General features: G+C 47.1%; 1 protein-coding gene, 1 long non-coding RNA gene and 3 other non-coding genes across 7 annotated transcripts; 3 read left to right on the top strand and 2 right to left on the bottom strand.

The window, feature by feature from the left end:
* Positions 1-31,552: 31,552 nt before the first annotated feature.
* LOC120964246 (protein transport protein Sec61 subunit beta) lies at positions 31,553-33,274 on the top strand. Of its 2 annotated transcripts, XM_073499632.1 has the most exons (3): positions 31,553-31,674; positions 31,712-31,775; positions 32,864-33,274. In XM_073499632.1, the coding sequence occupies exon 3, from the start codon at positions 32,879-32,881 to the stop codon at positions 33,113-33,115; it is 237 nt and encodes a 78-aa protein (XP_073355733.1). In that variant the 5' UTR covers positions 31,553-31,674; positions 31,712-31,775; positions 32,864-32,878; the 3' UTR covers positions 33,116-33,274. The 2 variants fall into 2 exon arrangements, with proteins under 2 accessions (XP_073355733.1, XP_040244606.1); XM_040388672.3 differs by having other exon boundaries at positions 31,612-31,775.
* LOC120965761 (small nucleolar RNA snoR26) lies at positions 32,245-32,348 on the top strand. The gene has a single exon (XR_005758784.1). It is a non-coding gene; the product is annotated as a small nucleolar RNA snoR26 (small nucleolar RNA).
* LOC120965762 (small nucleolar RNA snoR27) lies at positions 32,411-32,498 on the top strand. The gene has a single exon (XR_005758785.1). It is a non-coding gene; the product is annotated as a small nucleolar RNA snoR27 (small nucleolar RNA).
* A 427-nt stretch (positions 33,275-33,701) lies between the features above and the next one.
* On the bottom strand, positions 33,702-33,822 carry LOC120965522 (U5 spliceosomal RNA). Its single transcript, XR_005758568.1, has one exon. It is a non-coding gene; the product is annotated as a U5 spliceosomal RNA (small nuclear RNA).
* An 11,134-nt stretch (positions 33,823-44,956) lies between these two features.
* LOC141022268 (uncharacterized) lies at positions 44,957-46,538 on the bottom strand. 2 transcript variants are annotated; one of them, XR_012183561.1, is made up of 4 exons: positions 46,452-46,538; positions 46,003-46,072; positions 45,292-45,912; positions 44,957-45,205 (listed from the first exon to the last, which is right to left on the bottom strand). It is a non-coding gene; the product is annotated as an uncharacterized lncRNA (long non-coding RNA). The 2 variants fall into 2 exon arrangements; XR_012183560.1 differs by lacking the exon at positions 46,452-46,538 and having other exon boundaries at positions 46,003-46,195.
* Between the last annotated feature and the right edge of the window lie 25,551 nt (positions 46,539-72,089).

Genomic DNA, 72,089 nt, shown 5'->3' with positions numbered 1-72,089 from the left:
ATCATCAATATGTCATTCACATATACTTATCAGAAATGTTGTAGCGCTCCCACTCACTTTATTGTAAATACAAGTTTCTAACAAACTTTGTATAAACCCAAAAACTTTGATCACTCCATCAAAGCGTATATTCTGACTCCGAGATGCTTGCTCTAATCCATGGAAGGATCGCTGGAGCTAGCATACCTTTTAGCATCCTTAGGATCGACAAAACCTTTCTGATTGTATCACATACAACCTTTCCTTACGAAAAACTGGTAAGGAAACTTGTTTTGACATCCATCTGCCAGATTTCATAAATGTAGCTAATGCTAACATGATTCCGACGGACCTAAGCATCGCTACGGATGAGAAAAACTCATTGCAGTCAACTCCTTGAACTTGTGAAAATACTCTTTGCCACAAGTCGAGCTTCATAGACGGTAACATTACCGTCCATGTCCGTCTTCTTCTTAAAGATCCATTTATCTCAATGGCTTGCCGATCATCGGGCAAGTTCACCAAAGTCCATGCTTTGTTCTGATACATGGATTCTATCTCGGATTTCATGGCCTCGAGCCATTCGTCGGAATATGGGCCCACCATCGCTTCTCCATAGCTCATAGGTTCATTGTTGTCTAGCAACATGACTTCCAAGACAGGATCACGCATTACTCTGAAGTAGTGCGCATCCTCGTCGTCCTACGAGGTTTGGTAGTGACTTGATCCGAAGTTTCATGATCACTATCATATGCTTCCACTTCAATTGGTGTAGGTGCCACAGGAACAACTTCATGTGCCCTGCTACACACTAGTTGAAGCGACGGTTCAATAACCTTATCAAGTCTCCACCATCCTCCCACTCAATTCTTTCGAGAGAAACTTTTCCTCGAGAAAGGACCCGTTTCTAGAAGCAATTACTTTTGCTTCCAGATCTGAAATGGGAGGTATACCCAACTGTTTTTGGGTATTCTATGAAGATGCATTTATCCGCTTTGGGTTCGAGCTTATCAGCCTGAAACTTTTTCACATAAGCATCGCAGCCCCAAACTTTTAAGAAACGACAACTTAGGTTTCTATAAACGGTGTCGTCTCAACGGAATTGCGTGGTGCCCCTTTTAAAGTGAATGCGGTTGTCTCTAATGCCTAACCCATAAACGATAGTGGTAATTTGATAAGAAACATCATGGTATGCACCATATCCAATAGGGTGCAATTATGATGTTCGGACACACCATCACACTATGGTGTTCCAGGCGGTATTAATTGTGAAACATCTTCCACAATGTCTCAATTGTGTGCCAAACTCGTATCTCAGATACTCATCTCTATGATCATATCACAGACATTTTATCCTCTTGTCACGACGATCTTCAACTTCACTCTGAAATTACTTGAACCTTTCAATAATTCAGACTAGTGTTTCATCAAGTAAATACACTCAGCATCTACTCAAATCATCTCTGAAGTAAGAACATAACGATGTCCACTGCATGCCTCAGCACTCATTGGACTGCGTACATCAAAATGTATTACTTCCAACAAGTTGCTCTCTTGTTCCATCTTATTGAAAACGAGGACTTTCAGTCATTTTGCCCATGTGGTATGATTTGCATGTCTCAAGTGATTCATAATCAAGTGAGTCCAAACGATCCATCTGTATGGAGTTTCTTCATGCATATATACCAATAGACATGGTTCGCATGTCTCAATCTTTTCAAAAAATGAGTGAGTCCAAAGATCCACCTACATGGAGCTTCTTCATGCGTTCTACACCAATATGACTCAAGTGGCAGTGCCACAAGTATGTGGTACTATCATTACTATCTTATATCTTTTGGCATGAACATGTGTATCACTACGATCGAGATTCATTTTAGGTGCAAGACCATTGAAGGTATTATTCAAATAAACAGAGTAACCATTATTCTCCTTAAATGAATAACCGTTTTGCGGTAAACATAATCCAATCATGTTCAACGCAAACACCAAATCTCGATGGTAGAGGGAGCATGCGATGCTTGATCACATCAACCTTGGAAACACTTCCAACACATATCGTCATCTCACCTTTAGCTAGTCTCCATTTATTCCGCAGCTTTTATTTCGAGTTACTAACACTTAGCAACCGAACCAGTATCTAATACCCTGGTGCTGCTAGGAGTACTAGTAAAGTACACATTCATATAACATATATCCAATATACTTCTGTCGACCTTGCCTGCCTTCTCATCTACCAAGTATCTAGGGTAGTACTGCTTCAGTGACCGTTCCTCTCATTACAGAAGCACTTAGTCTCGGGTTTGGGTTCAACCTTGGGGTTCTTCACTAGAGCAGCAAATGACTTGCTGTTTCATGAAGTATCCCTTTTTGCCCTTGCCCTTCTTAAACTAGTGGTTTTACTAACCATCAACAATTGATGCTCCTTCTTGATTTCTACTCTCGCGGTGTCAAACATTGCGAATAGCTCAAGGATCATCATAACTATCCTTGATATGTTATAGTTCATCACGAAGCTCTACTAGCTTGGTGGCAGTGACTATGGAGAACTATCACTATCTCATCTGGGAGATTAACTCCCACTCGATTCAAGCGATTGTGGCACTCAGACAATCTGAGCACACGCTCAACGATTGAGCTTTTCTCCCTTAGTTTGCAGGCTTAAGAAACTTGTCAGAGGTCTCATACCTCTTGACGTGGGCACTAGTCTGAAATCCCAATTTCAGTCTTCGGAACATCTCACATGTTCTGCGACGTTTCAGAAACGTCTTTGGTGCCACAATTCTAAACCGCACCGAACTATCACATAGTTAACAAAACGTGTATGTCAGATGTTTTGTAACATCTACAGACGACGCTGAGGTTCAGCACACCGAGTGGTGCATTAAGGACATAAGCCTTCTGTGCACCCAGTCCGCATAATTGCTACTACCAACTTTCAACTAAATTTTCTCTAGGAACATATCTTAACCAGTAGAACTAAAGCGCAAGCCATGACATAATTTGCAAATACTTTTTGACTATGTTCATGATAATGAAGTTCATCTGATTATGAACTCCCACTCAGATAGACATCCCTCTAGTCATCTAAGTGAAACATGATCCGAGTTCAACTAGGCCGTGTCCGATCATCACGTGAGACGGACTAGTCAAGATCGGTGAACATCTCCATGTTGATCGTATCTTCTATACGACTCATGCTCGACCTTTCGGTCCTCCGTGTTCCGAGGCCATGTCTGTACATGCTAGGCTCGTCAAGTCAACCTAAGTGTATTGCGTGTGTTCCGAGGCCATGTCTGTACATGCTAGGCTCGTCAACACTCGTTGTATTCGAACGTAAGAATCTATCACACCCGATCATCACGTGGTGCTTCGAAACGACGAACCTTCGCAACGGTGCACAGTTAGGGTGAACACTTTCTTGAAATTATTATAAGGGATCATCCTACTTGCTACCGTCGTTCTAAACAAATAAGATGCAAAAACATGATAAACATCACATGCAATCAAATAGTGACATGATATGGCCAATATCATCATGCTCCTTTGATCTCCATCTTCGGGGCACCATGATCATCTTTGTCACCGGCATGACACCATGATCTCCATCATCATGATCTCCATCATTGTGTCTTCATGAAGTCGTCACGCCAACGATTACTTCTACTTCTATGGCCAACTCGTTTAGCAACAAAGTAAAGTAATTTACATGGCGTTATTCAATGACTCGCAGGTCATGCAAAATAATAAAGACAACTCCTATGGCTCCTGCCGGTTGTCATACTCATCGACATGCAAGTCGTGATTCCTATTACAAGAATATGATCAATTTCATACATCACATATATCATTCATCACATCTTCTGGCCATATCATATCACATAGCACTTGCTGCAAAAACAAGTTAGACGTCCTCTAATTGTTGTTGCAAGTTTTTACGTGGTTTGTAGGTTTCTAGCAAGAACGTTTCTTACCTACGTATGACCACAACGTGATTTGCCAATTTCTATTTACCCTTCATAAGGACCCTTTTCATCGAATCCGTTCCGACTAAAGTAGGAGAGACAGACACCCGCTAGCCACCTTATGCATCTAGTGCATGTCAGTCGGTGGAACCTGTCTCACGTAAGATTACGTGTAAGGTCGGTCTGGGCCGCTTCATCCTACAATGCCGCCGAAACAAGAAAAGACTAGTAGCGGCAAGAAGGATTGGCAAACTCAACGCCCACAACTACTTTGTGTTCTACTCGTGCATAGTAACTACGCATAGACCTGGCTCTGATACCACTGTTGGGAATCGTAGCATAATTTAAAATTTTCCTACGCTCACCAAGATGCATCTATGGAGTCTACTAGCAGCGATGGGAAAGGAGTGGATCTACATACCCTTGTAGATCGCGAGCGGAAGCGTTCCAATGAACGTGGATGACGGAGTCGTACTTGTCGTGATCCAAATCACCGATGACCGAGTGCCGAACGGACGGCACCTCCGCGTTCAACACACGTACGGTGCAGCGACGTCTCCTCCTTATTGATCCAGCAAGGGGGGAGGAGAGGTTGATGGAGATCCAACAGCACGACGGCGTGGTGATGGATGTAGCAGGTCTCCGGCAGGGCTTCGCCGAGCTTCTGCGAGAGAGAGAGGTGTTGCAGGGGAGGAGGGAGGCGCCCAAGGCTTAGATGTTGCTGCCCTCCCTTCCCCCCACTATATATAGGGCCAAGGGAGAGGGGGGCGCAGCCTTGCCCCTTCCTCCAAGGAAGGGTGCGACCAGGGGGGATTCCTTCCCCCCCAAGGCACCTCGGAGGTGCCTTCCCCCTTTAGGACTCTCCCTTTTTTTTCTTATCTCTTGCGCATGGGCCTCTTGGGGCTGGTGCCCTTGGCCCATATAGGCCAAGGCGCACCCCTTACAGCCCATGTGGCCCCCCGGGGCTGGTGGACCCCCTTGGTGGACCCCCGGACCCCTTTCGGCACTCCCGGTACAATACCGATAAAGCGCGAAACTTTTCCGGCAACCAAAATAAGACTTCCCATATATAAATCTTTACCTCCGGACCATTCCGGAACCTCTCGTGACGTCCGGGATCTCATCCGGGACTCCGAACAACTTTCGGGTTTCCGCATACATATATCTCTACAACCCTAGCGTCACCGGACCTTAAGTGTGTAGACCCTACGGGTTCGGGAGACATGCAGACATGACCGAGACGCCTCTCCGGTCAATAACCAACAGCGGGATCTGGATACCCATGTTGGCTCCCACATGTTCCACGATGATATCATCGGATGAACCACGGTGTCGAGGATTCAATCAATCCGTATGCAATTCCCTTTGTCAATCGGTATGTTACTTGCCCGAGATTCGATCGTCGGTATCCCAATACCTTGTTCAATCTCGTTACCGGCAAGTCTCTTTACTCGTACCGCAATGCATGATCCCGTGACTAACGCCTTAGTCACATTGAGCTCATTATGATGATGCATTACCGAGTGGGCCCAGAGATACCTCTCCGTCACACGGAGTGACAAATCCCAGTCTCGATCCGTGCCAACCCAACAGACACTTTCGGAGATACCCGTAATGCACCTTTATAGTCACCCAGTTACGTTGTGACGTTTGGCACACCCAAAGCACTCCTACGGTATCCGGGAGTTGCACGATCTCATGGTCTAAGGAAAAGATACTTGACATTGGAAAAGCTCTAGCAAACGAAACTACACGATCTTTTATGCTATGCTTAAGTTGGGTCTTGTCCATCACATCATTCTCCTAATGATGTGATCCCGTTATCAATGACATCCAATGTCCATAGTCAGGAAACCATGACTATCTGTTGATCAACGAGCTAGTCAACTAGAGGCTTACTAGGGACGGGTTGTGGTCTATGTATTCACACATGTATTACGATTTCCGGACAATACAATTATAGCATGAATAATAGACAATTACCATGAACAAAGAAATATAATAATAACCATTTATTATTGCCTCTAGGGCATATTTCCAACAGTCGCCCCCTCCGCCCCGTCGTCCCCACCCCTCCGCCCCCACCCCACCCGCTGACGCCCCGTCGCCCCGCCACCCGCCGCCCGGCGCCGCCCCCGGCACCGCCCCCGACGCCCCGTCGCCCCGCCACCCGGCGCCGCCCCCGCCGCCCGGCGCCGCCCCCGGCACCGCCCCCGCCGACCGTCCCATTGCTCCGGTGAGGGAGTACTTCTTTTTCTTCTTCTGTTTTTTCATTTTCTTCTGTTTAATTGTTAGTGCTAGATTGTGTTAGTGTTAGTGTTAGAAAAGAATGAGAAGAAGTAGAAGTAGTAGAAGTAGTAGAAGAAGTAGAAGAAGAAGAAAAGAGAAGAAGTAGAAAAAAGATGAAAAAAGAAAAAGAAGAAAAGAAGTAGAAGAAGAAGAAAGGAAGAAAAGAAAAGAAGTACAAAAAAGATGTAAAAACAAGAAGAAGAAAAGAAGTAGAAGAAGTAGAAGAAGAAGAAGAAAGGAAGAAACGAAAAGAAGTAAAAAAGTAGAAAAAAGATGAAAGAAGAAGAAGAAGAAAGGAAAGAAGAAGAGGAAGAAGAAGAGAAAGAAAGAAGTAGAAGGATAGAAGGAAACACCCCGACCCCTTGACCCCGACACCCCGACCCCCTGACCCCTGTGTTGGGGATCGTAGCAGAATTTTAAAATTTCCTACGCATCACCAAGATCCATCTATGGAGTATACTAGCAACGAGGGGAAAGGAGTGCATCTACATACCCTTAAAGATCGCGAGCGGAAGCGTTCCAATGAACGAGGTTGATGGAGTCGTACTCGCCATGATCCAAATCACCGATGACCGAGTGCCGAATGGACGGCACCTCCGCGTTCAACACACGTACGGAGCAGCGACGTCTCCTCCTTCTTGATCCAGCAAGGGGGAAGGAGAGGTTGATGGAGATCCAGCAGCACGACGGCGTGGTGGTGGATGTAGCGGGATCTCGGCAGGGCTTCGCCAAGCTTCTGCAAGAGGGAGAGGTGTTGCAGGGGAGGAGGGAGGCGCCAAAGGCTGTAGTGTTGCTGCCCTCCCTCCCCCCTTTATATAGGCCCCCTGGGAGGGGGGGGCGCTGGCCAAGAACCCATCTATGGAGGGGGGGCCAAGGGGGGGAAACTTCCCCCCCAAGTCAAGTGGGGCGCCCCCCCACCCTAGGGTTTCCAAACCTAGGCGCAGGGGGGAGGCCCATGGGGGGCGCCCCAGCCCACTAAGGGCTGGTTCCCTTCCCACTTCAGCCCATGGGGCCCTCCGGGATAGGTGGCCCCACCTGGTGGACCCCCGGGACCCTTCCGGTGGTCCCGGTACAATACCGATAACCCCCGAAACTTTCCCGGTGGCCAAAACTGGACTTCCTATATATAATTCTTCACCTCCGGACCATTCCGGAACTCCTCGTGACGTCCGGGATCTCATCCGGGACTCCAAACAACTTTCGGGTTTCCGCATACTCATATCTCTACAACCCTAGCGTCACCGAACCTTAAGTGTGTAGACCCTATGGGTTCGGGAGACATGCAGACATGACCGAGACGCCTCTCCGGTCAATAACCAACAACGGGATCTGGATACCCATGTTGCCTCCCACATGTTCCACGATGATCTCATCAGATGAACCACGATGTCGAGGATTCAATCAATCCCGTATGCAATTCCCTTTGTCAATCGGTATGTTACTTGCCCGAGATTCGATCGTCGGTATCCCGATACCTTGTTCAATCTCGTTATCGGCAAGTCTCTTTACTCGTACCTTAATGCATGATCCTGTGGCTAACTCCTTAGTCACATTGAGCTCATTATGATGATGCATTACCGAGTGGGCCCAGAGATACCTCTCCGTCATACGGAGTGACAAATCCCAGTCTCGATCCGTGCCAACCCAACAGACACTTTCGGAGATACCCGTAGTGTACCTTTATAGTCACCCAGTTACGTTGTGACGTTTGGCACACCCAAAGCACTCCTACGGTATCCGGGAGTTGCACGATCTCATGGTCTAAGGAAAAGATACTTGACATTGGAAAAGCTCTAGCAAACGAACTACACGATCTTTGAGCTAAGCTTAGCATTGGGTCTTGTCCATCACATAATTCTCCTAATGATGTGATCCCGTTATCAATGACATCCAATGTCCATAGTCAGGAAACCATGACTATCTGTTGATCAATGAGCTAGTCAACTAGAGGCTTACTAGGGACACGTTGTGGTCTATGTATTCACACATGTATTGCGATTTCCGGATAACACAATTATAGCATGAACAATAGACAATTATCATGAACAAAGAAATATAATAATAACCATTTATTATTGCCTCTAGGGCATATTTCCAACAGTCTCCCACTTGCACTAGAGTCAATAATCTAGTTACATTGTGATGAATCGTACACCCATAGCGTCCTGGTGTTGATCATGTTTTGCTCTAGGGAGAGGTTTAGTGAACGGATCTGCTACATTCACGTCTGTATGTACTTTACAAATATCTATGTCTCCATTTTGAACACTTTCACGAATGGAGTTGAAGCGACGGTTGATATGCCTGTTCTTCCTGTGAAACCTGGGCTCCTTGGCAAGGGCAATAGCTCCAGTGTTGTCACAGAAGAGAGTCATCGGGCCCGACGCATTGGGAATCACCCCTAGGTCGGTAATGAACTCCTTCATCCAGACTGCTTCCTGTGCTGCCTCTAAGGCCGCCATGTACTCCGCTTCACATGTAGATCCCGCCACGACGCTTTGCTTGCAACTGCACCAGCTTACTTCCCCTCCATTCAAAATATACACGTATCCGGTTTGTGACTTCGAGTCATCTAGATCTGTGTCGAAGCTAGCGTCGATGTAACCCTTTACGACGAGCTCTTCGTCACCTCCATAAACGAGAAACATATCCTTAGTCCTTTTCAGGTACTTCAGGATATTCTTGACCGCTGTCCGGTGTTCCATGCCGGGATTACTTTGGTACCTTCCTACCAAACTCACGGCAAGGTTTACATCAGGTCTGGTACACAGCATGGCATACATAATAGACCCTATGGCCGAGGCATAGGGGATGACACTCATCTTTTCTCTATCTTCTGGGAAGTGGGAAGGTTTACAGCCGTGCTCAATTGCACACCTTGCAATACAGGCAAGAACCCCTTCTTGGACTGATCCATATTGAACTTCTTCAATATCTTGTCAAGGTACGTACTCTGTGAAAGACCAATGAGGCGTCTTGATCTATCTCTATAGATCTTGATGCCTAATATATAAGCAGCTTCTCCAAGGTCCTTCATTGAAAAACACTTATTCAAATAGGCCTTTATACTTTCCAAGAATTCTATATCATTTCCCATCAATAGTATGTCATCCACATATAATATGAGAAATGCTACAGAGCTCCCACTCACTTTCTTGTAAACACAGGCTTCTCCATAAGTCTGTGTAAACCCAAACGCTTTGATCATCTCATCAAAGCGAATGTTCCAACTCCAAGATGCTTGCACCAGCCCATAGATTGAGCGCTGGAGCTTGCATACTTTGTCAGCATTCTTAGGATCGACAAAACCTTCCGGCTGCATCATATACAATTCTTCCTTAAGGAAGCCATTAAGGAATGCCGTTTTGACGTCCATCTGCCATATCTCATAATCATAGTATGCGGCAATTGCTAACATGATTCGGACGGACTTCAGCTTCGCTACGGGTGAGAAAGTCTCATCGTAGTCAACCCCTTGAACTTGTCGATAACCCTTAGCGACAAGTCGAGCTTTATAGATGGTCACATTACCATCCGCGTCTGTCTTCTTCTTAAAGATCCATTTGTTTTCTATGGCTCGCCAATCATCGGGCAAGTCAGTCAAAGTCCATACTTCGTTTTCATACATGGATCCTATCTCGGATTGCATGGCTTCTAGCCATTTGTCGGAATCCGGGCCCGCCATCGCTTCTTCATAGTTTGAAGGTTCACCGTTGTCTAACAACATGATTTCCAGGACAGGGTTGCCGTACCACTCTAGTGCGGAACGTGTCCTTGTGGACCTACGAAGTTCAGTAGTAACTTGATCCGAAGCTTCATGATCATCATCATTAACTTCCTCCCCAGTCGGTGTAGGCACCACAGGAACATCTTCCCGCGCTGCGCTACTTTGATGTTCGGCAGGAGTGACTATCACCTCATCAAGTTCCACTTTCCTCCCACTCAATTCTTTCGAGAGAAACTCTTTCTCCAGAAAGGACCCGTTCTTGGCAACCAAGATCTTGCCTTCGGATCTAAGGTAGAAGGTATACCCAATGGTTTCCTTAGGGTATCCTATGAAGACGCATTTTTCCGACTTGGGTTCGAGCTTTTCAGGTTGAAGTTTCTTGACATAAGCATCGCATCCCCAAACTTTTAGAAACGACAGCTTAGGTTTCTTCCCAAACCATAATTCATACGGTGTCGTCTCAACGGATTTTGATGGAGCCCTATTTAAAGTGAATGCGGCAGTCTCTAAAGCATAGCCCCAAAATGAGAGCGGTAGATCGGTAAGAGACATCATAGGTCGCACCATATCCAATAGAGTGCGATTACGACGTTCGGACACACCGTTTCGCTGAGGTGTTCCAGGCGGCGTGAGTTGTGAAACGATTCCACATTTCCTTAAGTGCGCACCAAATTCGTGACTTAAATATTCTCCACCACGATCTGAACGTAAGAATTTTATTTTCCTGTCACGTTGATTCTCAACCTCACTCTGAAATTCCTTGAACTTTTCAAAAGTTTCAGACTTGTGTTTCATTAGGTAGACATACCCATATCTACTTAAGTCATCAGTGAGAGTGAGAACATAACGATATCCTCCGCGAGCCTCAACACTCATTGGACCGCACACATCGGTATGAATGATTTCCAATAAGTTGGTTGCTCGCTCCATTGTTCCGGAGAACGGAGTCTTGGTCATCTTACCCATGAGGCATGGTTCGCACGTGTCAAATGATTCGTAATAAAGAGACTCCAAAAGTCCATCTGCATGGAGCTTCTTCATGCGCTTGACACCAATGTGACCAAGGCGGCAGTGCCACAAGTATGTGGGACTATCGTTATCAACTTTACATCTTTTGGTATTCACACTATGAATATGTGTAACATCACGTTCGAGATTCATCAAGAATAAACCATTGACCAGCGGGGCATGACCATAAAACATATCTCTCAAATAAATAGAAAAACCATTATTCTCGGATTTAAATGAGTAGCCATCTCGAATTAAACGAGATCCAGATACAATGTTCATGCTCAAAGCTGGCACTAAATAACAATTATTGAGGTTTAAAACTAATCCCGTAGGTAGATGCAGAGGTAGCGTGCCGACGGCGATCACATCGACCTTGGAACCATTCCCGACGCGCATCGTCACCTCGTCCTTTGCCAGTCTCCGTTTATTCCGCAGTTCCTGTTTTGAGTTACAAATATGAGCAACCGCACCGGTATCAAATACCCAGGAGCTACTACGAGTACTGGTAAGGTACACATCAATTACATGTATATCACATATACCTTTGGTGTTGCTGGCCTTCTTGTCCGCTAAGTATTTGGGGCAGTTCCGCTTCCAGTGACCACTTCCCTTGCAATAAAAGCACTCAGTCTCAGGCTTGGGTCCATTCCTTGGCTTCTTCCCAGTAACTGGCTTACCGGGCGCGGCAACTCCCTTGTCCTTCTTGAAGTTCTTCTTACCCTTGCCCTTCTTGAACTTAGTGGTTTTATTCACCATCAACACTTGATGTTCTTTTCTGATCTCCACCTCCCCTGATTTCAGCATCGAATATACCTCAGGAATGGTCTTTTCCATCCCCTGCATATTGAAGTTCATCACAAAGCTCTTGTAGCTTGGTGGAAGCGACTGAAGGATTCTGTCAATGACCGCGTCATCCGGGAGATTAACTCCCAGCTGAGACAAGCGGTTGTGTAACCCAGACATTCTGAGTATGTGCTCACTAACAGAACTATTTTCCTCCATTTTTACAGCTGAAGAACTTGTCGGAGACTTCATATCTCTCGACCCGGGCATGAGCTTGGAAAACCATTTTCAGCTCTTCGAACATCTCATATGCTCCATGTTTCTCAAAACGCTTTTGGAGACCCGGTTCTAAGCTGTAAAGCATGCCGCACTGAACGAGGGAGTAATCATCAGCACGTGATTGCCAAGCGTTCATAACGTCTTGGTTCTCTGGGATTGGTGCTTCACCTAGCGGTGCTTCTAGGACATAATCTTTCTTGGCAGCTATGAGGATGATCCTCAGGTTCCGGACCCAGTCCGTATAGTTACTGCCATCATCTTTCAGCTTGGTTTTCTCTAGGAACGCGTTGAAGTTGAGGACAACGTGGGCCATTTGATCTACAAGACATATTGTAATGATTTTAGACTAAGTTCATGATAATTAAGTTCATATAATCAAATTATTCAATGAACTCCCACTCAGATAGACATCCCTCTAGTCATCTAAGTGAAACATGATCCAAGTTAACTAGGCCGTGTCCGATCATCACGTGAGACGGACTAGTCAAGATCGGTGAACATCTCCATGTTGATCGTATCTTCTATACGACTCATGCTCGACCTTTCGGTCCTCCGTGTTCCGAGGCCATGTCTGTACATGCTAGGCTCGTCAAGTCAACCTAAGTGTATTGCGTGTGTTCCGAGGCCATGTCTGTACATGCTAGGCTCGTCAACACCCGTTGTATGTGAACGTTAGAATCTATCACACCCGATCATCACGTGGTGCTTCGAAACAACGAACCTTCGCAATGGTGCACAGTTAGGGGGAACACTTTCTTGAAATTATTATAAGGAATCATCTTACTTACTACCGTCGTTCTAAGCAAATAAGATGCAAAACATGATAAACATCACATGCAATCAAATAATGACATGATATGGCCAATATCATTTTGCTCCTTTGATCTCCATCTTCGGGGCACCATGATCATCTTCGTCACCGGCATGACACCATGATCTCCATCATCATGATCTCCATCATTGTGTCTTCATGAAGTTGTCACGCCAACGATTATTTCTACTTCTATGGCCAACTCGTTTAGCTATAAAGTAAAGTAATTTACACGGCGTTATTCAATGACACGCAGGTCATACAAAATAATAAAGACAACTCCTATGGCTCCTGCCGGTTGTCATACTCATCGACATGCAAGTCGTGATTCCTATTACAAGAATATGATCAATCTCATACATCACATATATCATTCATCACATCTTCTGGCCATATCACATCACATAGCACAAGCTGCAAAAACAAGTTAGACGTCCTCTAATTGTTGTTGCAAGTTTTTACGTGGCTTCTATAGGTTTCTAGCAAGAACGTTTCTTACCTACGTAAAACCACAACGTGATATGCCAATTTATATTTACCCTTCATAAGTACCCTTTTCATCGAATCCGTTCCGACTAAAGTGGGAGAGACAGACACCCGCTAGCCACCTTATGCAACTAGTGCATGTCTGTCGGTGGAACCTGTCTCACGTAAGCATACGTGTAAGGTCGGTCCGGGCCGCTTCATCCCACAATACCGTCGAAACAAGATAATACTAGTAGCGGCAAGAAGAATTGGCAACATCTACACCCACAACTGCTTTGTGTTCTACTCGTGCATAGTAACTACGCATAGGCCTGGCTCATGATGCCACTGTTTGGGATCGTAGCAGAATTTTAAAATTTCCTACGCATCACCAAGATCCATCTATGGAGTATACTAGCAACGAGGGGAAAGGAGTGCATCTACATACCCTTGTAGATCGCGAGCGGAAGCGTTCCAATGGACGGGGTTGATGGAGTCGTACTCGCCGTGATCCAAATCACCGATGACCGAGTGCCGAACGGACGGCACCTCCGCGTTCAACACACGTACGAAGCAGCGACGTCTCCTCCTTCTTGATCCAGCAAGGGGGAAGGAGAGGTTGATGGAGATCCAGCAGCACGACGGCGTGGTGGTGGATGTAGCGGGATCTCGGCAGGGCTTCGCCAAGCTTCTGCGAGAGGGAGAGGTGTTGCAGGGGAGGAGGGAGGTGCCAAAGGCTGTAGTGTTGCTGCCCTCCCTCCCCCCTTTATATAGGCCCCCTGGGAGGGGGGGCGCCAGCCAAGAACCCATATATGGGGGGGCGGCGGCCAAGGGGGGGAAACTTCCCCCCTAGTCAAGTGGGGCGCCCCCCCACCCTAGGGTTTCCAACCCTAGGCGCAGGGGGGAGGCCCATGGGGGGCGCCCCAGCCCACTAAGGGCTGGTTCCCTTCCCACTTCAGCCCATGGGGCCCTCCGGGATAGGTGGCCCCACCCGATGGACCCCTGGGACCCTTCCGGTGGTCCCGGTATAATATCGATAACCCCCGAAACTTTCCCGGTGGCCAAAACTGGACTTCCTATATATAATTCTTCACCTCCGGACCATTCCGGAACTCCTCGTGACGTCCGGGATCTCATCCGGGACTCCGAACAACTTTCGGGTTTCCGCATACTCATATCTCTACAACCCTAGCGTCACTGAACCTTAAGTGTGTAGACCCTACGGGTTCAGGAGACATGCAGACATGACCGAGACGCCTCTCCGGTCAATAACCAACAGCGGGATCTGGATACCCATGTTGGCTCCCACATGTTCCACGATGATCTCATCGGATGAACCACGATGTCGAGGATTCAATCAATCCCGTATGCAATTCCCTTTGTCAATCGGTATGTTACTTGCCCGAGATTCGATCGTCGGTATCCCAATACCTTGTTCAATCTCATTATCGGCAAGTCTCTTTACTCGTACCGTAATGCATGATCCCGTGGCTAACTCCTTAGTCACATTGAGCTCATTATGATGATGCATTACCGAGTGGGCCCAGAGATACCTCTCCGTCATACGGAGTGACAAATCCCAGTCTCGATCCGTGCCAACCCAACAGACACTTTCGGAGATACCCGTAGTGTACCTTTATAGTCACCCAGTTACGTTGTGACGTTTGGCGCACCCAAAGCAGTCCTACGGTATCCGGGAGTTGCACGATCTCATGGTCTAAGGAAAAGATACTTGACATTGGAAAAGCTCTAGCAAACGAACTACACGATCTATGAGCTAAGCTTAGGATTGGGTCTTGTCCATCACATCATTCTCCTAATGATGTGATCCCGTTATCAATGACATCCAATGTCCATAGTCAGGAAACCATGACTATCTGTTGATCAACGAGCTAGTCAACTAGAGGCTTACTAGGGACACGTTGTGGTCTATGTATTCACACATGTACTGCGATTTCCGGATAACACAATTATAGCATGAACAATAGACAATTATCATGAACAAAGAAATATAATAATAACCATTTATTGTTGCCTCAAGGGGATATTCCAACACCCTGACCCCGACACCCCGACCCCGACACCGACACGACACCCCGACCCCCTGACCCCCTGACCCCGACACCCCGACTCCGACACCACACCCCGACACCCCGACCCCGACACGACTGTTGGGAATCGTAGCATAATTTAAAATTTTCCTACGCTCACCAAGATGCATCTATGGAGTCTACTAGCAACGAGGGGAAAGGAGTGCATCTACATACCCTTGTAGATCGCGAGCGGAAGCGTTCCAATGAACGTGGATGACGGAGTCGTACTCGCCGTGATCCAAATCACCGATGACCGAGTGCCGAACGGACGGCACCTCCGCGTTCAACACACGTACGGTGCAGCGACGTCTCCTCCTTCTTGATCCAGCAAGGGGGAAGGAGAGGTTGATGGAGATCCAGCAGCACGACGGCGTGGTGGTGGATGTACCGGGTCTCCGGCAGGGCTTCGCCAAGCTTCTGCGAGAGAGAGAGAGGTGTTGCAGGGGAGGAGGGAGGCGCCCAAGGCTGTGGTTTGCTGCCCTCCCTCCCCCCCACTATTTATAGGACCCCTGGGGGGCGCCAGCCCTTGGGAGATCAGATCTCCAAGGGGGGCGGCGGCCAAGTGGGGGGAAGGGGGTGCCTTGCCCCCCAAGGCAAGGGGGAAGCTCCCCCCTAGGGTTCCCAACCCTAGGCGCATGGGGGGAGGCCCAAGGGGGGCGCCCCAGCCCACTAAGGGCTGGTTCCCTTCCACTTTCAGCCCACGGGGCCCTCCGGGACAGGTGGCCCCACCCGGTGGACCCCTGGGACCCTTCCGGTGGTCCCGGTACAATACCGGTAACCCCCGAAACTTTCCCGGTGGCCGAAACTTGACTTCCTATATATAATTCTTCACCTCCGGACCATTCCGAAACCTCTCGTGACGTCTGGGATCTCATCCGGGACTCCGAACAACTTTCGGGTTTCCGCATACATATATCTCTACAACCCTAGCGTCACCGGACCTTAAGTGTGTAGACCCTACGGGTTCAGGAGACATGCAGACATGACCGAGACGCCTCTCCGGTCAATAACCAACAGCGGGATCTGGATACCCATGTTGGCTCCCACATGTTCCACGATGATCTCATCGGATGAACCACGGTGTCGAGGATTCAATCAATCCGTATGCAATTCCCTTTGTCAAACGGTATGTTACTTGCCCGAGATTCGATCGTCGGTATCCCAATACCTTGTTCAATCTCGTTACCGGCAAGTCTCTTTACTCGTACCGCAATGCATGATCCCTTGACTAACGCCTTAGTCACATTGAGCTCATTATGATGATGCATTACCGAGTGGGCCCAGAGATACCTCTCCGTCACACGGAGTGACAAATCCCAGTCTCGATCCGTGCCAACCCAACAAACACTTTCGGAGATACCCGTAGTGCACCTTTATAGTCACCCAGTTACGTTGTGACGTTTGGCACACCCAAAGCACTCCTACGGTATCCGGGAGTTGCACGATCTCATGGTCTAAGGAAAAGATACTTGACATTGGAAAAGCTCTAGCAAACGAAACTACACGATCTTTTATGCTATGCTTAGGATTGGGTCTTGTCCATCACATCATTCTCCTAATGATGTGATCCCGTTATCAATGACATCCAATGTCCATAGTCAGGAAACCATGACTATCTGTTGATCAACGAGCTAGTCAACTAGAGGCTTACTAGGGACAGGTTGTGGTCTATGTATTCACACATGTATTACGATTTCCGGACAATACAATTATAGCATGAATAATAGACAATTACCATGAACAAAGAAATATAATAATAACCATTTATTATTGCCTCTAGGGCATATTTCCAACAACGACACCCCGACACCCGACGCCCCGACCCCCTGACCCCGACACCCCGACTCCGACACCACACCCCGACACCCCGACCCCGACACGACACCCTGACACCCGACCCCCTGACCCCCCCAACCCCGACACCACACCCCGACACCGGACCCCAACTCCACCCCGACACCCGACCCCCTAACCCCCTGACCCCGACACGACACCCCGACCCCCGACCCCGAAACAGCACCCCGACCCCGACACGGCACCCCGACACCGACACGACACCCCGACCCCCGACACCTCCCGAAAAGGTGTTCTTTGGCCTTGCAGAGGCCGATGGGGTCATATATTTGTGAATTATTAGGTCATATATTTTTCGATTTTGTTATGAAAACATCATATATAATTGTGTTGATCGGGTAGATTTAAATGTGCAGTTGTTTCATCGCTGTGAGGTTTGGTGGTCGACGACCTCGCCGTGCGTTTGACGAGCTCTGCCCCTTCGTTCGTGGGTGAGCACAAATGACATGTCCTCCTCCCCCGTTAATTATTTGCTCTGTTCCGGTGTTCGTGCCGATGAAACTTGATAGCTAGCTATATATGTGTCTTGAATCATCAGTATGCGTAACCAATATGTGTCTCCCGTTCGAAAGCGTCATAGTTATAAATATGCATGCATTTGCATATTTATAACTTTGATTCTTTCGAATTGTCCAACGCTATCCATGAACAGCCCGAGTATGTTTAGATTGGGTTCGTTTTCCCATATGCTTTGCTCCGGATCTGACGCATAAGTTTCGTTAGTGCCTCCCCTGTTGTTCTCCGGGTACACATCCTCTCTGTTTATTGCAGAGACGTGTATCAGGAGAACAGCGGGGAGGTGCTGCCGAAATTTTGCGTAGGATCCGGAGCATAGCATGGGAAAATGAACCCAATCGAAACATACTCGGGTGGGATTAGGACCTATCATTACCTATTAGAGTGTAGGTTGCATGGATGTAATAAAATTGACTCACAAGACATGCTTATGGGATCTGCCTTACTTCAAAGACCTCCTTTGCCCACACAACATCGACGTGATGCACACTGAGAAGAATATCGCCGAGGCACTTTTTGGTACATTGTTCGGCATAGATGGGAAGTCAAAGGATAATACTAAGGCTAGAGTCGATCTGGAAGCGCTATGTGATAGGCCGTTACAAAACATGAAAGAACCGAAAGGAAAGCAGAACTGGACGAAGCCAAAGGCATGGTTCAATCTTGGAAGGCCAGCTATGAGGGAAATTATCTTGTGGGTGAAAATGCAGTTGATGTTCCCCGATGGGTATGCAGCGAATCTAAAGAGGGGAGCCAGTCTTGATAAATTGAAGATATTTGGTCTCAAGAGTCATGATTGGCACATATGGATTGAGCGGGTAATGCCGGTGATGTTGCGTGGCTTCATCCCTGAGGATGAATGGCTAGTACTGGCAGAACTCAGCTATTTCTTCCGTGTTCTTTGTGCGAAAGAACTATCGCCTGGCGTGCTAGAAGAAATGGAAGAGTTGGCGCCGGAGTTGATCTGCAAGTTAGAGAAGATCTTTCCACCGGGCTTCTTTAATCCAATGCAGCATTTGATTTTGCATCTCCCGACCGAGGCAAGATTGGGGGGGGGGGCGTGCAAAATCGTTGGTGCTACCCAACTGAGAGGATGCAGAAGACGCTTCGACAAAAATGTAAAAATAAACGTAGAATTGAAGCATCGATGGCTGAGGCATTCATCACTGAGGAGGCGGCAAACTTCGTGACAGCACACTACGAAGCCAAAAATCGTCATTTGCATAATCCGAAGCCTCGGTACAATGCTGACGACCCTAAAAAGGGTGGATCCAACCTCAGCCTATTCAAAGGGAATCTCGCACCAGCCAGTGTTTCAAATCCAGTATCTTTGGATAACGAAGAATGGCGGACCATTTTGTTGTATATCTTCAACAACCTGATAGAAGTGCGGCCGTACATCGAGTAAGTTCTCGGTACATTGTTTCGCAACTTCTATTTCCTTTGAACTGCTCTTATTCCTGGATATTTCATACAGTCGATACGTCGCCTTATTCTCGTATGGAGCGGTGATCCAAAAGGATTCTGTCGAAGAGTATGAGCTTCTCGCAAAGCAAGGAGGCGGCTATCCCGGTTTCATCTCTTGTTTCAAACAAACGGTAATTTCTATTAGACAATTTCATTTCATTCGCTAATTTGTGTGTAATGCAACAATCCTTTCATATTAAACTTGTAGGCTAATTCAGAGTCTATGGACGCCGAATTGAGACAAGTCGCTAATGGTTTTGACTATAAGGTCCGTTCATTTGACAAATACGACATCAACGGGTATCGCTTTCGTACCTATGGTAAAGAGCTATCTATGGCCGACCGAAAGTCTACAAATTGTTGTGTATCTGCTATCGGCGAAGGAGGTACCGAGTATTATGGGAGAGTTGAAGCAATTTATGAACTTCTTTTCTATGGTGAAAACCCACCGAATGTCGTAGTCTTCAAATGTTATTGGTTTCAGCCGAAGGAGACTAGAAGGACTCATGAACATATAGGGCTAGTTGAAATCAACCAAAGCACCCATTTAGATGTTCCTGATGTCTATATTACGGCTCAACAGGCGACCCAAGTATTCTATCTACCGTGGGCCTGCCAAACTAATCCAAATCTGAAAGGTTGGGATGTTGTTTATGAAGTGCCGCCACGTTCTAGACTATCTCCCCCAAAGGAAGAGGATTATGAACCTCACATTAACCCAGACACATATGAAGGAGAATTCTTCCAAGAGACACGTCTTTCCAAAAAGCGTTTCAAGAACGGCTATACTTCACCCCAAAACATTGAAGTAGACAGCGACAGTGAATCCGACATCACCCCAGAGGAGGAACAAGAAGAGCCGGAACAAGAAGAGGTTACTGCTGCGGATGACCTGTCATTGCTTGACCGGTTACGTCAAGGTGGCCTTCCACATGTTGATGCCACTGAACCCTATGAGCCCGTCATTGATTATAGTGATGATGATGATTATGCATTTATTGATGATACTGATCGAGATTATTAGTAGTGTCAGGTATTAAATTTTTTTATGTTGTACTTGATGATGATACACTTAAGTGATACACATATTATTATTCATGTCGGTCTTTTTTTATGTTGTACTAATTTCGTTTACTGTTTGTCATGGCAGGTGTTGAAAGATGGTGGGCGCTGGTCGGGAGCGCGCCAAGGCCCCTTCCATTCCACACGCACCTCTCCGCCAAGCGTTGCTTTACAGTATGGCGACACCGCCGGGCCCTTCTTCGTCGACCGTGGTGCCCAGCAGGGGACGAGGTAGGAAGAGAGGAGGTGGGGCACGTGGTCGCGGGAGAGGAGGTAGGGTGACTGCTACGGCGCCTTCCTCGCCGCCACCCCCAGTTGTTTCACCCGAGCACGTGACTGCTAGGGTGGACTCGTCCGAGGAGGAGGCTACACGGACTCCGGTCCACGAGCCTCCGGTCCACGCGTCTTGGGCCCACGAGCCTCGGGTCGACGGGCCTTCGGCCCACGAGAGTTCGGCCCACGAGACCCCGGAGGAGCACACGTCTGGATGGGGTACCTGGCCGGATCAGCCCGAGGAGCCGAGTGGCCATGCTGATGATGGCGGGGAGCCGACTGATATTGAGGAGGAGGGGGGCACCATCTACCAGCATGGAGCTACACGGCTCCCGTCCGTGCCGGCGACCCGCGAGCAGAGGTGCTTGATTTTCCCTGATGGGGAGAGGTAAGTGCATTTAATATTTTTGTACCTTCTGCATTCACGTTTCTTTAAATAACTAATGCGTTGGCCTTGTCATGCTGCAGGGGTTGGGACCACCATCATAGTGTCCGCCGGCCCAACTCCGTCCTTGGAGTTCTTTGCCAGCAAAACTTCCCGGGGTTTGTCACGTTGCCTGGTGAGGGTCGGCTTCCAGAGCTTGGATTGAGCTGGGAGCACTACTTGGCTGCCCCGGCCCCGCCGGATGAGATTATCGACGGTGTCTTGTGCGACACGAGGGCAGACGTGGTGATCAGAAAGTTCTGGGTAATTTCTCCTTTACACATTTAAAAATCTTCAACTAGCTAGTTATTAATTGTACTAATCAATATTGTCTCATTTGATTGCAGACATTCTACAGGTGTGAGGAGGGATACGAGGAGGACGCGGCACATGTTATCGAGAACGTCTGCAAGCGCCTACTACAGAACTTACGGCACGAGGCTCGGGTGCAGGCTGTTCGAGACTACTACGCCTTGCGTGGTATCAAGAAGACCAAGCCGGCGTGCCGCGATAAGTTCCTGAGTAAGGAGCAGTACATGAAGGTAATTCTTAAGGCCTTCTACTTAAGTTCCTTCATTTAGTAATTCTTAGCCGTAGCGCTCAAGTTTCTATTTGCTAACTTAGGCGCCTCCGAGATGGTGTGCGGATCGGATGGATTGTTGGGAGGTGTTGGTCAATGAGTGGTGCTCAAAAGAATGGCTAGCCCTCCACAACGAGGCCAAGGACAAACGTGCCCAAATGGAAGGTGTGCCACACCATCAAGGCAGCTCCAACTTATATCAGTTCGGGCGGAACTGGGTATGTGGTTTGCTTCATGATTCATGCAATTCATTCATCATGCTAGCTTGAGCCCTTTAATTACTAATTTACATTGTTTCTCTCTTTCAGGCACGCTACAATAAGGTGGATAAGGTGCCAGAGGTGTATGACCTGTATGCCATGGCCCACACTGCGTCTTTCAAGAAAGTCAAGGCATTCTCTCCGTCTGACCTCGATGATGCAAACAACTTCACCAACATCTCCTCCCACAACAAGCTCGTGAGATATAGAGATGAGGGGAAGGCGAGGAAAGGGGAGGACTTTAACCCGAGCCAGGGTCCCATTGATCCAGAGCTGGTGATGATATCTGGTGGCGGGAGGTCCCATGGCTCCATAGCCATTGGAGATGGACTTATCCGTTGTCCTAGCACTCTCCCGGAGATCAAGGCGCGCCAGTCGAGCTCCGCTCCTGAGATAAGTCCTCGTGAACGGCCAGTCCAACTCTCCATCAAGGTTAGTGATACGTACTCAGCTATCTTTCTCCATTACATTGTGTGCGCTTCCATCAATGATTACAAATGGTCATGTGAGTGGTGTTGCAGGCTGCTATACAGAGTGAGAGAGATAGAATGGAGAAACTTCTGGCGGAGGCGGCGGAGAGGCAGCGGGAGTTGGAGGAGAGGACGACAAAGATGTTGGAGGAGGAGAGGGCACGGAATGACATGCAGGAAAGGGCCATGTACGAGCTCCTTGTGGTAAGTTTCTTCTGCAGATTAGCCAAAACATTCATGTAGTGTTTGTCTCATTACTAACTAGTATGACTGAGTCGTCAAAACCAAATGTGCAGTCTGTGTGCGAGAAGACCGGTCAGACCGCTCCGCCGATGCCAGTGATTGCTCCTGGGACCACAGTGAGTTTAATTTGAATGGACATTACTTGCTAGTCTTAACATTTGAGTGTCATCATGCTAACAAGACATTGGAAATGATCTTTGGTGCAGCGTAACTCCAGACAAGCATCGCACGATCCTTCTCCAGCTACCGACACGAGCCAGCCGCTCCTACACCTCCTGGATCATGGTAAGTTTATCTAGTGTTTTGCTTAACACATGCATAAAGACCTAGACTTAGCTTTATTTCCTCCAATGCTTACCATAATGACCTAGACTTAGCTTCTTCTCCTCCAAAATGACTTAATAAGCTTACTGACCTCCAAAACCATCCATTTTACCTAAGTTAGCTCTAAAACGATCTGTACTTAGCTTACTTATGTCAAAAATTGCATAATTAGCTTAGTTAGCTCATAAACGATCCATTTTACCTAAGTTAGCTCTAAAATGACCCATTTTACCTTGGTTAGCTTATAAATGATCCAGTTCATCCAAGTTAGCTAAAAAATGACCCATTTTACCTAGATTAGCTCCTAAATGATCCATTTTACCTACGTTAGCTTTAAAATGACCCATTTCACCTAGGTTAGCTCCAAAATGACCCATCTTACCTAGGTTATCTCATAAACGATCCATTTCAACTAATTTAGCTCATAAACGATCCATTTCACCAAGTTAGCTCAAAAACGATCCATTTCAACTAAGTTAGCTCATAAATGATCCATTTCACCTACGTTAGCTAAAAAACGATCCATTTCACCTTAGTTACCTCAAAAACGATCCATTTCACCTTAGTTACCTCAAAAACGATCCATTTGACCTTAGTTACCTCAAAAACGATCCATTTGACCTTAGTTAGCTCATAAACGACCCATTTCAACTAAGTTAGCTCATAAATGATCCATTTCACCTTAGCTAGCTCATAAACGACCCATTTCACCTTAGCTAGCTCATAAACGACCCATTTCAACTTAGCTAGCTCATAAACGACCCATTTCAACTTAGTTAGCTCATATATGATCCATTTCACGTAAGTTAGCTCATAAATGACATATACTTCTTGTTCTAGTCTTCTTCTTGTTCTACTTTTCTTGTTCTAGTCTTCTTCTTGTTCTACTCTTCTTGTTCTAGTCTTCTTATTCTAGTCACCTATTTCTAACTTTCTTATTTTGTCATTTTGCAGATTTCATTCACTTCATGGAAGCTAGCTTGCTATGGAGTGCTTGTTTATGTATGGATGGAACTTGCTTATGTATGAATGGATGGATGGAACTTGCTTATGTAATATGTATGGATGGAACTTGCTTATGTATGAATGGATGGAACTTGCTTATGTATGAATGGATGGAACTTGCTTATGTATGAATGGATGGAATTTATGTGCTGGATATATGTGATATGTTTGCTTTAAATAGGCCTGTGAAATATATCTATATATGTCATATATATTTGCTGTGAAAATTGTTGGATTTAATAAAAAACAGAAAAAAGAGCCAATATGCAGGCTCTTTGCCGTCTGCCACCGACGGCAACGGGCTCTTTGCCGTCAGCCGCAGACGGCAAAGAAGCCACGTGGCAGCCAACTGTGCTTCCTGGGAGCTGACCCATTTGGTCAGTTTGCCTACAGTGGCAGACGGCAAAGACACTAGAAAGTTTGCCGTCAGCGGCGGACGGCAAAGACACTAGAAAGTTTGCCATCAGCGGCGGACGGCAAAGACACTAGAAAGTTTGCCTACAGTGGCAGACGACAAAGACACTAGAAAGTTTGCCGTCAGCGGCGGACGGCAAAGGCCTGCCGTTAGCCACTTAACGGACTGCCAGCACAATTATTGCCGTCTGCTCTCTTTGCCGTCCGCTGCAGACGGCGAAGGCCCTTTGCCTTCAGCCGCCCGGAAGCAGACGGCAAAGTAGCTCTTTACCGTAGCCTACTTTGCCGGAGCCTTTTGCCGTCCGCGGCTGACGACAAAGGCTTTTGCCGTCCGCCGTTCATGCCTTTGCCGTCCGCCGTGGCAGACGGCAAAATAGCTGATTCCTGTAGTGCATGTATCTTCTGCACCTCCAATCCTAGAGGGCATACGACCTTCTTTGCTGCGTATGTACTGTCGGACAATTCGTTATCATTTGGAAGCTTCTTCTTCAATATTTTCAATAGCTTCTCAAATCCTTTGTCAGGCACAGCATTTTCTGCCTTCCACTGCAGCAATTCCAGTACGGTACCGAGCTTTGTGTTGCCATCTTCGCAATTGGGGTACAACCCTTTTTTGTGATCCTCTAACATGCGATCGAACTTCAGCTTCTCCTTTTGACTTTCGCATTGCGTCCTTGCATCGACAATGACCCGGCGAAGATCATCATCATCGGGTACTGGTTCCTCTTGATCTTCAGCAGCTTCCCCCCTTGCAGCATCATTGGGCACATCGTCTGGTTCCTCTTGATCTTCAGCAGCTTCCCCCATTGCAGCATCACCGTATTCAGGGGGCACATAGTTGTCATCGTCCTCTTCTTCTTCGCCGTCTTCCATCATAACCCCTATTTCTCCGTGCCTCGTCCAAACATTATAGTGTGACATGAAACCCTTGTAAAGCAGGTGGGTGTGAAGGATTTTCCGGTCAGAGTAAGACTTCGTATTCCCACATGTAGGGCATGGACAACACATAAAACCATTCTGCTTGTTTGCCTCAGCCACTTCGAGAAAATCATGCACGCCCTTAATGTACTCGGAGGTGTGTCTGTCACCGTACATCCATTGCCGGTTCATCTGCGTGCATTATATATAATTAAGTGTGTCAAAAACCATTACAGAACATCATGAATAGATAATTAAGTGACCAAATTAATAGAAGTTCATCATCACATTAAAACCAAAGTACATACATAGTTCTCATCTAACAACATATAGCTCTCCAGAGCATCTAATTAATTAAACCATACATTGAAACTATGTAAAACATTTCAATGCGAAAACAAATGCGATCATAATCGCAACCAAGGTAACAATTGATCCAACGGCATAATGATACCAAGCCTCGGTATGAATGGCATATTTTCTAATCTTTCTAATCTTCAAGCGCATTGCATCCATCTTGATCTTGTGATCATCGACGACATCCGCAACATGCAACTCCAATATCATCTTCTCCTCCTCAATTTTTTTTATTTTTTCCTTCAAGTAATTGTCTTCTTCTTCAACTAAATTTAACCTCTCGACAATAGGGTCGGTTGGAATTTCCGGTTCAACCACCTCCTAGATAAATAAAATCTATGTCACGTTGGTCGGCATATTTGTCATAAACAATAAATGAACCAAATAGTTATAAAAAGATAATATATACCACATCCGAATCATAGACAGGACGAGGGCCGACGGGGGCGGATACCAAAACCATCGCACTATGTAATAAGAAGGAATAATAAAAGTAACAAAATTAGACAAGTATCTATCTAAAGTAAGAATTTTTTTCTTTCAGAAAGAAGATAAGAACAAGAGGCTCACCACGGTGGTGCTGGCGACGAGATCGGCGCGGGCAATCGATGGCGGTGAAGACGGGGACGGGACGTGACGAACCGCTAAACCTAGACAAATCTCGGGGAAAATGGAGCTCGGAGGTCGAGTTTCGAGGGGAGAAAGATTAACTAGTGTGGCTCAGACATTTCATCGAACACCTCATGTGCATAGGAGGTGAGCTAGAGCACCCAAATGCCCTCCCCTCGCCGGCCAGAAAAAACAGAGCACTGTGGAGTGCTCTGCTGTGGCGATGGGGTATATATAGGCAACTCATTGGTCCCGGTTCGTGGCACCAACCGGGACTAAAGGGGGGGCATTGGTCCCGGTTGGTGCCACGAACCGGTACGCATGCCCCCCTTTATCCCGGTTGGTGGCACCAACCGGGACCAAAGGCCTTGTGCTGCCCCGCGTCAAAAGTTTAGTCCCACCTCGCTAGTTGAGAGAGCTCGAGAGTGGTTTATAAGCGCTGCTGCGCCCACCCTCTCGAGCTCCTCTCAACTGCAGGCTTTCGGGCCTAACCGTTCTCTTTGCCTGTGGGGCCTACTGGGCCTTCTGCGGGCCTGAATCCTGGCCCATGGATGGGTTTCAAGTCGTATTCAGGCCGTGGTGGCCCAGTAGGTGGCATAATTTTTTTCCCTGTTTTTTGTTTTCTCTTTTGCTTTATTTATTTTGTTTTGTTTCTATTTACAACAAAAAACTTATTTATTTTATTCCATTTTGTTTCTAATTACTTATGTATTTTACTTTATTTATTTTATTTTTATTTATTTTACTGCTGCTATTTTTATTTATTTTATTAAGGTTTATTTATTTTATTTACTATAGTTTATTTTATTATATTTTATTAAGGTTTATTTATTTTTATTTATTTTATTAAGGTTTATTTATTTTACTATAAAAAAATGAACATAGATGCGCCTATAGAGAAAATTCAACCTAAATTCATAATAAATTTCTATAAAATTCAAAGAAATTTACTCTGAATTTAGGTCAAATTCCCTGTATAAGGGCATCTATTTTCACTTTGAGAGGAGCTCAACAAGGCAGAGAGGGACGGGCTTATAAACCGGCGTGAGCGCTTTTCGGTTGGCGAGGTGGGACTAAACTCTGACCGCAACTAGGACCAACTCTTTAGTCCCGGTTTGTGGTATGAACCGGGACTAAAGGGTGCGCCTCTGGTCCCGGTTCAAGCCACCAACCGGGACCAATGGTGGTGGGCCAGGAGCGAGGCCCATTGGTCCCGGTTTGTCCCACCAACCGGGACCAAAGGGGCCGGACGAACCGGGACCAATGCCCCCACGAGGCCCGGCAGGCCCCTGGCCGCACGAACCGGGACCAATGCTCACATTAGTCCCGGTTCGTGACTGAACCGGGACTAATGTGAATATTGCCCTGTGACCAAAGCCCAGTTTTCTACTAGTGTAGTGTCATATGCATGGCACTAGTCTAAGTTACTCTCCACTATGACCAGCCTTACAGTCAATCTATTGTATTAGTGGGCTTTTATGAAGACTTTATGTGATGTGGCATGGACATATAGCCGGCAACAGGCTTTATTATTAACCATGCTCTTAACCTTCTTATAAAGAGATATAAATGTATGTAGAAAATGTGGGTCGTGTCATATCCATTTAGGCATGCAGTACCAGTGTCAGCCGCCATTTCTATTTTCCGTAAATTACATCGACTTATCTTGGCTTGCGATCATCCAAAACATGGAGGCACAATTACCGCGAGGCATTCATTACCCCACCGCATGCGTGCACGCTGCTGGCACAGAGGAAGTGCAGGTGGAAATTCATTATAATTGGGAGACCCGGCTTAATTATCTCAAGATAACAAGATTACTTGAATCGATATCCGCACTTGTAAATCTCCATGGTTCTGGGTCTCCAACAAAATTTGAAAATATAGCTTTAATATTACAATGGAAGAACCATCTTCCTCGAACTCATAGTTGTATGAGTTTCAAATGCCTAGAAAGAGCAATAATTGTACATCATTTTGTAATTTTCATGTCAAGTTCCTTGGAGAAATGACACTTTCTAAGTTTGGGTTCCCAAAGTGTCCACATATTACTCTCATGGATTCTTGCAAATAATCTTCGAATTAAGGGCTCGATAATCATGATTAGTTGACCAAAATTTGGTCAACACTTCTTATTTTTATTTTTTGAGAAACTGTTGTCAACATTTGGTATCGCTGTGGGGACATCAAACATGCATGCCCTTACATCATCCTTCAAGAGAGATAGGAAAAGAAACCCAGGCACACAACACACCTGATGAAATGACTCTTGTTGCTGGTCTTTCTTAATCACACTGCATGTTCTGCAAATAGGCTGACACATCTCACAAGATTGAAACAGACGAGACGTAACAGCGGATTTTTACTACATTCCCAAAGCCTAGCAACACTCAGTTGGCTCGCACTCAAGATCATGCTCCTGAACGCTTCTAACGGCTGCAGCATGCTACTGCTCTGCTTCTCAACGAAGAAGAGATGCAGGCAGCATAACGAAACTGCTCCACACACGATAATTAGGAGCCGATCCATGCATGGCAGATCAATCCAGCGGCGGTGAACACTTTAGTCCTATGCATGTGTGGTCTGATCTTAAATGATGTGCATAAATCGGCTGGCATGTACCGTGCGCATAGTGCTGCTCATTCGGATGGTCCGATGTTAACCCAGCTGCAGCCATAAAGCCAACGCTTCATCAACCCTGTGTGCTTCATTAACTCACTCCTTCCAGTAAAATCGAGGTTCCACTCCGTGATCCGAATCATTTTTTCCCTTTGAACAACAGGGGTGGAAAAGCGAACATAAGAACATCCCAGTTTTCATCTAAAAAAACATCCCGCTTTCATATACAATCCAGCTAAAAATGGTAAAATGGAGTTTTGAAACGAGCCACATCCCAAACTTTTGCTACCTTTCCATATATTGCCGCACTCATTATCCATGGATGTACCATAAAAGGCAGTGTAGATGCAAATGCAGACAGCAAATGTAACCCATAGCTTCATAGCTTTGACCATTGTTTGTACAAATAATGGCCAACACATTGTGATGTTTGATCATATGGACTGCACCGGGTTCTTCCAATGCTCCGTGGCATGGACAACACAGATTGTGTGGCACTTGAGCAGAAGGAAGGACGGGGCATGGCAGGGCTGAGAGGTGACGCTGCTGGATACAACAGCTAATGCTGCGGTGACAGCGCGGTTAGTAGCGAGCGCCATTGCAGACAGGAATGTGGCTGCGGTTGGGCTGACGTTTATAGGTTTTTTGGTAATGTAGGAGTATATAAGGAGATACTACTGTATTTTGTTTTCCTCCAATATACCATTTCAGAGTATCCCATAGACTGGGCACTAAAACATACTAACGATGCAACATTGGATGTTTGACATCCCTGATTCCTAAGGCAGAAGGGTATATATAGGGCTATATGTAGTTTCGTTAGGTAAGAGTGTGATAAGTGTTGATCAAGTCATGCAAGAACCATTTTATCCTCTCTTGTGTTATGTAGATACACGCTGTAAAATCATGTAATCATTCTATTTGCATGTTGACAAAATAGTGAAAAAATCATGAAATGAGTAGTCCAGTGTCAATCGCATGAGGAACAGTGAGAAGCCCGTGACGTACAACCTATACATACTCCCATCCAGGCCTAGTGTCAATCACATGAGGAACAGTGAGAAGCCCATGACGTACAACTTATACATACTCCCATCCAGGCCTAGCTTTTTCAAGGCTCGCGACTCACAAATGCCAAATCAATCAGCCGAGAACTCTGAAAATATTCGGAAAGAAACAAGAGATGAGGAGATGTTGTTCCTACAAGAAAGGTCATTCTTACATGGCAGTTCAAGTCTTTAGATAGTCGATGCAACCACATGCCGCTATGTGCTCGGCCGTTCAAATATTTAGAAACACTCTGTGGTCATGCAATCATATAGACAACATATACATGCATGTACTTACTAGCTTTAGATCCTAGCACGTATGGATGCGTGAGCAATCTATGATTCCTTTCGTGTGCCAAATGGACTATCTTCATATAAACCATGAATTCTGAAGAGTTGAATGGGCTTAAGAGACTCGTCATGTGTGCTTTGATGTTTTATTTTTTCAAAAAAAGGAACACCCTTGGCCTCTATATCGAGTGATGCACACAACATTTTATTATTGATTTCAAAGCTCATCATCTGTGTCCAATAAAGCTCAATAGATAAAATACCGCATGGACGCCCCAAGGGCAATGAAAAAGACGAAGGAAAATGAGCATATATACAATGAGCTCCATGCATCAGAAATCCTACTAGGCCACCAACCAAATTGGTTGAACAAATCCCAGCGACCATCTCTCATTGGTTGCACTGAAAGACCATCGACGCTCGCTCCTCCTCCTTGCAAAGTAACAACCACACATGAATCGAGTTGATAGCTTTGAAGATAACCTAGAAAAAAGTTTGGATCCTCCATTTTATTGAAAATACAATCATTACATGTGTTCGAAATGGCCCAAAGTAAAGCATAAATTTCCACATGGACCTAAGGCTTCAGCTTGAAATGCACCCCAAGTAATCAGTTTCAGAACGTATTCGTACTAGTCGTGAATGGAGGTAGATTAAAAGCTATATGGACAAGTCATCATAATAGCTCTGCAAGGTAGCATTGAAGGATAGATGTAGAATCGTCTCCTTTGTTACCACAAATGCAACATTTTAGTGCATCTTTGCCAAAAAGTTTTTTGAGATTATCTTTTGTCAAGATGACCTTGCAATCTAAATACCACATGAAGATTTTAATTTTGAAAGGGACTAAATTTTTTCAAATACATCTGTGGTGGAAAGGTTGCACCCAAATAGTAGGGTGTATACATGGATTTGACTATGAAACAATTGAAAGTAGTCAAACTGCCTATCGAATGTGTTTGATTCATGTGAAAGGTTGACCATGTTAGTCTTTCAACAAGAAAACTATTATGTCCATTTGTCACCAATCAATGTTCTCCCAAAGGCAATATTCAAGAGACCAGGTCCATCACAGATGCAATAGAGACATCAAAGATGATTTAAAAACCATTATGATCATTTATCACCTTGTTTGCACGTGTTGTGTTGTTACTCTTATTTTGTTTCCTTTGACATGTCATTTTCTTCCTTGTGCGGCATTTTCCTTCAAGGTCGCTACGATCATACAACATGTACCCCTTGCTTCACTTCGGTGGAAGTGGTTCTTCAAGCGTTGTCGGTGGTGTTGGTGTTCGTTTCCGTACTACTTACTTTGTCTGCCGGTGTGGCTTTTTCTCCTCCTACAAACTGAGTTTTAGATAAGATTATCCTCTTGCCTACGCCCAATCTGCTCACCGTCCTTATCCTTTCCTTGTCATACTTTTTTTTTTTTGAATCTTTCCTTGTCATACTTGAGGTGATGTCTTTTTTCTTTCTGTTCAGTGTGCATAACAGGCTATATTCTGTTCTAGGGGAGAGAACGAAAAATAAAAACCTCTAAAAAAAACGCTCTCCGGCAGTTGCCCTATTTCCTCCCGTATCTCTTCGCCGGTCGCCGGAGGACGCCTTCCCGCCGCCGCTGTCGCCGAAGCGCCACAGGTTCGTTCCCTTCCCCCGATTTCTTTCTCAGATCGATCAACAGTGAGATAGGGTTACCCTGGGGTGGCGGGGCGGTGGATCCACGGAGCGCTGGACCGAGGCGGGGAAATGGATGGCGCCGTGGTGTTGGACGCTGTCGACGGAGCTCGTTCCGCGGAGACCCGGCGCTGGACCTGGGCGGCGAGGTGCAGAGGAAACGGCTGCGCTCGAGGCAGGACGGGATCTCGGGGATACATACGATTTATGCTTTGTGCGTGCTGCTGCTGCGATTTTCCTGCTGCTTTGTTGTAGACACATACTCAAGTTGGGTCATCTATTTTGGAATGGAGGGAGTACAAGAGTTGCTAATGCAGATGCTTATAGGTCTGCTGCATGTGAATTTTGTTCTGAATGCTGATTGAGAAAGGGAGGCCACGGGGGTTTGTAGCTGCGAGATTTTGCTTGTGCCGTTTAGATTTGTTTGTTCTCGAGAGCATCCGTGATGTTACATCCACTTTTACCCATCCTTGCACTCTGAGTTTTGACTTTTGACAGTGAAGAAAAACATTGGGGACTATGTAGTCTGAGATGCTATCATCTTCTTCTTTTGCTTAATTTGCTTGTTTGTTTGTTTATGGCTTTTCGTTGCTCCAAGTCATGGATCGATGATGTGATTCTTAACTGCGTTATCTATCTTTAAATCTTCTCAAGTACTGAAGAAAACATTACCTGCTGAGATCCAAGGCACCCTTGAAGTTCTTAACCTTTCCTTATTGTTTTGTCCGATTAACTTTCCTTGACAGTCAAGAGGTTTTTTTTCCCTCCGAGTAGTATACTTTGCTGGCTTTTGACTTCTGTATGTTTGCAAAAAAGTAAGTTATGTAATAATATGGTATAATGTTCAGTTGCGTGTCGGTCCGTCTTTCTTTCTAGACATGTGATGTTCGATCGCGTGTTCATCCATAGAATCCATGTTTGGTTTTGTATCCATAGGTTCCGAGTTTGGTTTCGTAGATTCAGGTTGGGTCATTCATAACACTCTTTATGTTCTGGTCATTTATGATACTAGTGTTACAAGCCTTCTGATCAGAACTCGTACTTCCATGCAGATAGACAAGAACAAGATGGTGATTAATGGTGATGCACTTGCAAGGGGGAGTGCAGCAGCTGCTGCAAGCTTGCGCAGACGTAGAACCACCAGCGGTGCTGCTGGAGGTGGTGGTGGTGCCAGTACAATGCTTCAGTTCTACACTGATGAGGCTGCTGGGCGCAAGATGTCCCCAAATGCTGTTCTGATCATGAGCATAGGGTTTGTTGCCGTCGTTGCTGTGCTCCATGTTTTCGGCAAGCTGTACCGTTAGGTTCCATATGCAAGCTGCATCTATGAACAGAGGAACCCATAGACTTAAATAATTGCATAGCAGATGACTGTCGGATCCTGAAAAGAAGACATTTCCATATTACCATATAAGTTTATATACCTGATAATATATATACTGAGATGAGACGTTATGGTCGAATCCTTGCAAGAAGGTGCTTTGGCTGGTCACTAGTTCTGATATGTTATTTATTGCAAATATATTGCATACAAGCCATTGCTGTAGTTTTACATATTAGATCCCGAGTCAGAATGACATGTTTTTTTTTTAAACGAAGAATGACATGTTCTGGCTGCATAAAAATTATCCTTCGCAAAATCTCTGAAGTGTGATTTGTAACAGTCCAGTGCTGGGATAGGAACTGTATGCCAGTCCCTAGTCCCTAGTTAACTCATCATTAAAATCAAGTTTATGGCTGACTATGTAAATTTAGTCTCTTTGTGTGTATCATTAACCGAATAGAATGCCTAACATGGTAGTATCTTGTTTCTGTCCTAGCAATCACATTAACAACCATTTAGGCATTTTGTCAAAATACCATGAATATTTCAAATTCAGTATTGTTGGGGCCTTCTCACAAGAAGGAGACACCCTTTAAAAATTAGGGTATGCTGCTTAGTGTGGCGTGCACACGGTATTCTTTAGTAAAAGGCGAAAGAATAGTTTGCTTTGTGCTCACCACGACAGCTGTGTGGCTTTCACTGTCTGCACCCCACACTCTTATGTGCCCGAGCTCGCTGCTCTCTCCCATTCCCAGGCGAGGTGGGACTAAACGAAGGGCACTTGTTTTTTTTTTTTTTTTTGAAGTGATGGTGCGGGTAGGCCTGGGCTGGGTAGGCCTGGACTAAACGAAGGGCACTTGTTCTTCTTGTAACGATGGGTCTGAGACTAGTGGCCGGCCCATTGAGCGACATTTCTGATGGTGCGGGTAGGCCTGGGCTAGGGATACGTCCCAATTCGCTGAAAATCCTCCCTGGCGGAGTGAGGTGGGCCGGCCCACGTGCGCGCATCCACTCCTTGTTCTTTCTCGGTCGCAGTCTGCTACTCGGGTTTTTCCCCTTTTCTTCCGCTTTTGTGTTTCGGGTTTTTTCTTTATCTTTTTCAGATTTCTTTCTTCTTCTGGTTTTTTCTTCCGTATTTTTCTTTCTGTTTATTTGTTTTTCTTCTCTTTTTTGTGTTTATTATACAAAGGGTTCATCGTGTCTTACGGAAATGTTCATCGTATGTATAAGAAAATGTTCAATGTATTTTTAAAAACATGTTCATTGTGTATTTAAAAATAGTTTCACACATATAAAAAATGTTCAATGTGTATTTAAAAAATTCTTTAACATGTCTCAATATTGTTCAGTGTGTATTCAAGAATTGTTCAGTGTATATTAAAAAATTGTTCAATGTATATTTAAAATTTGTTCATAATATATATAAGAAATTTCAATAAATTGTTGGAATTAGGAAAATTTATTTTAAAAAAATCATGTTTTAAATGTTTATTCGAATTTTATAATTTCTTCATGATTTTCAAACATTATTAAAATTTATTAAGAACATTTCTTTGACTTGTTTTTCCATAAAATCTTGATTTTTTTAAAGGATCTGCCGCTTAACTTAGGACTTTTTTTTACATCAAAGTACTCTTTATTGCAAAATCACCATATTTTCTTTTACAAGAGTATCAACTATCTCTATGGATGGATCTTCCATCCACTCCGCACAAACCTTACTTCCAGCTAATTTGGCTGAATCATGTGCAGCACAATTAGTCTCTCTAGTAGTATCCTCAAAAATAATATGCAGGCAATCACGCGCAAGGTGATATGTATTATCAGAAACTGCCACCGCTAGACCTAAAGAGTGACCCACATTCTTCATTATCTCTATCACCTCGATGCAATTAGAGTTCACCTTTATGCGGTTACACCCGACTATAGTTGCCAAATTGAGACCAAACCGTAAGGCCAGTGCGCCTCGACCATAAGCGCATATCCGCATCGATTTCCCCATTTCCCACCACCACGAATCTGCCATTCGAGTCTTTGATGACAGCGCGATACGAGCCCTTGAGTAAGTCTGGGTCAAAAACCCCATCCACGTTTAGTTTCATATAGCTGCTCCTTGGTCTTTCCCAGCCATGTCACTTGATCGTTGCTTCTGCTTCACTCGCTATAGTATAGTTAGCAACCAAAGCTCTGATTGCCATTACTATGAGCTTAGGTTTTCCTGAACCTTTTCATTATGCACTAACTTTCTCCTCCCCCAACATAAATACCAGGAACAAAATCTTAGTGCTTCGTTTTATGAAATCATCATTTGTACGTTACTCCCTGGCGCGAGGTCAGGAGTTCGACTCCACGTTTTTGCGTTTTTTGTGACATGTTTTCATTCGCTCGACACTTGCCAATGGGCCGGGCTATTAACGCGCGCCCTCAGCAAAAGCTTCTATTTGACGCACGCTGGCATCCAATAGGAGGTCTCGTGCTAGGGTATGTCCCAAGTGGATGCCACAGTATGACAATAGTATTTGATGGTACAAGATGTTGATGCTGCCTGATACCAACTTTGGGAGGTCTTAGCGCAAGTGGGACGATAGAGGATGACACTTGCATGTTAATTTTTTTTGCATTTCCTATTTTAGATAAGTGATTTCTTTTAAACATTTTTTATTTTGTTATATATTCAAAATTCTTTTTGTTGCTTTTCCTATTTGAGGTAAGTGATTTCTTTTAAATAGTTTTTTTTATATATTTGAATTTCTAGCGAGAATACCTTTACAAAAATACCACTAAGATAAGTTGAAAAAATATTGAAATTACTGAAATATATGTTATGAAATATTACTTGTTAGTGAAACTAGAAAAACTTGAAATCATTGTTTTGGTATAGCTGAATCCACTTGTTCCAGAAACTAAAATAGCTTTTGATAATTATTAAATCATTTTCTTAGTTGCAACTAATTGAATCATGAAAATCATTTTAGAATTAAATAAATTCTTGAATAGGTGCTATCAGTTGTGAATTTTATTCCAATCAGCTTGTACATTCATAATGACACCTTTAACATCCTAATTCCCAATGCAGGTGGATATATAGTACAATATGTAGGGGGTGTTTGGTTCAGAAGTCCTAAGACTTTTTCTAGTCCCAGGGACTAATCAAAAAAGACTCTCTAGTAGAAAAAGTCCCTCCCGTTTGGTTCCTAGGGACTTTTTAGGGACTTTTTCTAGTCTCTGGGACTAAAAAGTCCCTGAACCAAACACCCCCGTAGTTTTTGTTTGATAAACATGCTATGAGTGTTGAGCAAATCATTCAATAACCGTGTTATTGTCTCTTCCATCATGCGACTACAAGCTGCAAAATGTTGAATGATATACCATAGCTAATAAAATAGTCATGTTGCATTGGGAAATGAAATGTTGTCTCCCATGCACAAGCACTGCTCACTATTGTTTATTGCCTCGTTATGCTCGTCGAGCTCTGTCCCCAACACATGTTGACATGCATGGAATAGGCTGGTAAGGGATGCTATGCAATTGAAAGTACGCTCAAGATAATTTTCGGGACCATGGGTTCAGTCCAGACCATACGGTACTAGCAACAACATAACTTCTTCAATACATAGATGTAAGTTACCAAATCGGTGCATCAGGTTTACATGACAAGCAAGGAACGCTGTTGAATTAAGAGATCATTTTCCTTGCCCTACTGTACATGAACAGGACCATGATAATAAACAGCATCTGGCAGATTATTGCTTGTCCACAGAGATGCATAAGAACGATTGACACAGTTGTGCACAAGTAGCAAATGTTCCCTAACTTAAGTACCTTTGAGATCCAATGTGTTTGGTTCTCATGTGCTCCGGGCCACCCTCAGGGTTGATGTTTTCCAACAACGAAACTGTGGCAGCGTTTCAACAGCAACATTTATCTTTGTTGTTATCCGTGTTAGCAATCAATATTACAAGTCGGTTATTGAAAGTCAATGTGGACCACAAGTAGGAATTTTCAGATGCTATTTAGCATTGCTATGAATAGTCTGTTTCCCAAAATCACGACTTTTTGGTACTTGAGAAAACTTTGGCATCCATGTTAATATAACACAGGGATAATGGATAAACTATACAAGTAAAAGAACAAGGTTATCACTGTATATTGTATAGACAATTATTTCTAAGAATGCACACCACCAATGTAGTTCCTTTATTTTTGCTTGTAACTAAGTACTTACAGAGCTATAGTCTGTTGTCTTGATAGAACAGAGGAACTCCTCCGAAAGAGTATTGGTAGGCACAAGGTCCTCCAGAAGAAACCAGGTGCCAATTTGGCGGATACTTTTTAATTATGCCTGCAAAACTAATGCTAACAAATCTTCACACCATTGCACATACAGAGTGATTCTTACCACAAATGTTTTTATATGGTTTGGCATTTGATAACACAACTGATGAGTGCAAGTCTGTTCCATCAACCAAAGCTACCAATAGATTCTGAATCATTCATGAAGTAGAAAGAAATGAACTGCACAGTACACATTCATTTGTTGATTAGTCGAACCACTCGAGCTCCTGTTCCTGAACGCCTCAAATGGCTGCAGCGTGCCACTGCTCTGTTTCTCAACGAGGAAGAGTGTCTTACAATATAATCGGGTGGTGCAATGTTAGCCCACCTGCACCCAGTAAGCCAAGGGCTTTATCAACCATGTGTGCCAATTCGGAACCTGATTGTCGCTCTTTTCAGTGAAATTGAGGTTCCAGTTCGTGACCCAAGTCATTTTTTTCTTCTTCGAAAAACAGGGGAGAAAAAACCAACATAGGAACATGCCAGTTCCGTATATAATCCACTAAAAAGGTATAAAGGAGTTGTGAAAGGAGCCATAGTCACGTTCTGACCCAACAGACCCAAACTATTGGCGTACACTCCAATACTCAGGGGTGCAGAGCAATTCCTTATACCAGAAGCACTAACACTAGCACTTTAGGCTGGCCATAGTGGGGGTAACATAACTAGTATCATATACTTGGGACTCGCAAACATGCTTACGTGGCAGGAAATTAAAGAAGAGAGAGGGTCATAGTAACATAGGTAGATACCGTAATATAATAAATGTTATGCTACTACTCCCTCCGTTCCTAAATATTTGTCTTTCTAGACATTTCAAATGACTATCACATATGGATGTATGTAGACATATTTTAGAGTGTAGATTCACTCATTTTACTTCGTATGTAGTCACTTGTTGAAATGCCTAGAAAGACAAGTATTTAGGAACGGAGGGAGTATGTGTCATGCATGGCAATAAATGAGACCACCTATGATACTACTTTATGATACTATATGCGCTATGGATGTAGTATCATACACTAGTATCATGCATATGATATTAGTATATGTTACTCCCCACCATGACCAGCCTTAGAGCAAAGGACATGAATTGCATCAGCCTCGGATGGGATTGGGATGCGGACCCCCGTTCATGTTGTCCTGTCTGGTTGATCTTGTCCCGTCGGACCTTGATACGTTGGCATCTCTTGGTCCCTAAGCTCGAACTACTTCGACGCTCCGACTTCGCTTTGCGAACCAGCGAACATTCTCCCAACCTTTACGGTTGGAATCTGGCCGCCGAAGCTTGGGACCACGAACATCTGAAGGAGGACTCACGAGGTGACATGGATGTTGTCATCTCCCTGCTTCTCTCCAGGAAAGCCTGGCCCGTAGTGGCGTTTCCTATATGCTGCACAATCTTCTGCGGTCGGGTTCTTCCAATGCTCTGTAGCATGGGCCACGGAGACTGTGTGACGCTTGAGCAGGAGGAAGGACGGGGCATGGCAGGGCTGTGAGGCGGCGCTGCTGGATACAACAGTTAATGTTGCAGCTGCGGCGTGGTTGGTGGCAAGCGTCATTGCCGACAGGAATGTGGCTGCGGTTGGGCCGGGGTTGACAATTCTGGGGTTTTTGGTAGGCAAATTTGACAATTTTGACCTCGGGATGAAATCAATTCACAGAATGAACTGAATGTGAAACTATTTCACTCCCCTGACCCTTTTGTGTAGCGCCCGCCACGCCGGCGCCACACCCTACTATGCAGCGCCTAGCGCCGGGGAGTTGTACTCCTGTCCACCGTGGCAGCCCCTGGGCCCGCACCCAGTAGTGCAGCGCCTCCGAGCTAGGCGCCACACATGTAATGTGCAGCGCCTAAGGGTTAGGCGGCACACATTTTAAGTGCAGCGCCTAGCGCCTAGGCGCTGAACTGTGACTTATCCGGCCACTTGGCTGGCCCCCCTCCCCCACTCCCCCCACACCACACACTCTCCCACTCTCTCCCCGAGCTTTGCCCCCTCTTGCACTCTCTCCCCCTCTCAAATCCTCTCCCAAATCTTGCAAATTTGAAGAATTTGTCCGTGGATTTCGAAGGCAAACCCTCCCTCAAGGTAATATTCTCCGATCCCCTTGTTCTGATCCAAGTAATGTTCTCCCATTGCTCATTTGTTGCTAGTTTGGGGAAACCCTAGTTTTGTTTGGATCTAGAGATTTGCATGGAGATGTGAGATGTTTGTTTGCCAATTTCCTATGATTAGGCTTTGTTAGTATGCTAGGGTTATTCTTATGGGTGTTCTTATGTTGGTGCTAGGGTTAGGTTTATGGCTAGGGTTATGGTTAGGGTTAGGGTTATGGTTAGGGTTAGGGCTGTTGTTTGATATATATATTAGGGTTTGTATTTCGTGTTAATCCTTGGATTAGTACTCATGGAAGCAATGTTACCTTGTGTTCTTTGAATGCTTATAGGGATGGGAAGAACATGTGTGTGTTGTTCATCATGGGGACAAAGACGCCTTCTTATATGGCAACATTGAACCGGACCCGGATGAGCTTGACATGGTGTTTGATAGTAGTCCTAGCTATGCGGAGCTCTTGCAACAAGTTAGGAAAGATTTGAATTGGATGGACCCTAGTGATATCGTTGAGTTGGAGGGAAGGCATAATGTTGGTTTTGGAATGCACATCCGTTGGAAGACAATGCGTGTCAACTCGGAGCAACGATGGGTTGCATACAAGGAGACGGTGGCCGAATCACTAGACAAGGCTCTTGAGTTATTTGCAACGAAGAAGGTTGATTCAAGTTTGCATTTGGACTTGAACCGGAACCCCTCGCATTTGGTTGCTAGTAGCCCCCACCCTTGAAGCGAGATGAAATTGTTGAACCTCTTTTGACCCAAGAAGTGAGGCCAACATTGAGCCCGTTTACAAACAACCAAGATGAAGCTTTGCAAGAGGACAGTGATGAGTATGCGGACGATGACAATGAAGTTGATCTCCATGACAACAATGTGGGTGATCTCGACAAATATCATTTGCAAGAGACAATGGACCATTCCATCCCTTTTTCCCGTGCATATGCATCGGACTCGGATGACGATGGTCCCGATGAACAAGTTGATGCGGAGGGGTTCACGGTGAAGGAGTCTGAAGCTTTCGAGAAGGTATTCGTCGGGATCATCAGACTACATTGTTCAATTATGTTAGTCTCGTGGATGAAGCCGTGGTAGATGGTGGCCAATGTGTACCTCTTGGGGTTAGGCCAAGCTCTCACCGTGATTTGGGAGACGACAAGAACCGGATTGCTAAAGGTTCTAAGTTTGAAACCTTGTTGGAATTGAAGATGTGGCTCGACAACTACTCGGTTACGCATTATCGTCCACACAAGGTGGTGAACTCGGACGTCAATGTGCGCTACACGGTTGCATGTGCATGTGAAGATGAAATATGTCTGTGGATTGTGCGTGCAAGACCATGGAAAGGAGGTCCAACTTGGCATGTAGTGAGTTGTGTGCCAACTCACATGTGCCAGGGCAAAAGGGTGGATGGCAAGATTGTGTCCCAAGACCACAAACAACTCACGTCCGAGTTCATCGCTTACAGGCTCTCCAACTCAATATCCACACTTCCAACAATGAGCGTCCAACATGTCATTGACCTTGTGAAAGCCATCTTTCATTACAAGGTGAAGTACGACAAGGCATGGAAGGAGAAGCAAGCCGCATTTAAGATGTTGTATGGTACTTGGGGGGAAGCATACAACCGAATCCCTAGGTTGTTGTTAGCCATGGCCGCGACAAACCCGGGCATGGTTCATGTGGTCGAGCCTCATGGGCACCAAACAACGGTTCATGAAGGAAGGAAAGTCCGAGTATTTGGCCGTGCTTTTTGGGCGTTCGAGCAATGCGTGAGGGCTTTCGAACATTGTAGGCCGGTCATCGCAATTGATGGCACGTTCTTGACCGGACAATACAAAGGCACCTTGTTGGTTGCGATAGCAAGTGATGCCAATAACCGGATGTTGCCATTGGCATTTGCTTTGGTTGAGGTGGAAAACAATGACAACTGGGAGTGGTTTCTGCATCTTTTGAGGACGAAGGTGTTACCCGCTCAAGGGAAATTTGTGTCATATCGGATCGGCATCCAGGAATTCTTAACGCGGTGGAGATTGACATTCCCGGGCATGCTCCGTTGCACCATCGATGGTGCATGAGGCACTTTTGTTCGAACTTCTATAGGGCATGTGTCCTTAAGGAGTTGGCCGATGATCTTCAAGATTGTTGTCTCGCTTTCTCCGATAAACGCTTCGCCACTTTGTACAACAAATTGCTCGCACACAAAAAACTTGATCCCGGGGGTCAAGACTTTCTCAATAGGCACATTCAATACCGGAACAAGTGGGCACGTGCTTTTGATGAAGATGGCCGGAGATACGGTCAAATGACAAGCAATATGGCCGAATGCTTCAATAGGGTGCTCAAAGGTGCACGTGGATTACCCGTGACGGCAATAGTTCAATACACATTCGACAAGATGAATGCGTACTTTGTAAAGTACTCGATGGAAACGGATGCACAGATAGCGGGTGAGAACCCGCGCAAGTACAAGTACAAGTTCCCACCCAAGGTTGATGAATGGTTGGTATTTCAATCACGGAAGGCGGACTCAGAAGAAGCTATATTATATGACAACGAAGAGTGGAAGTACGAAGTGAAAGAGCCAGGAGGAACCACAAACGATGGCCGGCAACATGGAGGTCGGGCTTTCAAGGTGTCCTTAACACAATGTGATTGCACTTGCGGGAGGCCATTGTTGCTTCATCTCCCATGCTCACACTTGTATACCGCCGGTCGCGTTAGGAATGTGGACATCAATCACCCACGCACCGTGAGGGAGTCGGAGTTCTCAATCATGACGGTCAAGAAAACATGGGCTCCCTGCTTTCACCCGTACTTTGACCAATCACAATGGCCGGAGTATCATGGAGTTCAACTATGGCCGGATCCGGAGTTGAAGGTTGTTAAACGGGGTAGACGTAAGACAAAGCGTCTTAGAGGCGACATGGACAGATAGGCGCTGCACAAGTCTGTAGCTATCCAAAGAGCAACAGAACATAGGGCAAGTTACAGACCTGTGTGGCGCCTAGCCTGGGGGCGCCACACTGTACAGTGCAATGCCCAAGCGCTAGGCGCTGCACTGTAGAGTGTGGCGCCTCCCAGCTAGGTGCTGCACAAGTCTGTAGCTATCTAGAGAGCAACAGAAGGCTTGCCTCCAGTTTGGGCCAAAAATTTAGCTAAGTGTTTGTGCAGCGCCTAGCCCGGAGGCGCCACACTGTACAATGCAATGCCCAAGCGCTAGGCGCTGCACTGTAGAGTGTGGAGCCTCCCAGCTAGGCGCTGGACAAGTCTGTAGCTATCCAGAGAGCAACAGAAGGCCTGCCTCCAGTTTGGGCCAAAATTTTTGCTAAGTGTTTGTGCAGCGCCTAGCCTGGAGGCACCACACTGTACAGTGCAACACCCACGTGCTAGGCGCTGCACTGTAGAGTGTGGCGCCCCCAAGCTAGGCGTTGCACAAGTCTGTAACTATCCAGAGAGCAACAGAACGTAGGGCAAGTTACAGACCTGTGTGGCGCCTAGCCTGGAGGCGCCACACTGTACAGTGCAACGCCCACGTGCTAGGCGCTGCACTATAGAGTGTGGCGTCTCCCAGCTAGGCACCACACAAACACTTAGTGTTTTGTTGTCATTCAGACTGGGTCATTTTCAGGCACAGTTCAACATTTTGTATAATAAATAGTAAGATTCAAAAAGTGTTCAACAAAGACAACATTTCCTAGAAAGGACCATCACAACAAGTTCAAGTTTAATATAGAGCTACCATAACTTCAAGTTTAACATAGAGCTACCATAACTTCAAGTTTAACATAAAGCTACCACCACTCCAAGTTCAACGACATAACAAGTTCCACATTACTAAGAGCTACCACCACTCTAAGTTCAACATTATAAATAGAGGACGATGACTAGTGCTTTCCGCGCTTGCTGGCTCCTCCCCCCCTCATGACGCTTATCTTTTTCACCTTCCAAGGAAGAGGAACCCGCTCCGGCTCCGGCTCCGGTTCCTCCACGTCATCCACATCGTCATCCAAATAGTCATCCAAAGCCGCCATCCGCGAGGTGCCGACCATCCTTTTGCCTCTTTGGGTGAAGTCTTCAGGTGTGTACCTTCTGATTCCCTTCCTAGGCTTCAACTCGTATGCAGACCGAGCCTGGTACGTCCCCAAGGTCATATCATCAGCAACCTATGCATCAACAGAAGATATGGAAAGACTGTGTGTGAGGATATAGTTAGCAATGCATCAACAAATGGATATATATCGTCATGCCATACCTCTTGGGTGACCACACCCACATCCTCATCCTCCAAAGGTTCACCATGGCCCTGCCCCGAAGCGGGATCTGATGGTGTCGTCGACCTAGACCGTTCTGGTGATACATACTCGGGGTCACGACAACCGAAAAGGTTTGATAGCCGCCTTAACTTTTGGCCCTGGCGCTGCAACATGTACAAGTGAATGAGACATGGAACATAGCAACACATGTTAAGTGCTAGTTTGAAGGAGATGTGAACCTCAATGAATGCTCGAAGTGCACCTTCCCCATCGCTTTTGCCAGCCGGGGTTGTTTCCAGAATAGTCTCGATCTCATCAACTGCTTTCTTGATCTGGGCACGCTATGAACAGAAACGGTATCAAAGTGTTAGACAAGCGAAGATGTGAATAGTGCGAATGGAAAAGCAAAAAGGGCAAATACCACAAAGTTCATCATTGGAGCTGAAGGGATCACTGAGTTGCCTTTCCTCACTAATGTGTTGTACTGGTGCTGGGCTACCTCATCAAACACGGTGGGTTCTTCCAAAATCTCCTCAACATATGCCGGCTTGCATACCTCCACACGGGTACTTGCAAGAAACCATGTGAGATAGTTGTTGAACGCGACCGGGCAATGCTCACGAAGCTGGGCTCATTTTCCAGCCCTAGCTTGCTCCACAGAAAGCGCGAACTGCACAACATACTTCCTGTGATGCTTGGCCCAATCCTTGATCTTCCGCTGCTTTTTCCTATCCAACCTGCAAGTTACAAACAAAATATTAGTATCATCGAAACCGCCGAGAAGCTGCTAAGTGCTCAAGGTTAATTATATCTTACGCGTGTAGCAACTTGTTCGTGTCCTCCCACTCCGGCGGGTGTGGCTGGAACAAACCAAACTGGCGGAACACCCGATGTGGCAGGTGAAGCTCAACCGCCCAGTTGCATATCAGTGGGCAGCGCATATGCCAGAGATCCCTATCCCTAGTGCACATCGGATTCAGCCTGAACTCCATAGGGTTACCAAAACTCTCTCCTTTTCCATACGGCTCCCATTCCACCTGCAAAATGGGATAGAATGCAAAATTGATATCGAGTTACGATACAAGCATGATAATCACTTATGCCATGTCGGTTCACCTGCTCAGGCGTGATCGCGTCCAGCTTACTCTTGTACAACTTGTACATGACCAAGGGATCATCCGTCGTCTCATTTAACACATCCCACTTGTGAGCCCAAGTGGGGAGCTGTAGTGGGTCGTCTTTGTCGTCCCAATCCTCGTACTTCACGGTCTTCGGTCGTCCAACCGGAAAACGCTCCCAACTCCATATGGAAAGTGCGAGCAGACAACCACCAATACCTCCAGTGTGCCTACAACAGGCTTCGTCCAACTGCACATAAAAGAGAACATGGTCAAATTTGCCGCAACAGCGCATTGATAATGTATCAATGAAGTGAAAAGGAAACAACTTCATACCTGTCGATACAAGTAAGCCAGTGTCGCCGAACCCCAACTCCATTTGCTATCGAAGACGGTCAACGCCTTGAGCCACATCCATGGAGCATTCTTGCATGTGCCATCAACAAACATAGTCCTGGATATCACGTACCACATGTAGACACGAGCATATGTCTTCACCGTGTCCTCATTAGCATCCTCAGGGCAAGTACTGAAGTTCGATGTAATCCACGTGAAAGGAGCACCGGCTGCGACTCTTTCCTTCTTCTTGTCTTCTGCTTCTGGTTCCCGAGGCTCCGGAGGAACCATACCGATAAGGGCATGCATCTGCGCGCGCCACCCATCAGAATCGGTGTTCATACATAAAGGATTCCAATCGATAGGAAGACCGGTGATCATAGCAATATCCTGGAGCGTCACGGTCATCTCCCCGGTCCGAAGATGGAAAGTGTGTGTCTCCGGCCTCCAATGATCAATAAGCGCGGTGAGTGCTGTAGCATTGTTGGGTGGCGTCGACCGGCTGACCAACTGAATGAAAGGGAGAAGTCCTGCCTCCCTTACTTACGGTGTGTACCGCTCATCATAGCGCATCCATCCAAGGGTGACCCCGTGAGACCGAAGCTTCAGAGGTGCAAGCTCCTACAAACAAACAAATCATAACATTACATATGGGGCATTTGTGTTTGAAATAAATACGAAATTCATAACACCGGCCACTTTCCGTATTACCCGCTGCTCCACCGACATAGCGTACGACCGGTGTTGTTTGTCCCAGTGATCATCGAGAAGCCAAACCATCCTAACAATTTCAACAAAGCATTCTTGTCAACACGATTATCTTTTCAATTCAAAAAAACTAAAGTAGGCCTACTAGATGCAACCATATCAATCTATGTATCCAACCATATCAAATCAAACAAAACTAATAAACTAGGGTTCCACAAATAACTAGGCCTACTTCATACAAATAACTTATCCATAAACTAGGCCTACTTCATACAAATAACTTTTCCATAAACTAAACTAGGGTTCCACAAATCAAACAAACAAGGGTTGTAATACATGCAAAGTTCTAATACATGCAAGATTCAAATCTAATCAAATCAAACAAGGATTCCCCAAATCTTCAAAATATCATATTTTCTATGGATAGAAAGAAGGGGATCGGAGGAGAGTACCTTCTAGGATGGATTGGTGAAGAAATGCACGGACCAAATCGTCGGATCTGAAGGATTTGGGAGAGGGGATTGAGAGGGGGAGTGGAGAGGGCCGCCGCCGCGGCTTCTCTGTTCTGTTCTGTAACTGGCAATGGGGTGGGTGGGGGAGGAGAGGGCCGGCGCGGCTGGATCTAAGTCACAGTGCAGCGCTCGACGGCTAGGCGCTGCACATTACATGTGTGGCGCCTAGCTCGGAGGCGCTGCACTGCTGGATGCGGGCCCAAGGGCTGCCACGGTGGACAGGAGTGCAACGCCCCCGCGCTAGGCGCTGCACCGTAGGGTGTGGCGCCGGCGTGGCGGGCGCTACACAAAAGGGTCAGGGGCGTGAAATAGTTTCATACCTAGTTCATTCCGTGAATTGATTTCGTCCAGAGGTCAAAATTATCAAATTTGCCTTTTTGGTAATGCAGGAGTGTACAAGGAAATACTACTTTACTTTGTTTTCCTCCTATATTCCATTTCAGAGTATCCCATAGAGTGGACACTAGAGTAGAGGAAAACATACGATACAACATTGCACTTTTGACATCCTAATTCCAAAGGAAGAAGGGTATATATAGGCGCTATATGCAGTTTTGTTAGGTAAAAGTGTCAAGTCTTCATCAAGTCATCCAGATCAAATATTTAGAAACACTCTAGTCATGCGGTCATGCGGACAACATATATATGCAACTAGTGCTTACTAGCTTTAGATCCTAGCATGTATGTCAACGCCCCTGACATGAGTGGCCCGCAAGTCAGCGACAACGACCGCGTCACCTCCGCTCCGCGCGCGAGCCAGCCCAGGAAGCCCAGCACACGCGTCTTCGGGCCGGCTTGGGTTAACTGAAGCCCAGCGGCACATCTACTTGAGGAAGGAAGAGAGGCGGCACCCGGCATCCAGTGGATCACGGCAACAGCGGCTCGGCTCTTTTCCCCTCCCCCTTTCCCCTCGCGAAGAACCCTAGCTGTTGGAATTAAACCCGACTTGCCCCTGCTGGCCGGTGTGTGCACGGGACGTGTACATGTCCGATTAGAAATTGAAGTGTATACCGAGTAGGACTAGATTAGTTGGCAGGTTAGCTAGCTAATATAAATACTCAGGTATCCCCGTACTTTTTGTACCGTGAGTTGTGGAGATCAACAAAGAAAAGGCCAGGAGCGACAAGCCCCTGTTGGTAATCAATATTGGTTTCGCGTGCGTGCGTGTGTATTGGCTAGAATCGATCAAGTGAAGGAATCGTTCTGGTTGCTAGCTTAGCTTCGGCTAATCACAGGTAGTACACGTCTCGAAGTAATCAGCTCGTGTGCTAGCTCCGTACGCGCATGTCTTGCCGGCTTGGGGCTGAAACCAGATAGTCAGCGAGCTCTATTCATCATCGTCGTTCGTCGTCGGTCATCGCGTGTTGCCGGGAAGTACTTGGTGACGTGGTCTGGGCCAACACTAGCTACCTCATTCTTGTAATCCTTCCTGTAATCGCCACCAGATTGAACCTCTGTGAGGAATTATTGCTAGTATTTGGGACTCCCCCTACCACTCTCCTAACATCTGATATCAGAGACCAGTAATTCCACCTCCGCTCCATCCTGGCGCAGATCATCGAGACCAGAGGTCTACGCCAAGCTCGTACACACCTTGTCGCCATGGATCCGGCGATCGAGGCCTTCCTCGAACGGCTCGACAACACCCACAAGGCCCAGAACAAGGCAATCGCGGAGATCCAGGTTTGTACGGCCAAGATCGACGATCTGGTCAACTGGCGTCCAGATCTGGAGAAGCGAGTCGCTGATCTCGGCGACGCGGTGGCGGCGCTCCAGTTGGCGCAGCCGCCGTCCTCCGGGGGGACGAGGACCCCCAAGCGGCACTTCCGAAGTCGGGCCCTTCTGCGACGACCGGCGTCCTCTCGGGGGCCGGTGGCGGCGCGGGCAGCGATCTTCAAGGGCCCAGTGGCCACAACGTTTTCAATTTGCCACGGGGGAACGCGGCGGTGTTCACCCCCGGCAACAGGTTCGTCCTCCTCTCTGACAACATCTCCACCTTCACTCTTGCCGTTTGCTCATGCTAGTCAACTGCTGTCCGGATTAGGCCAATCCCACCCATCCATAGCGTTTTCGCAGTTCACAGGCGACAACCCGAATTTGTGGAAAACTATGTGTGAACAATACTTCCAAATGTTTGGCATCTTACCTTCATTTTGGGTACCCATGGCGACCCTGAATTTCTCGGGGTCGGCCGCTGTCTGGCTTCAATCCATACAAAAACGACTTGCAGAATTTGATTGGGAAGCTTTTACTGCCTTACTCTGTACCCGTTTTGGTCGCGATCGGCATCAGACACTGATCAGGCAGTTTTATACTGTCCGCCAAACTTCTTCAGTAGCACACTACATAGAGCAATTCGAATTGATCATCAATCATTTATCCTCGTATTCTGACACGATTCATCCCTTCTATTTCTTGACTCATTTTGTCGAGGGCCTGAGGAGGGATATTCGGGCGGTCGTGCTCGTGCAGAGGCCACCGGACCTGGATACGGCGTGCGCTCTTGCGCTACTTCAAGAAGAGGTGGCCAAAGGCGTGTTCGGCAGTCTTCCTCGGCCACCAGGGTCGTCTCAGCAGGGAGGCACACCCATGCCGCTTCCTCCTCCACCGGTGCGCTCGGTACCAGCGGCGCCAGCAACAGATCACTGCGGTACAGACGCGGCCCGCACTGGCGCGTCCAAGCTCAAGACCCTCCGGGATTATCGGCGAGCTCGGGGTCTGTGTTTCAAGTGCGGCGAACGGTGGGGGCACGACCATGTGTGCCCCACTACAGTCCAGCTGCATGTGGTTGAAGAACTGCTGGATATCTTCGGCCTCGACAGCTTGGTTGACACCCAAATGAGCTTGGAGGATGGGGTTTCAGATACAGCCATGGCCATATCAGTCTCTGCAGTGATAGGAGGGGTTTCGGCCAAAGCTTTTCAGCTTCGAGCGTGGCTCCAGGGGCATGAAGTACTCATGCTGATCGATTCAGGCAACTCAAATTCCTTCATCGACGAGCATTTAGCAAGTCAGCTTTCAGGGGTTCAACCTCTGCCTAAACCAAGCCGAGTGTGTGTGGCAGATGGAGGGGAGCTGCTCTGCACAGAGGTCGCCCCACAATGTGTGTGGTATGCTCAAGGGCACGAGTTCTATACAGATCTGAAGGTACTGGCTCTGGGCACGTACGATGTCATCCTCGGCATGGATTGGCTAGAAGAGCACAGCCCGATGCAGGTCGACTGGCGCGCTCGTTTCAGTGAGATCCCAACTCCAGCGGGCCCGCTACGTCTTATGGGGCACGACGCGGCTTCTACCAGTTGCCAGGCCATCAACAGTTTGCAGCTGCAAAACCTGTGCAGCAACGGGTCGATCACGCATGTCATACATCTCTGTGTGGTTGCACCCCAGCAGGAAGAATTAGAACAGACACCGGCTTGCATTCAAGAAATTTTGGATCAATTCCCAGACGTGTTCGAAGAGCCAGTCGGGCTCCCACCTAGGAGGGCGTGCGATCATCGCATCCCTCTGATCCCTGGAGCGCGACCAGTCAATGTCAAACAGTATCGCTATAAACCAGAACAAAAGACGGAGATAGAAGCTCAGGTCGAAGCCCTTCTGAAATCTGGAGTCATTTAGCGCAGCAAATGTCCATTTTCATCCTCGGTCATCTTGGTTAAGAAAAAATATGGGACTTGGCGCCTCTGTATAGATTACAGACAGCTGAATGCCATTACAGTCGTCGGCAAGTTTCCAATACCAGTTATAGAAGAACTTCTGGATGAGCTACATGGAGCAGTGTGGTTCTCAAAGCTTGACTTGCGCGCGGGTTATCATCAGATCAGACTCGCGCCAGGGAAGGAGTACAAGACAGCATTCTCCACGCACCAGGGCCACTTTGAATTCAAGGTGTTATCCTTTGGGTTAGCTGGTGCTCCTCCCACGTTCATCGAAGGGCTGACTACAACTCTCAAACCGGTGATACGTGTCTGTGTGCTCTGTTTCTTCGATGACATCTTAATTTTCAGCGCCACATTGGAAGAGCACAAGTGCCACGTGAGGCAGGTGCTGGAACTGCTTCGCAAGGACCAGTGGAAGGTGAAGCTCAGCAAGTGTGCACTTGGGCAAAGCCAGGTATCTTACCTAGGCTGTGTCATCAGCGCTCGAGGCGTAGCCACGGACCCGACCAAGATAGCAACAGTTGCCAACCGGGCCCCTCCACAAGATGTCAAGGGAGTCCGAAGCTTTTTGGGTCTCGCAGGATACTATCGCCGCTTCATACGCAATTTTGGGGTGATTGCACGGCCGCTGTTCAATTTACTGAAGAAAGGTGTCACGTTTCTTTCGACTTTGATCACAGAGGCTGTTTTCCAAGTTCTGAAGAAGCAACTAATCACAGCACCGGTGCTAGCATTGCCCAACTTTGAGCAGCCTTTCACAGTGGAGACGGACGCATGCGACCACGGCATAGGAGAAATTCTGCAACAACAAGGGCATCCCATAGCATTCATGAGCAAAGCGCTGAGCTCAAGATACCAAGGTCTGTCGACGTACGAAAAAGAATACCTGGCAATCATTGTGGCTGTGGACCAATGGCGCCCGTATTTGCAGCACACAGAATTTGTTATATATACGGATCAGAAGAGCCTCACTCATTTGGAAGAATAGCAACTGAATACGCCATGGCAACAGAAAGCTTTTACAAAGCTGCTGGGACTACGGTATTGCATCAAATACAAGAAAGGAACTGAAAACAACGGCGCGGACGCCTTGTCTCAAGCCAACCCATCCGAGGTACTGACCGTGGTCACGTCTTGTCAACCCAGCTGGTTGGAGGATGTTCTCAGCAGTTACAACAACAACCCACACGCGCAGAAACTTCTGGAACAGCTGGCGGTGCGCGACGATCCCAAGGGCCGGTTCCAACTACAACAGGGCATCATCAGATTCAGAGGAAGAATCTGGCTGGGAGGGGGACACACATACATCGGCGTATAATCCAAGCGTTTCATGACAGTCTAGTCGGGGGTCATTCAGGATTCCCGGTCACCTACAGACGCATCAGACGCCTCTTTGCATGGCCCAAAATGAAGCTCCAAATCAAACAATACGTGCAGTGCTGTGTGATATGTCAGCAAGCCAAACGGGACAGAGCAGCTTCGCCTGGCCTCTTGCTCCCTTTGCTAATCCCTAACAAGCCTTGGGACATGATCTCCATGGATTTCGTGGACGGCCTCCCACAGTCCAGCCGGTTCAACTGTCTTCTGGTGATCGTGGATAAAAGAACAAAGTTCAGTTACTTCCTACCACTAGCACACCCACACACGGCAGCATCGGTGGCCCAACTTTTCATCCAGCAAGTCTACAAGGTGCATGGCCTCCCGGGAGCAATAGTATCAGATCGTGATACTGTTTTCACAAGCCATTTTTGGCAGGAGTTATTCAAGGCCGCGGGCACACAACTCATACTCAGCACGGCCAACCACCCTCAAACAGATGGCCAGACGGAACGGGTTAACCAATGTGTGGAAACATTCTTGAGATGTTTCACTCAAGCTTGCCCAAGACGGTGGAGTTTTTGGATCCCGCTAGCACATTTTTGGTACAATAACTCCCACCACTCGGCTATAGGGATGACACCCTTCAAAGCCATGTTTGGGTATGAGCCGAGGCACTGGGGGATTACAGCAGGAACTCTTGTTCGGTGCCAGCACTCTAGTCATGGATTGAAGATCTAGGTACCGTCCAGGAGCTTTTACAGCAACACCTGAACAGAGCGAGGCAATTGATGAAAAACCAAGCAGATAAAAAGAGTTCGTTTCGAACTTATGAAGTTGGTGATCAAGTGTTCCTGAAGCTACAACCTTACATCCAATCTTCAGTGGCCCCAAGAGCAAACCACAAGCTGGCGTACAAGTATTATGGACCATTTCCAATCATAGCCAAGATCAACGAAGTGGCGTATAAACTCCAGCTTCCTCCCCAAGCGACAATCCACCCGGTGTTTCACGTCTCGCTGCTGCGCCGAGTTCTGAACACGGGTATGACGGTCGAATCTCACCTTCCTCATTGTTCTGACGAGCTTGCTGTGCCTATGAAAGTTCTTCAGTCACGATGGAGGCAGTCGAAGGGCAGGATGTGCGAACACGTTCTCATCCGCTGGTCCAACTCAGATGGGTTGGGAGACACTTGGGAGGACAAGGCTAGTCTCAAGGAGCGCTTCCCGCTCGCTGAGGCTTGGGGACAAGCCTCGTCTCAAGGAGAGGGGGATGTCAACGCCCCTGACAGGAGTGGCCCGCAAGTCAGCGACAACGACCGCGTCACCTCCGCTCCGCGTGCAAGCTGGCCCAGGAAGCCCAGCACACGCGTCTTCGGGCCGGCTTGGGTTAACTGAAGCCCAGCGGCAGATCTACTTGGGGAAGGAAGAGAGGCGGCACCCAGCATCCAGTGGATCACGGCAACAATGGCTTGGCTCTTTTCCCATCCCCCTTTCCCCTCGCAAAGAACCCTAGCTACCTCATTCTTGTAATCCTTCCTGTAATCGCCACCAGATCGAACCTCTGTGAGGAATTATTGCTAGTATTTGGGACTCCCCTGCCACTCTCCTAACAATGTATGGATGCATGACCCAATATATGTGATTCCTTTCGCGTGCCAAATAATCCATCTTCGTATAAATCATGAATTTCAAAGAGTTACATGTGCTTAAGAGCCTCTTTATGCGTTTGTTGATGTTTTTTTATCGAAAAGAGGAAACGCCCCAGCCTCTACATCAAGTGATGTGCACAAACTTTTATTAATGATCTCAAAGTTCCACCCCATTGTTGATGCTGAGCCCCCCTTGGTGCTGCAATACGTCGATGATATGCTTGTCATCCTCAGAGCGGATCTCGGTGCGGCTGCCCGCCTCCGCCGTATCCTCGATGACTTCGCGGCAGCGGCGGGGCTGGATATCAACTTCTCCAAGAGTACTTTGGTCCCCATGCACGTGCCCGAGGAGCTGCTGGCGGAAACTGTTTGCGCCCTTGGCTGCGCCGTGCAGGGGTTCCCGCAAGCCGACCTTGGGCTCCCACTGTCATGGGAGAAACTCTGCTTCGCCGACTTCCTCCCCATGATCGCGAAGGTGAACAAGTACTTGGCTGGCTGGAGGGCTCGTCTTCTCTCCCCTGCCGGGCGGTTGGTCCTGATCAATGCGATGCTTGATGCCCTCCCCACGTATGCGATGGCGGCGATGCTTCTCCCTTCGGCGGTGATCAAGGAGCTCGACTCACCCCGCCGCGCCTTCCTCTGGAACGCGGCCGAGCGCGCCTCTGGCGCGCAATGCCTGGTGGCTTGGGAGCGCGTCTGCAGGACCAAGGCAGAGGGTGGGCTTGGCGTTTGGGACCTCGCAATGCAGAATCGCTGCCTACTGCTCAAGATGCTGCACCGACTCCACACGGCCTCCTCGTCCTCGAGATGGGCGATGTGGGTGTGGGCGGAGCTCGACGGCCGCTCTCTTCTCTCTTTGACGGCTAGCTGGGCCGCGGAGGAGCACAGCAAGGCTCTGAGCGGGTTGCTCCCGCTATACCGCGGGATCACCAAGGTGGAGGTGCGCGACGGGAGGCGGACGTCCTTCTGGCTCGACTCATGGCTCCCGTGTGGGGCTATCGCGGTGGCTTTTCCGGTGCTGCAATCGCACACGACGGTGAAGGAGGCCACGATGTGGCAGGTGCGTGCGCGCGGCCTGGACAGTGTGCTTGTGCCTAGGCTAACCACTGCTGGCGCTGTGGAGCGGGCTGCCCTTCTAACTCTGATCGGTGATGATGCCACGGTGCCCGGTGATGATGAGCGCAGCCCGGTGTTATGCTTGGGCGCTCGTAGGGGAATCGTCACGGCGGCCGTCTATGCCCTGGAGAGGTTCGGTGGCGTGCAGGCGTCGTTTGCTACGTTCCTATGGGAATGTGCTTCCCTCCCGCGTTCGCTTCTTCGGGTGGCTCCTGGTCCAACGACGGGTTCACACAAGAGAAGTCTTGCTGCGGAAAACCATTGTCGCGGCGGAGCATGCTGCTTGTCCCATCTGCTCGTGTGAGCTGGAGACGGCGGATCACTTGGTTTTTGGGTGTCCTTTCGCCCGATCATTCTGGCGGGCTGTGGGGATCGACGTGGTCAACAAAGGTTACCATGTGGGAGCTCTCCGGGATCTTGACATCCGGAGTGTGGTCGGAGAAGCTGCATGCGCAGCCTTCACTCTGTTGTGCTACTGGCAACTGTGGAAACACAGAAATGTCATGGTCTTCCGCAGGGCGACGCGCTCCCTCGCTCGTTTGCTCGCATGTTGTAGGGAAGACTCGACCCTGTGGAGAGGACGCTGAAGATAGCCGAACGGTCAAGCGTCGACAGGTGGCTGCAGGTGTTTGTGTATCCTGGGAGGTAGCCCGTGCTATGGTGCTAGGGAGTGTGTTATTCTCTCTTCTCCCCCTTCCATGTAAAAATTCCTGTCTCCCTCCGGGGGTGTGAATCAATAGAAAAATATAAATTCAGGTGGAGGGCTTTGCCCTCCCCCGGTTACCTTCAAAAAAATAATTTGATTTCAGTAAGGAGAAAAGTATATTTTTCTTCTCTCGACTCTTGGCGAAGTCAAGATTTAGTCTCTCAACTTTTAAACCGGACAACTTGCACACTCAACACTTGAAACCAAACAAGTTTAGTCCCTTGTCTCGGTTAACCCGGTATCATTGCTTGACCAGTCTTCTTCCACGTGGCGGTATTTCTCTCTCCTACCTTTCTCCTTCTCACATGGGATTACTGAGACATTTCATCAAGGAAAAGTATTAAAATCAACCGGCTGATTATAGCGCGGCTTAAGCCTCCTCGAGGTGTCGACACGTGCCCCTCTCGGCCCACCTTATCCTTTCCTATGCGCTCCCCTCCACTCGTCCTCCTCATCTTCTTCTTCCTCCCTTTCCCCTCCATGGGCTCTCCCCTCATCTGCTGCTGCAGGGAAGAGGCACGCCGGCCAATCCCCCCATCGTGCGATTCTACATGGTGAAGCTCCCATCAGGGGCTGCAATAGTGACCGACGGTGCTGTAGACGACGAAGCACCCGCCATGGCCGCCGCGTGTTGCATCACAGCATCCGCATGTCGCCATTGCGTGCTTCGCCGCAGCAACCCCATTGACACTGGACGTGCACCGCGGCTACCTCGAGGGCCTGCTGGTCAAAGAGCGGACCAAGCTGGCCCGGGTGCGCCACGGCGGGCCCGACGCGCTCGCCGCACCGCACGCCGAGCTGGGCCGGATGACGCTGGACGAGCTCCGCGAGCTGCTCGGGCCCGTCGACGCCGCGATGGCGGCCGCCGCGGGGAGGCGGAGGGCGCTCGGGCTGCCGCCGACGGGCGAGGGCGGCGCGGTCGTCGAGACCGCGCGCGTGGACTCCGGCCCGTGGGCTGCCGGTGGCAGCTCCTCGAGCGACGACGGCGGGTACCCGATGCTGGGCTGCAATTTTCGTCACACAAGAATGCTCTCATCATACACAACCCCGATGACAAGCCAAGCAATTGTTTCATACTTTAGTAATCTCAAACCTTTTCAACTTTCACGCAATACATGAGCGTGAGCCATGGATATAGCACTATGGGTGGAATAGAATATAATGATGGGGGTTATGTGGAGAAGACAAAAAGGGAGAAAGTCTCACATCAACGAGGCTAATCAATGAGCTATGGAGATGCCCATCGATTGATGTTAATGCAAGGAGTAGGGATTGCCATGCAACGGATGCACTAGAGCTATAAATATATGAAAGCTCAACAAAAGAAACTAAGTGGGTGTGCATCCAACTTGCTTGCTTACGAAGACCTAGGGCATTTGAGGAAGCCCATTGTTGGAATATACAAGCCAAGTTCTATAATCAAAAATTCCCACTAGTATATGAAAGTGACAAAACAACAGACTCTCTATCATGAAGATTATGGTGCTACTTTGAAGCACAAGTGTGGTAAAAAGGATAGTAACATTGTCCCTTCTCTCTTTTTCTCTCATTTTTTTTGGGCCTTCTTCTTTTTTTTATGGCCTTTCTCTTTTTTTTCCTCACTTGGGACAATGCTCTAGAAAATGATGATCATCACACTTCTATTTATTTACAACTCAATGACTACAACTCGATACTAGAACAAAGTATGACTCTATATGAATGCCTCCGGCGTTGTACCGGGATATGCAATGAACCAAGAGTGACATGTATGAAAGAATTATGAATGGTGGCTTTGCCACAAATACTATGTCAACTACATGATCATGCAAAGCAATATGACAATGATGAACGTGTCATGATAAACGGAATGGTGGAAAGTTGCATGGCAATATATCTCGGAATGGCTATGGAAATGCCATAATAGGTAGGTATGGTGGCTGTTTTGAGGAAGATATAAGGAGGCTTATGTGTGAAAGAGCGTATCATATCACGGGGTTTGGATGCACCGGCGAAGTTTGCACCAACTCTCAATGTGAGAAAGGGCAATGCACGGTACCGAAGAGGCTAGCAATGATGGAAAGGTGAGAGTCCGTATAATCCATGGACTCAACATTAGTCATGAAGAACTCGCATACTTATTGCAAAAATCTACAAGTCATCAAAAACCAAGCACTACGCGCATGCTCCTAGGGGGATAGATTGGTAGGAAAAGACCATCGCTCGTCCCCGACCGCCACTCATAAGGAGGACAATCAAAGAACACCTCATGTTTCAAATTTGTTACATCACGTTTACCATACGTGCATGCTACGGGACTTGCAAACTTCAACACAAGTATTTCTCAAATTCACAACTACTCAACTAGCACAAGTTTGATATCACTACCTCCATGTCTCAAAACAATCATCAAGCATCAACCTTCTCTTAGTATTCAACACAGTCATAAGAAAGTTTTTACTAGTCTTGAATACCTTGCATATTAGGATTATTTAAGAAATTACCATGCTGTTTAAGACTCTCAAAATAATCTAAGTGAAGCATGAGAGAATAATAGTTTCTATAAAACAAAACCACCACCGTGCTCTAAAAGATATAAGTGAAGTACTAGAGCAAAAACTATATAACTCAAAAGATATAAGTGAAGCACATAGAGTATTCTAATAATTTCCGAATCATGTGTGTCTCTCTCAAAAGGTGTGTACAGCAAGGATGATTGTGGTAAACTAAAAAGCAAAGACTCAAATCATACAAGACGCTCCAAGCAAAACACATATCATGTGGTGAATAAAAATATAGCTCCAAGTAAAGTACCGATGGAAGTAGACGAAAGAGGGGATGCCTTCCGGGGCATCCCCAAGCTTTGGCTTTTAGGTGTCCTTAGATTATCTTGGGGGTGCCATGGGAATCCCCAAGCTTAGGCTCTTTCCACTCCTTGTTCCATAATCCATCAAATCTTTCACCCAAAACTTGAAAACTTCACAACACAAAACTCAGCAGAAAATCTCGTGAGCTCCGTTAGCGAAAGAAAACAAAAGACCACTTCAAGGTACTGTAATGAACTCATTATTTATTTATATTGGTGTTAAACCTACTTTATTCCAACTTCTCTATGGTTTATAAACTATTTTACTAGCCATAGGTTCATCAAAATAAGCAAACAACACACGAAAAACAGAATCTGTCAAAAACAGAACAGTCTGTAGTAATCTGTAACTAACGCAAACTTCTGGAACTCCAAAAAATCTACCAAAATAGGACGACCTAGACAATTTGTTTATTGATCAGCAGCAATTGGAATCAATATTTTATCACGTTCTGGTGATTTTTAACAACTATTTTCGTGAACAGAAAGTTTCTGGAATTTTCAGCAAGATCAAATAACTATCATCCAAGAAGATCCTATAGGTTAAACTTGGCACAAACACTAATTAAACCATAAAAAGACATCTAACCAGAGGCTAGATCAAAGATTTATTCCTAAACAGAAGCAAAAAGCAAAAAACTAAAAATAAAATTGGGTTGCCTCCCAACAAGCGCTATCGTTTAACGCCCCTAGCTAGGCATAATAGCAAGGATAGATCTAGGTATTGCCATCTTTGGTTGGCAATCCATAAGTGGCTCTCATAATAGATTCATAAGGTAATTTTATTTTCTTTCTAGGGAAGTGTTCCATGCCTTTCCTTAACGGAAATTGGAATCTAATATTCCCTTCCTTCATATCAATAATTGCACCAATCGTTCTAAGGAAAGGTCTACCAAGAATAATAGGACATGAAGGATTGCAATCTATATCAAGAACAATAAAAACTACGGGCACATAATTCCTATTTACAATAATAAGAACATCATTAATTCTTCCCATAGGTTTATTAATAGTGGAATCCGCAAGGTGCAAGTTTAGAGAGCAATCATCAAATTCACGGAAACCTAGTAAATCGCATAAAGTTTTTGGAATCGTGGAAACACTAGCACCCAAATCACACAAAGCTAGCATTCATGATATTTAATTTTAATTTTAATAGTAGGTTCCCATTCATCATAAAGTTTTCTAGGGATAGAAACTTCCAACTCAAGTTTTTCTTCATAGGATTGCATCAAAGCATCAACGATATGTTTGGTAAAGGCTTTATTTTGACTATAAGCATGAGGAGAATTTAGCACGGATTGCAACAAGGAAATATAATCTATCAAAGAGCAATTATCATAAATAAATTCCTTGAAATCCAAAATAGTGGGTTCATTAATATCTAGAGTCTTGATCTCTTCAATCCCACTTTTACCAATTTTTGCATTAAGATCTAAAAACTCCGAATTTTTGGAACGCCTTCTAGGTAAAGGTGGATCATATTCAGTCCCATCATTATCAAGATTCATATTGCTAAACAAAGATTTAATAGGGGACACATCAATAACTTTTAGATCTTCATCTTTATTTTCATAGGAACTAGAAGAACACGCTTTTACAAAGCAATCATTCTTAGCACGCATCCTAGCGGTTCTTTCTTTGCACTCATCAATGGAAATTCTCATGGCTTTGAGAGACTCATTGATATCATGCTTAGGTCGAATAGATCTAAGTTTCAAAGAATCAACATCAAGAGAAATTCTATCAACGTTCCTAGCCAATTCATCAACTTTAAGCAATTTTTCATCAAGCAAAGCATTGAAATTCTTTTGCGAATTCATAAATTCCTTAACACTAGTCTCAAATTCAGAGGGCATCTTATTAAAATTTCCATAATAATTTTTGTAGGAATTACCATAATTATTAGAGGAATTACTAGGATACTGCCTAGGATTAAAGTTTCCTCTATACGCGTTGTTACCAAAATTATTCCTACCAACAAAATTCACATCCATAGATTCATTATTATTCTCAATCAAAGTAGACAAAGGCATATCATTAGGATCAGAAGAAACACTTTTATTAGCAAATAATTTCATAAGTTCATCCATCTTCCCACTCAAAACATTAATTTCTTCTATCGCATGCACTTTTTTATTAGTAGATCTTTCAGTGTGCCATTGAGAATAATTAACCATAATATTATCTAGGAGTTTAGTAGCTTCTCCTAAAGTGATTTCCATAAAAGTGCCTCCCGCGGCCGAATCTAAAAGATTTCTAGAAGCAAAATTCAATCCGGCATAAAAAAATTGTATAATCATCCACAAATTCAAACCATGCGTAGGGCAATTACGTATCATTAATTTCATCCTCTCCCAAGCTTGTGCAACATGTTCATGATCAAGTTGCTTAAAATTCATAATATCGTTTCTAAGAGAGATAATCTTAGCGGGAGGGAAATACTAAGAGATAAAAGCATCTTTGCACTTATTCCAAGAATCAATACTATTTTTAGGCAAAGACAAAAACCAAGCTTTAGCACGATCGCTAAGCGAAAAAGGAAATAGCTTCAATTTAACAATATCATTGTCCACATCTTTCTTCTTTTGCATATCACACAAATCAACGAAGCTATTTAGATGGGTAGCGGCATCTTCACTTGGAAGGCCAGCGAATTGATCTTTCATGACAAGATTCAACAAAGCAGCATTGATTTCACAACATTCAGTATCAGTAAGAGGAGCAATCGGAGTGCTAAGAAAATCATTGTTGTTGGTATTGGTGAAATCACACAATTTAGTATTATCTTGAGCCATCGTGACAAGCAAGCAATCCAACACGCGAGCAAACAAGAAGCAAACAAAAAAGAGGCGAACGGAAAAGAGAGGGCGAATAAAACGGCAAGGGTGAAGTGGGGGAGAGGAAAACGAGAGGCAAATGGCAAATAATGTAATGCGGGAGATAAGGGTTTGTGATGGGTACTTGGTATGTTGACTTTTGCGTAGACTCCCCTGCAACGGCGCCAGAAATCCTTCTTGCTACCTCTTGAGCACTGCGTTGGTTTTCCCTTGAAGAGGAAAGGGTGATGCAGCAAAGTAGCGTAAGTATTTCCCTCAGTTTTTGAGAACCAAGGTATCAATCCAGTAGGAGGCCACGCACGAGTCCCTCGCACCTACACAAACAAATAAATCCTTGCAACCAACGCAATAAAGGGGTTGTGAATCCCTTCACGGTCACTTACGAGAGTGAGATCTAATAGATATGATAAGATAATATTTTTGGTATTTTTATGATAAAGATGCAAAGTAAAATAGAAAGCAATAAAAATAACTAAGTGTTGGAAGATTAATATGATGGAAGATAGACCCGGGGGCCATAGGTTTCACAAGTGGCTTCTCTCAAGAGCATAAGTATTACGGCGGGTGAACAAATTACTGTTGAGCAATTGATAGAATTGAGCATAGTTATGAGAATATCTAGGTATGATCATGTATATAGGCATCACGTCCAAAACAAGTAGACCGACTCCTGCCTGCATCTACTACTATTACTCCACACATCGACCGTTGTCCAACATGCATCTAGAGTATTAAGTTCATAAGAACAGAGTAACGCTTTAAGCAAGATGACATGATGTAGAGGGATAAACTCATGCAATATGATATAAACCCCATCTTGTTATCCTCGATGGCAACAATACAATACGTGCCTTGCTGCCCCTACTGTCACTGGGAAAGGACACCGCAAGATTGAACCCATAGCTAAGCACTTCTCCCATTGCAAGAAAGATCAATCTAGTAGGCCAAACCAAACTGATAATTTGAAGAGACTTGCAAAGATAACCAATCATACATAAAAGAATTCAGAGAAGATTCAAATATTGTTCATAGATAAACTTGATCTAAACCCACAATTCATCGGTATCAACAAACACACCGCAAAAGAAGGTTACATCGAATAGATCTCCACAAGAGAGGGGGAGAACATTTTATTGAGATCCAAAAAGAGAGAAGAAGCCATCTAGCTAATAACTATGGACCCGAAGGTCTGAGGTAAACTACTCACACATCATCGGAGAGGCTATGGTGTTGATGTAGAAGCCCTCCGTGATCGATGCCCCCTCCGACGGAGCTCCGGAAAAGGCCCCAAGATGGGATCTCACGGGTACAGAAGGTTGCGGCGGTGGAATTAGGGTTTTGGCTTCGTATCTGGTAGTTTGGGGGTACATAGGTATATATAGGAGGAAGAAGTACGTCGGTGGAGCAACGTGGGACCCACGAGGGTGGAGGGCGCGCCCAGGGGGGTAGGCGCGCCCCCCTACCTCGTGCCCTCCTGGTTGATGTCTTGACGTAGGGTCCAAGTCCTCTGGATCACGTTCGTTCCGAAAATCACGTTCCCGAAGGTTTCATTCCGTTTGGACTCCGTTTGATATTCTTTTTCTGCGAAACTCTGAAATAGGCAAAAAAAACAGCAATTCTGGGCTGGGCCTCCAGTTAATAGGTTAGTCCCAAAAATAATATAAAAGTGTATAATAAAGCCCAATAATGTCCAAAACAGAATATAATATAGCATCGAACAATCAAAAATTATAGATACGTTGGAGACGTATCATGGACTTGCTGAAAAGCTCTTATATTGACTCTTTCCGATGTTATGATAAATTGCAATTGCCGGGTCAAAACCACGCCGAGTCAGCAGCGATACCAGGTCAACCGAGATCAGGGACTAAGCTTGTCCGGTTTTAAGAGTTGAGGGTGTAAGTTGTCCGGTGATACGTCCATTTTGCATCATGCTTTTATATTGATATTTATTGCATTAAGGGCTATTATTACACGTTATGTCACAATACTTATGCCTATTCTCTCTTATTTTACAAGGTTTACGTGAAGAGGGAGAATGCCGGCAGCTGGAATTCTGGGCTGGAAAAGGAGCAAATATTAGAGACCTATCTACACAGCTCCAAAAGTCCCGAAACTTCACAGAGGCAGTTTTTGGAATTAATAAAAAATACTGGAGAAAGAATCAACCAGAGGGGGCCCACACCTTGGCCACGAGGGTGGGAGCGCGCCCTACCCCCCTAGGCGCGCCCCCCTGCCTCGTGGGCCCCCTGGCAGGCCTCCGGTGCCTATCTTCTGCTATATGAAGTCTTTTACCCTGGAAAAAATCATAAGAAAGCTTTCGGGACGAAACACCGCCGCCACAAGGCGGAACCTTGGCGGAACCAATCTAGGGCTCCCGCGGAGCTATTCTGCCGGGGAAACATCCCTCCGGGAGGGGGAAATCATAGCCATCGTCATCACCAACAATCCTCTCATCGGGAGGGGGTCAATCTCCGTCAACATCTTCACCAGCACCATCTCATATCAAACCCTAGTTCATCTCTTGTATCCAATCTTTGTCCCAAAACCTCAGATTGGTACCTGTGGGTTGCTAGTAGTGTTGATTACTCCTTGTAATTGATGCTAGTTGGTTTATTTGGTGGAAGATCATATGTTCAGATCCTTTATGCCTATTAATACCCCTCTGATTATGAACATGAATATGATTTGTGAGTAGTTACGTTTGGTCCTGAGGACATGGGAGAAGTCTTGCTATAAGTAGTCATGTGAATTTGGTATTCGTTCGATATTTTGATGAGATGTATGTTGTCTTTCCTCTAGTGGTGTTATGTGAACGTCGACTACATGACACTTCACCATTGTTTGGGCCTAGAGGAAGGCATTGGGAAGTAATAAGTAGATGATGGGTTGCTAGAGTGACAGAAGCTTAAACCCTAGTTTATGAGTTGCTTCGTAAGGGGCTGATTTGGATCCATATGTTTCGTGCTATGGTTAGGTTTACCTTAATACTTATTTTGTAGTTGCGGATGCTTGCAATAGGGGTTAATCATAAGTGGGATACTTGTCCAAGAAAGGGCAGTACCCAAGCACCGGTCCACCCACATACCAAATTATCAAAGTAACGTACGCGAATCATATGAGCGTGATGAAAACTAGCTCGACGATAATTCCCATGTGTCCTCGGGAGCGCTTTTCTCCATATAAGAGTTTGTCCAGGCTTGTCCTTTTCTACAAAAAGGATTGGGCCATCTTGCTGCACCTTATTTACTTTCATTACTTGTTACCCATTACAAATTACCTTATCACAAAACTATCTGTTACCGATAATTTCAGTGCTTGTAGAGAATACCTTACTGAAAACCGCTTGTCATTTCCTTCTGCTCCTCGTTGGGTTCGTCACTCTTACTTATCAAAAGAACTACGATAGATTCCCTATACTTGTGGGTCATCATCTGGTTTAAAGTTAAGGGACTAAATCTAGACTTCGTCAAGAATTGAGGGACGAAACGTATACTTTTCTCTTCAGTAAAGTTCAATATGTAGAAGGACAAGTTATGGGTTGTGCAATCGCGTTGTATTGATCGGTGCACCAGGCACGTATATATGAGTACAGAGGGGGGCCACAACCTCAACTATACAGAGGAAATAGGAGGTGGGCCCTATACACAATATACACGTACATAATATACTCAACACCCCCCCCCCCCCCGCGCGCAGTCGAAGCGGCACCAGTGACGCAAAGACTGGAACGAAACTCCTCGAAGGTGGAAGTCGGCAGTCCCTTCGTCATCACATCGGCGAACTATTGTGCATTCGGAACATGGAGAACCCGAATACGTCCAAGGGCCACCTGCTCACGCACAAAGTGAATGTCCGGCTCAATGTGCTTAGTCCGGCGATGATGAACGGGGTTGGAGGAGAGGTACACTACAGAAACGTTGTCGCAGTAGACAACCATAGCCTGGGAGACGTCGTGATGCAGCTCCTGAAGTAACTGTCATAGCCAGGTGCACTCGGCAACAGCGTTAGCCACAGCTCGGTACTCAGCCTCCGCGCTGGAGCGCGAAACCATGGGTTGTCGCTTGGACGACCACGAGACGAGTGAGGGACCGAGGTAAACGCAATAGCCAGAGGTAAACCGACGGGTGTCGGGGCAGCCAGCCCAGTCCGCGTCGGAGTAGGCCACCATCTCCAAAGAAGTGGACGCCGTGAGGGTGAGCCCAAGAGTCATCGTGCCGCGAATGTAGCGGAGGATCCGCTTCATGAGAGTCCAATGGGAGTCACGAGGGGCGTGCATGTGGAGGCACACCTCCTGAACAGCATACTGGAGATCCGGTCTAGTGAAACTTAGATACTGAAGAGCACCGACGATAGACCGGTAGAAGGGAGCATCCGACGCTGGCGAGGCCTCAAGAGCAGAAACCTTGGCCTTCGTGTCAACAGGAGTAGCAACAGGGTGACAGTTGAGCATACCAGCACGCTCAAGGAGCTCGTGCGCATACTCCTGCTGAAGAAGAAAGAAGTCGTCCGGTCGCCGAACAACTTCAATGCCAAGGAAATAATGTAGAGCACCCAAGTCCTTGATGGCAAACTCGTCACGCAGCCGAAGAGTAATCTGCTGAAGAAGAGCTGCGGAGGAGGCCGTCAGGATAATGTCATCGACGTAGAGGAGCAAATATGCAGTAGTGTCACCGTGGCGATAGACAAATAGTGAGGCATCCGAGCGAGTGACGCTGAAGCCCAGTGTCTGAAGAAACCCGGCGATCTGCTGGTACCAGGCGCGGGGTGCTTGCTTGAGCCCGTAAAGAGACCGGGACAGCAAACACACATGACCAAGAAGAGATGCGTCGACGAAACCGGTGGGCTGCTCACAATAAACCTGCTCCTCAAGATGGCCGTGGAGGAAGGCGTTGGAGACATCCATCTGGTGAACTGGCCAGCCTCGGGACACCGCAAGCTGGAGGACAGTGCGGATCGTGCCCGGTTTAACAACCGGGGCAAACGTCTCAGTGAAGTCAACTCCAGCGCGCTGTCGGAAACCACGAACCACCCAGCGAGCCTTGTAGCGCTCAAGTGTACCATCCGAGCGGGTCTTGTGGCAAAAGACCCACTTGCCGGTGATGACGTTGGCACGAGGAGGCCGGGGAACCAGTGTCCAGGTACGGTTCTGCTGGAGAGCGTCGAACTCTTCCTGCATCGCCGCAAGCCAGTGAGGATCACGGAGGGCTACGCGAGCGGACGCGGGAAGAGGAGACGGCTCCGCGGTGGAGGCAGCGAGGAGGTACTCGTTGCTCGAGTACCGTAGGCTCGGACGGTGAACACCGGTCCTAGCCCGTGTGACAGGGCCAGATGGCAATGCCGGAGCAGCCGGCGAGGCGGGCGGCGAAGCAGCCGACGAGGTGGCCGGCGACGGGGCCAGCGACGGGACCGGCGAGGCGGCCGGCGACGGGGCCGGCAAGGCGGCGGCTGAAGAGGCGGCCGAGCCTGCGGCGCCTGAGTCGGGGGTGGCGGCTGAAGGGGGGCGCCGGCCGAGGCGTCGTGGTCAGCCGAGGAGGCCGAGAGGGCCAGCGTGGGGGCGCGAGATGCAGCTCGTCCGACGGTGTGAGGACCGCCAAAGCCCGGAGGCAGTCCGAGAGCCGGGCGGGGCCGTCCACCTGACGGAGTCGCCGAAGGGCCGCCGGTGGCCGGCGGCGACGAGGGGTACCTGCTGCTGAAATGGAAACACCATCTCATCAAAGTAAACGTGTCGGGAGGTGAAAACACGATGGGAGACGGGATCATAGCAGCGGTAGCCCTTAGTGTTAGGTGGGTAGCCGAGAAAAATGCAGGCGACGGAGCAGGCTGCAAGCTTATGAGGCGCAGTAGCGGCAATGCTAGGGTAGCAAAGACAGCCGAAGATGCGAAGCTCATCATAAGAGGGTGGTGCACCGAAGAGGAGGTGATGAGGTGCAAAGTTCCCGCGAGTGCGACATGGACGGATGTTAATGAGGAGTGAAGCGGTGGTGAGAGCATCAGGCCAAAAGCGCAGAGGCACATTGGCGTGAAAGAGGAGAGTCCGAACGCAGTCATTAAGAGTGCGAAGGATACGCTCAGCGCGACCGTTCTGCTGCGAGGTGTACGGGCAGGTGAGATGAAAAGTCGTGCCATGTGTGGTGAGGAGAGTACGAACAGCTAGGTTGTCGAACTCCTTCCCGTTATCCGTCAGGAACACAAGAATGGGACGACCAAACTGCGTGAGAACATAGGAGTAGAAGGCAGCGAGAGTGGATATAGCATCCGACTTGCAGCGCAACGGGAAGGTCCACACATAATGCGAGAAATCATCAAGTATGACAAGATAATAAATATAGCCCGTATTACTGGCAACAGGAGAGGTCCAAACATCACTATGAATTAACTCAAACGGGTACGATGCAACATGAGAAGAAGCCCGAAATGGGAGACGAGCATGTTTGCCGAGGCGACATGCATGACACGAGTGATCCTCGTTCTTATTACATGTGAAAGAAAAACTCTGAAGTATATGACGAAGGGTGGCGGGATTGGGATGACCCAAGCGAGCGTGCCAAAGATCCACTCCGGTGGCGAGAGCGACAGGGGCGGCGGATGTGGTGGAGGTGGCGGAGTGAACCGGGTAGAGCTCGTCAGGGCTGTCACATCGGTGGAGTACCATCCGGGTGCGAGCGTCCTTAACAGAAAAACCACATTCGTCAAATTCAACGGTAACCGGATTTTCACGTGTAAGAGAACGAACAGAAACAAGATTTTTAATAAGCTCGGGAGAAACTAAGACATTAGACATGGATATTGGAGTGGAGTTAGACGGAAAATATGCATGACCTATGTGAGTGATAGGAAGAGAGGAGCCGTCACCAACGGTGATGCGATTGGAAGTGTGGACGGGATAGGAGGTGTGGAGGTCCATATACGAGCCGCCGCCGGTGTAGCTGGACAGTGAAGGGGCGGTGTGAAGAGCCGCTAGAAGAGCCGGGTCCCACGGCGCCGGCGGGAGAGGCTGCGGCGGGGCCGTCAGGGGCAGCGGCGGCAGCCCGCCTGGCTGCGGTTGCTGTCCGTAAGAGAGAGGCTCATAGGGCTGCGGCGCAGCGTAGAACGCCTGGTGCGACGGTGGCCGGGCGCCAAGAATACCCGGGGCAGGGGCACGGGGAACCGGCATGGAGTAGGCGTGCACAACGCCGGTCAGTGGGTTCTTGCCGGCGTACCACGGGGCCGGCTGGTAGCCCTGCTGCGGCGGGTGGGGTGCTCCTCCATGAGCACCCGCGCCCCCCTTGCGGCCGCCGCGACTGCCGCCGCGACGACCCCCCTCCCATTGGCCGCCGGCTGGGGCAGCGGGAAGGGAGCAGCCGGGGCGGGCGGGAAGCCGGGCGCCGCCGGCTGGGGCGGCGTCGGGCACGGAGGTGGCGGGGCTTGACCCCCGCGGGTGCCGGCGACGAGGGCGGTGTGGGTCGCCCGAGTTCGTGCCATCCTCATCCGGTGCTCCTCCAGCTTGAGGTACGCCACCACCTTAACGAAAGTAGGCTCCGGGATGAGGGTGAGGTTGGAGGTGTTGGGGAACGCAGTAATTTCAAAAAAATTCCTACGCACACGCAAGATCTATCATGGTGATGCATAGCAACGAGAGGGGAGAGTGTAGTCCACGTACCCTCATAGACCGTAAGCGAAAGCGTTATGACAATGCGGTTGATGTAGTCGTACATCTTCACGATCCGACCGATCCTAGTTGTCGGTGTACAAAAGTAGGGGCGCCCCTTTTTACCCCTTTACTTGCGCACGGACAGTCGGAGTCGCGCCCACGGCCAGGGAAACCGGAGAGAAGCCAAAGGCGCAAGGCAACCGAAACGCAAGACAATGCCAAGACCAAGAACCCAAAGAGCAGAGGGGCGAAGCAGGTTCCCCCGGCAAAGACCCTTGCCGGGGCAGCTCGCCCAACACCAGCGGAGCGAGCCACCCTTGAGCCCACAGGTTCCAACCCAACCAATTACATCGGGACCAGGGCTCGGGAGGCACCTCTGTGGTGGCATGCAGATCTTTGTCAAGATCATAAACACCCAAGATCAGATGGGGACCAGAAGATGGCGACCCTCGGCGGGATCGCAGTCGAGGGAATCCACACGACCCCCGGCAAGCGCCTTGCCGGGGACGACTGCAACGCCACGGCAACACCCTTGCCGGGCCCCCGGCAAGGCCCTTTCCGAGGACGTCAGTGGGGCCACAGCCAGGCCCGCGTCGACCAAGACTCTGCCGCCGTTCGCATGCAGCTGCCAGCCCAACCAGCTGGACAGGCACCCGCGTGGCAACATGCGGCTTCCAAGCCAATTCAGCAAGCACCTGCGTGGTGGCATGCAGATCTTCGTGAAGACCCTACCACCACGCCACCTCAGCTGCCTGCCTGCCTACATGGCGCTACATGCATCGCTGGCCTGGGCGCGTGTCGAAGCAAGGTGAGGCGGCGACGGACGGGACGGGCCTCGTTCCCGTCCCCGATAAAGCTAAGGGACACCTAAGCGATGCATTAAATGCGTCTTGCCCTGTAATACGGGCGATAAGCTCGCAGCACTGTAGACCTTTCCACCTCATGTGTGCCACTGTGGCAGCCCCTTTCGACTATAAAAGGAGGCCCATGGCGTACTGGAGAGGGATTCGGCTCTTTTGGGGAAGTTACACCCCGTAGCTAGCTCAAGAACACAAGAACACTTAATACATCCACCAAAGCAGGACTAGGGTATTACGCATCCTCACGGCCCGAACCTGGGTAAACGATCTGTGTGCTTCCTGTTAGACCTGCTCTTCTTATGACCCCGCGCCCGCCAATCGTAGAAGAGATTCCAGTGATCCCATAGGTGTCGTTCCCACCGACACTAGTACCGAAAGTACAGCACCTCCGCGATCTGCACACGTTCAGCTTGGTGACGTCCCACGAACTCTCGATCCAGCTGCGTGTCGAGGGAGAGCTTCGTCAGCACGACGGCGTGATGACGATGATGATGAAGCTACCGGCGCAGGGCTTCGCCTAAGCACTGCAACGATATGACCGAGGTGGATTATGGTGGAGGGGGCACCGCACATGGCTAAGACAATGTCAACTTGTGTGTCTTTGGGGTGCCCCCCTCCCCCGTATATAAAGGAGGGGAGGAGGAGGAGGGCCGGCCTCATAGGGCGCGCCCAAGGGGGGATTCCTACTCCTAGTAGGAGTAGGTTTCCCCCCTTTCCTTGTCCAAGTAGGAGAGAAAGGAAGGAGAGGAAGAAGAGAAGGAAAGGGGGGGTCGGCCCCCTAGTCCAATTCGGTTTGGGCTAGGGGGGCGCGTGCCCCACCTTGGCCTGCCTCCTCTCTTCCACTACTAGGCCCATGAAGACCCAATACTTCCCCCGGCGAATTCTCGTAATTCTCCGGTACTCCGAAAAATAGCCGAATCACTCGAAACCTTTCCGATGTCCGAATATAGCCTTCCAATATATCGATCTTTACGTCTCGACCATTTCGAGACTCCTCGTCATGTCCGTGATCTCATCAGGGACTCCGAACAACCTTTGGTACATCAAATCACATAACTCATAATACAAATCATCATCGAACGTTAAGCGTGCGGACCCTACGGGTTCGAGAACTATGTAGACATGACCGAGACATATCTCCGGTCAATAACCAATAGTGGAACCTGGATGCTCATATTGGCTCCTACATATTTTACGAAGATCTTTATCGGTCAAACCGCATAACAACATACGTTGTTCCCTTTGTCATAGGTATGTTACTTGCCTGAGATTCGGTCGTCGGTATCATCATACCTAGTTCAATCTCATTACCGGCAAGTCTCTTTACTCGTTCCGTAATGCATCATCCCGCAACTAACTCATTAGTCACATTGCTTGCAAGGCTTATAGTGATGTGCATTACCAAGAGGGCCCAGAGATACCTCTCCGATACACGGAGTGACAAATCCTAATCTCAATCTATGCCAACCCAACAAACACCTTCGGAAACACCTGTAGAGCATCTTTATAATCACCCAGTTATGTTGTGACGTTTGATAGCACACAAGGTGTTCCTTCGGTATTCGGGACTTGCATAATCTCATAGTCAGAGGAACATGTATAAGTGATGAAGAAAGCAATAGCAATAAAACTCAATGATCATAATGCTAAGCTAACGGATGGGTCTTGTCCATCACATCATTCTCTAATGATGTGATCTCGTTCATCAAATGACAACACATGTCTATGGTCAGGAAACATAAGCATCTTTGATTAACGAGCTAGTCAAGTAGAGGCATACTAGGGACACTTTGTTTTGTCTATGTATTCACACATGTATCAAGTTTCCGGTTAATACAATTCTAGCATGAATAATAAACATTTATCATGATATAAGGAAATATAAATAACAACTTTATTATTGCCTCTAGGGCATATTTCCTTCAGCCTCCCACTTGCACTAGAGTCAATAATCTAGTTCACATCGCCATGTGACTTAACACCAATAGTTCACATCATCATGTGATTTAACACTCTATAGTTCACATCGCCATGTGACCAATACCCAAAGGGTTTACTAGAGTCAATAATCTAGTTCACATCGCCATGTGATTAACACCCAAAGAGTACTAAGGTGTGATCATGTTTTGCTTGTGAGAGAGGTTTAGTCAATGGGTCTGCCACATTTAGATACGTATGTATTTTGCAAACTTCTATGTCTACAATGCTCTACACGGAGCTACTATAGCTAAATTGCTCCCACTTTCAATATGTATCCAGATTGAGACTTAGAGTCATCCAGATCGGTGTCAAAGCTTGCATCGACGTAACTCTTTACGATGAACTCTTTGTCACCTCCATAACCGAGAAAAATTTCCTTATTCCACTAAGGATAATTTTGACCGCTGTCCAGTGGTCCACTCCTGGATCACTATTGTACCCTCTTGCCAAACTCATGGTGAGGTACACAATAGGTCTGGTACACAGCATAGCATACTTTATAGAACCTATGACTGAGGTATAGGGAATGACTTTCAGTCTCTTTCTATTTTCTGCCGTGGTCGGGTTTTGAGTCTTAGTCAACTTCACACCTTGCAACACAGGCAATAACTCTTTCTTTGACTGTTCCATTTCGAACTACTTCAAAATCTTGTCAGGTATGTACTCATTGGAAACCTTATCAAGCATCTTGATCTATCTCTATAGATCTTGATGCCCAATATGTAAGCAGCTTCACCGAGGTATTTCTTTTGAAAATCTCCTTTCAAACACTCCTTTATGCTTTCCAGAAAATTCTACATCATTTCTGATCAACAATATGTCATTCACATATACTTATCAGAAAGGCTGTAGTGATCCCACTCACTTTCTTGTAAATACAGGCTTCATCGCAAGTCTGTATAAAACTATATGCTTTGATCAACTCATCAAAGCGTATATTCCAACTCCGAGATGCTTGCACCAGTCAATAG

The sequence above is a fragment of the Aegilops tauschii genome, chromosome 5, assembly GCF_002575655.3.
Source record: "Aegilops tauschii subsp. strangulata cultivar AL8/78 chromosome 5, Aet v6.0, whole genome shotgun sequence".
NCBI classification, from domain to species: Eukaryota; Viridiplantae; Streptophyta; class Magnoliopsida; order Poales; family Poaceae; genus Aegilops; species Aegilops tauschii.
This window is presented reverse-complemented; position numbering and strand designations above follow the sequence as displayed.

Excerpts from the sequence above, each read along its gene's own strand:
- LOC120964246 (XM_073499632.1), top strand. The coding sequence starts at position 32,879 with ATGGTGATTAATGGTGATGCACTTGCAAGGGGGAGTGCAGCAGCTGCT.